Here is a 72,089-nt window from a genome sequence, read left to right as displayed (position 1 = left end):
TCAGCAGGTTTTGAACCTGAAATTCTGTGACATCATGGTGAAACCGCTTGCACCGTGTCCTGCGCGATAATTCAATCGTCCACCTAGACTTACAAAAATATAGTTTTCTGAGGTCCATGCATTACCTCGTCGACTTTATTTAGGGTCAAAATACAGTACATGTTGTAAATTGCGAAGTAGATGGTGTCGTAAACGATTATAATGTTAACTACAATGCCGCAATATACTGATGTTATCATGTCAAATATGCTTTTTTGCACATGAATTCGTCATTAGATTTACTGGAAAGAAATACCTCAATGTGACGGCAATATTTATTTTTAGAAATGTTGAAAGATGACGAATATGTTCCAATTTTCGTTACAATAATGCTTTCTCAAACCAAGAATGTGATTTCTTGATTTCAACAGGGTCAAGTTTTTCTATGTTGCGGTTTGAATCACTGTGTCTTTTGTTATTAATTTTATTTGTTTTACTGACTTTGTCAATTCGCGTTCGACTTTAGGGTTTTTAGGCAGTTAAGCTGCCTTATGCGAGCACCCTAGATTTGTGTTCTACCCAATAAATGCTGAAATATGTGCCATTGTTATTATCTAGCTGGAAGTTATGTTATTCATAACTAATTGGACATTTTTTTCATACTTTTAATTCTTGATTACAAAAAATATGATCAGAAAAACCTTAAATAATCGTCGATTTATCCAAAAGTTTTGAAATTGCACATAGGAAGTAGGGCACAGTAGGAATCTTTATGTAGTTTATTATCCCCTGAGATTTTGGCTAAGCTGTCAAAGAACAAATGTATGAAATGTTTAATCGCCGAAAATTTCTAAAGACAAGTAGTTTAGATTTCCCAAATGGCAAAAGTCGTAGGAATATTGTTTGACGTCAATACGTAGTCAACGACGTCGAAAGTCTTAAAATAAGTTCCACTGTTCATGCTGTTGGCGGCAATTTTAAATTATAAGACGACATTTTTGTATCTTTTCAATTTGGAGGCCTGGGTTCAATTAGCGGTTGTCCGAGGTCTGCGAACTTCCACTTTTGCAGTCGGACTTTCGACTTGGTTACTAGCTAGATCTAGCTACGCTCGACATGCACGACTTGAGAGGAAATAAAAAAATAACTTTGCAAACCTATTTACCAAAGTCTCCTAATAAATGATCTCAAAACTTGTTTTTAGCATTATTATTCATGACAACGATGTTCATTTTGTTCAACCGCTAGCTTTATACAGAAAATCGCTGACATGAGAAGAAAATTCTAATATCGGATCCGATTCCGGAAGCGGAAGTGCTACTTTGAAGGAGGGAATTCCTTATACAGATACAGATATGGGTAATTCGGGGTTTTGGCGATCTTTGATCTTTTAAAAATATCAGACAGATGACAAAATACATCTTTGCATGGTAAATAAATATAAACACTAGAATTGAAAACCAAAAGATATATGTAAAAGAATAAAAAAACAGAAAATATTTTGTAATGAAAATGTGAGAAACGTACAATTTAATACAATGATGATGAAGTAGAGCAGAATATAATGGTGCAACAGTGCCAGCGTTTTGTAGATCCATAAGTATCCATAGGAAACTCAAAATTACTTTTTGACAAATCTTAATGTCAAAATCCAATACAATGTGAGTCTTTGTTACATCTGGGAACAGTATATCTAACAATATATATGGTCCTGGTGACAGTATAAATTATCAGTAATAAATGTTGGTAAAGCAAGTTAGATGCTTTTAAAGTGTAAAAAAATTACTAAATGGGTATTTTTTTTCTCAATTTTGATGAGTCAGTTAAAATAGCTGAAAGCTACTTCTTTGAATCATATAGTGCAACTAGATTATATGAGCAAATTATATGTATGTGGAGTCCTTTGAGGCACTCTACCCCCTCCTGTTTGATAACTTTAAAACGGATGAGATCCCCACCTCTCAACCATATACATTCATGTATGGGACTATATAACTAATCAAATGAAATATAGGTGAGGTCCCTAGGGTCACCCACCTCCTCCTGCTTCAGAACTTGGAAACAGTGGAGATTATCACCCCTCAACCATATTTACTCATGTATGGGACGATATAACCAATCAAATGAAATACAGGGAGAGTCCCTGGGGTCACCCCACCACTCCTGTTTTGGAACTTTGAAACAATCGGAATCCCCACCCTTAAACCATATATATTCATGTATGGGACAATATAATAAATCAAATGAAATATAGGAAGAGTCCCTGTCGGTCATCCCACCCCTCCTGTTTGAGAACTTGGAAACGGTCAAGATCCCCACCCCTAAACCATATATATTCATGTATGGGACAATATAACAAATCATATGAAATATAGGTGGAGTTCGTGGGGCCACTCTTCACCTTCTTGTTTGAGAATTTGAAAATGGTTGAGATCCCTTCCATAAACCATATATATACATGTTTTGGACAATATAACAAATCAAATGAACTATAGTGGAAGTCCCTAGGGTCACTGCACCCTCATGTTTGAGAACTTGGAAACAGTCCAAATCCTCACCACGTAACCATATATACTCATGTATGGGACTAAATAACAAATCAAATAGAATATAGGGGAAGTCCCTACGGTCACCCCACCCCTCCTGTTGTTTGAGAACTTGGAAACAGTCGAGATCTTAACCTTAAATTAAACCATATATGTTCATGTATGGGACAAAAGAACAAATCAAATGAAATATAGGGAGAGTCCTAAGGGTCACCCTACCCAATCCTGTTTGATAACTTGGAAACAGATGAGATCCCCACCCCTCAACCATATATATTCATGTATTGGACAATATAACAAATCAAATGAAATATAGGGGAAGTCACTGGGGTCCCCCACCCCTAAACCACATATATATATTCATGTATGGGACAATATAAAAAATCAAATAAAAAATAGGGGTGGTCCCTAGGGTCACTCACACCCTCTTGTGTGTGTTTTGAGAACTTGTAAAAGATTGAGATACCAACTCCTAAACCATAATCATTCCTGTTTGTCATTTCAAAAAGATTGAATGACATACAAGGTCAATCTCATAGGCGTCACATATGCATATCACTTTGCTAGACCTAACACCTGTCATTTTATTCCAAACTTAGACATCATGGACTTGGGTTGAAGGTGGAAGTCATTTACATCTACTATCGACAGGTCAGTCAGACCTCACTATTGATCCCCGTAGTAGTAAACATTTGTCTGATTTTTGTCTCATAACTTTTGTACTGTAGAACACAAACTCAGTTTTCTTTCCAGGGAAGCAAGTCCATTCATACTTTTACAAGCTCGTACTAAAGTCAACTTGAAATACTAACAGTCAACTAATACGAACAATTACGATCAACTAGAAGAACTGTAATCATTGCGAATTTGTACCACTGCTGACTCGAGACTCATGACCATGAAAAAAAAATATACTTGATATATACGTTGCTATTGAAAACCTTGATAAAATTTGAATTATTTGCCATAATGATTAATTCATTAAATGAACATAAATGTACAATTATATATAAATGTTTAATGTATGTTATTTTAAATCTTTAAACGTTGCCACAGTTTTCATAATTATGTTTGCCTTGGTTTTTGGTTAACTGCCTACAGTGCTTACAGCGCTTTGATTATTTTCCTTTGGTGTTTTCTGCTTCACTTTGACATGACCTAATGAAGTGATTTTTGATCTTCAAACCAATTTTAAATTTCAAAATTACGTAAACACTTAAACACAAATATTACCATGAGGTACAACGATGTGGTGTTTACGTAAATTGAGATACAAACGAAACCCACACAAGACAAATAATTAATTGACAAGATAATATACCGATAGAACAGTATTCAACATTATTATGTTTATTTTAATTTGATTCGTTTAGAAAGACTCTATATTTTCAAAGGAACATAAGAAACAGCAGATAGAAAAATGATATCACACGGTTATTTTTAGAATACTTATATTGCATGGCTATTTTTAGAAAAGTGAAATCACAGTGTAATCTTTAATTTACCTCAGACAATCAAAATAACCTATCACGTTATTTAGTGATCTACATCAGGCTCATTGACAATAATGATATAACAATTCGTCTTTAAGTCAATTAACTTCTTTCAGGTCAGTATATTTTCGTGGAGTTGTATAAAGGCACGTGTCTATATTACCCTTATTGACCCATAAAAAAGAAAACATGTAAATACAATTTAACAGAAGAATTAAAAATCAAATGTTTTCGACCCTCTATTTCATCTTTTTCATAGAAAGCACAAAGACTTCATTCATATCTTTGCATTGAATTTTACTAACATTGTAAAACAATGTTTCAACTGAGTATTTTAAAACTATTTATAGATGGCTGGCATTTAACAATGATAAACAAAAACATGTGGTATGATTGCAAAACAAGACGTCGTTCTGACAGGGAAGGGAACAAGTAATATATAATTTGATAAATAAAGGTTATTGTACGGCCTTCAAACCTGCACTGCATTGTCAATTATAAAAACCCCGAAATAAAGAAAATAACAAAAAATCAAAGAAAGAAATTTAAATCCGCAATTACAAAAATGAAAGATAAATATACATGATATACAGAATATCTCGACAATCACAGAATTACTAGTGTCTGACGTGGGCCAGGCATACAACATGTGACGACGAGACAAGACTAGTTTGCTTGTGCGAAAACGTCTTTTTACCCGTGACATTGGTTTAACAGAACAACATTTAACTATCAGTCGGAAATGGATAATTGTCGACGATAAGGGTGTAGGGTTTTTCACAATCACAAACAAAAAATTGACACCAACGCATTCTGTGTGTATATGTCCCAAGTCAGGAGTCATTAAGCCAGTGCTTAGTGATTTATAAATTAAGGAATGTATCTCCCTCATGCAAAGCTCTGGTTCCTTTCACGGATTTGGCTATACTTTTTGGACCTTTTGGATTATAGCTCTTCATCTTTTATATAAGCTTTGGATTTCAAATATTTTGGCCACGAGCATCACTGAAGAGACATGTATTGTCGAAATGCGCATCTGGTGCAAGAAAATTGGTACCGTTAATTTTATTTTAACTAATTTGTAGTAATTCCTAACTTAATCATTTACCAGTAATACATTGATTACATTCAAACTCGGAAACAGCGAACGAGTTATGTTATGTAAACACCGTTAGGTAGTTCATTAGGAATGCTACTTTCCAGAAATGGAAATTAACAACAGCGAACAAAAAAACGTTCCGTTTGTCGAGTAAATTTGAAATATCTAAATATGATTGAGTTAAGTAAGTTTATTTTTGTATATTTTGGCAGTATATTCAACAAGTTATTGGTTATTCATCAATATAATGTCATCAGGATAACGGTGATTGTTGTTAAATTTGTCAATTAATTACAGTTAAAACGGCACTGTTTTGGCCATCAATTGTGATTTATGACTGTACAAAAAAGTCTGTTTTTCTTGTGCCCTTATGCTAATGAATACTTACGCCATGTCAAAAAAAGTTAATCCTGAAACGTACATGAATGTATCAAGGAAAACACAAAAAGCTTCAATCCTATAACTACACGTCCAGTAAGTATATAAAGCATATACTGTTTTCTTCTTAAAGAACCATGTTATTCACCTAAACAGATTTTTTTTGTTCTCCCAAAATAGTTAATTCAGCTATTTTGATGCGTTCCTTTACAAAATTAAATGATAAGTTCTTTGCATTTTTGTTTAAATCCTTAAAGACCAATGGTTTACTTGGAGTAATATATGGTATTTACTCTGCTTTTTACGAAAAAGACTCTACAATTACCATATGAGTTCACGAAAATGACAATGTTGTTGGTGTTTTTCATATAATCATGTACTCTTTATATGTTTTGAATGTTAAAATAGGATCGCGTTGCATAATGTTCAGTTTTATTTTTTTCTATTGATTGTCTATACGTTTTATTACAAGGTATTTTCGACTTTATTCAAATTATATTAATGTTATCTGTACCTTTCTTTTCTTCTAGCTTTTGTTTTAAAAGTGAAGTGAAAAGATTTATACCATTGGTGAAACATTATCGTCATATAACTTTATTCTATTTCATTTTTTTGTACTTTCACTGATAAAAGTAGTGTACATTGCATTGACTTTGCGCAAACATCTTTTGAATATTTTCATTTGTTGTTTTTATCTCTTGTAAAGAATTCTTTTTTGACATTTGCTGAAAATGTTTAATTGTTTCTTTACATACACATGTTTATAACATGTCCTTAAAATTGATATATATTGAAGGAACTCCTCTGGTTGATGTTGCTAAAGCTTATCATTTCGTTGATTATGGGAAAGAAATAACTATTAAATGTAGAATTTTGGCTATTCCAAAAGTGGATGAAATAGTGTGGGAAAAGACTTTCAATGGTATACAATCGGTAATCAATAACAGAAGTCCTGGAATCAGAGGATCTACATTCAATAATCCATCCTTAACTATTTTAAATGCAACGTTAACAGATTCTGGAGACTATACTTGTCTTGCTAAAAACAAGGTTGGCATTGGAAGGAGTCATAAAACAACTTTGACTGTTCATGGAGGTTTGATTATTTAAAAAAAATATTCGAAGTGTGAACATATTAGGTACATAAAAACTTTCCAGCATCTATAAAAGAGTATTTTTTAAACAACGGTTTATACTTCTGTTGCCTTTTATTTCTTACAAAAAGTTCTTGGTGAACTACTTAAGTTTGTATTTTTGTACCCTGTTTATTTTATTATATGAAATCTACACATCAGACCAGAAAAAACAAGAATGTAGGTCTTGAACACTTAACTCAGAACACACATTATCTAACCCCGCTGCAAGTTTAAGACGATCCTTAACACTTTTGTCTTTGTATAAAAATTTAAAAATGGACAGTCACTTCACTGAAAACAGAACCGACAGTTGAATTATAGAACGCACATAAAAGAAAGTATACACATAATGTATAATGACATTACCAGTTACCAGTGTTTATATGGGAGGTAATATGCGTATTACTTGATTTCTCACTGCTTTCAAATGATATGAAATCAATATTGACAAGATAACTATAGTTTGATGAAATTCATTCAATATAGGGAATATGATTTCATAGCTTAATTGTTGATCAAATGCCGTGTTAAATGAATGGTGTATAGAAATGTGAATTATTCTGTATAACACGAATTTAACCAATAACATACAGATATGTCTGGTGTTATCGGTTTATAATTGAAAACAAAAGCGTATGCTGTTAGTATTTATGAATATACAAAAGAATATGTGGTATTATTGCCAACTATATAATACTTCTCAAGAGACGTCCATATACAATAATTCATTCATTTATTTCTGATATAAAATCAAACAAATGTTTTAATGAGGCTGTCTTTAATATTTAAAGCATTACCTGTTGTACTGATTGGAGCTCCAATTTATAGTGTAATCTTTGGAAGCAAGATATCCCTTTATTGTGACGTCACTGCTGAGCCTGAACATACTTTAGTGTATTGGGAAAAAAATAGCAATGGTTTCATCTCTATAATTAACTCTCAAGCTACAGGGACAACAGGCATAACTCGCATCTCGCCTTCTCTAACTTTAGAGTTTCCAACATTTTCCGATCAAGGAACATACACATGTATTGCAGCGAATGCTATTGGGATAGGAGAAAGTCAAACAACAACATTGGCAGTAACAGGAGGTAAATGTATAAATTATGGTGTCAAGAGATGAGTGTATATCCAGGGTTTCCGCTGGCGGTCGAAAAAATAATTGTGGCGATAAAAATTCGTCATTTGCGAAAGAATTTGTCGAAAGAAATATATAAACCGATTTATTTTCCTCCATCTTGTTTATTTACTTTTTTTCGAGTTTCTCGGACTTTACCCGATCAGACAATACTCGGAATTCACCTTGACCTCATTAAGATTTAGACAGAAAATCAATAATCAGCTGATTGCATTTTATAGCTATCGACAACAAAGGACTAATTAATAAAGGTGTTGATTGAATTGTTTCACAAAATGATATGGTCAAATGGCTTCCGCTATAAATGTCACATACAAAATTTATTTACATCTTTGCGACGCACGTGTTTGAAGCAAACATTTGACATCTCTCCCTTTAAAGATAGTTTTGAAAAGAAAGCTGTTGTTGTGACGAAAATTGTTCAAAAGCAAGAAAAATCTCCGATTTAAAACTTTAATTCTTTTATCCTTTGACTTTAATAAAGTCGTTTGAGTGACACATGCACGTGTTTCAAGCATAGTTGTACGTCTCAACTTTTTCATTTACGATGGTCAAGAAAAGAAAACTGTCGTTATGAAAAAATCTATCCAAAAGGCTGGGAACAACCCCTCGAATGAGAGTAACCCTTCAATGTAATGACTACACATGAAATGAGGGATCAATTTCATGTGATAAAAGCTTTTGTTTTGTTGTAAAAATTACTTCTTAGTACAAAAGGGCACAACAGGAAAAATATATTTATGTTACTTGGCGAAAAATATATTGTTTTGGCGAAAGAGGTGGCGAAAAAAATAATTGACCCAGGGGAAACCCTGGTATATCTGAATATAATAATTGATGTTGAACAAGTTAGACAATATGGATTTCTTTCCGATGCATATGTGATGCAAAATGTTTAAAATACTTTATATTATTTTCGGATACCTATGTTTCCAACGTTTCAGAAAGGTTAAATGATAATTGCGTTAAAATTGCTAATCCATGTTAATGTCGTTTACTGTTTACTGATAGGTTAGCTGAATAATGAACTATTTTTATGTTGTTATATTTTCGTATTCATCGCTTCTTTATAACATGAATACATCATGACCAAATACCAATAATTATTTTTGTGAAGTGATTTTTATTGATTTTTAGATCTACCTATTGTACTACTTCGGGAACCGCATTATATTTCCAACTATGGGGAGACTTTACGTCTTGAATGTGAAGTTACGTCAGCTCCTAAATATACCGAAATATACTGGCAAAAAATTTCAGGAGGATCTGCAACCAACATAACTGCTGAATTTCCAGGTGTCACCGGGATTGATTTGAACAACCCCTCGTTAACAGTTCAGTTTGTCACTACGTCCGATGCTGGGCTGTATAGATGTTTAGCAGTAAATGCAATTGGAATCGGGAAAAGCAAAGAATGTATAGTTTCTATAATTGCAGGTACGAAAGGACAAGCCAAGTGATGACTACAATATTTGCCTCTTCACAGTTAAAATTTAACAGACTACATTAAAAAATTAACCGATCTAGGATAGCATTGATTCGACAAACATTAGATAAAGTGTCATATAAATTGTCCTTAAATACAATTCTTTTTTTTGAGGCCTTATTTGTCCTTTAAAAAGTAGAAATCAATAGATTAAACGTACCATGTGTTCTTATTTATGGCACACGCAATCTCCATTTTAAAAACAAATGAACCAAGCATGTATTGGTTTCTTTCATCGCCAAGTCATAGATATATTTTTAAAAGAGAGCAAATCATCCACACTCTGGCCAGTTTGATAAAAAATATTTGAGTTGAATTTATTGCTATATGTTGTAACGATACTTGATAACATCACATATAGAAGTTACACCAACAAATGACAAACTCTACATTTTTAAACACAGAAGCAATACAAAAATCATATGGACTAAAGTGAGGAACATGATGAATGTTTTTATGCGAACAAGTACAAGTATAATGGAGCAAAAACTGTTAATTACAGCTTCAAGAAAGACATATTTCATAAATTTCCATAGTTCAGGTCATGTAAGTAACGCTGTAGATTGTTTAAGGGCTTACTGTTGCATATGTATTGAAAAAAATATGTTTCTTTATAAAAAAAATATTGCAACCAATATCACACAATTCGTATTTTTTTGTTACAGATATCCCCTTTACTGTCATTAAAAAAAAATCTTATTCTGCATTTATTGGGTTACCTATTGAAATAAAATGCACTGTGCAATCCATACCAAGACACACTTATGTGTACTGGACACAAAAAAGAAATAGTATAAGTACGGTCATAATTCCCGGAACAGTTGGATTTGAATTTTCAACAGCCGACAATGTCAGTTTATTTATCCCAAGCGTTAACTTGTTTATGAGTGGCGATTATAGATGTATTGCAATCAACGAGGTCGGAACAGGAATAAGTTTACCAGCTACTCTAAGAGGTAAGCCTTATAGGGTAGAGCAGTTTATAGTTAATAGAAGAATTTGTTTGTTATGTAATATCATTGGTATTTTGTACACAATGTATAACGTCGTTGTATTACTATTCAGAAAATTGATGGTCATGCTTCGAAATATTCATATGAATAAATCACCTTATACTCATTGCAAAAGACATTCTTTAATTTTTGTGCTATTTTCACGTTTTTTGATCGGAGTCAGACAGTGACATTTCTGTTCGCAGTATATGATTGATCGAGATCTAATTATGATGCAAATGTGCATGGTTTCTTCCAAATTTTCTATTGTGACGTCATGAAAAAGATCGACCATGCCTGATGACGCCAGTTATATAAACACATTGGTCTGCAAATCTTTGATACAGAAAGGATAAACATCGTTAGAGAATCGGATTCAAACATTATAACTCGTGTATTACGATTTTTTTCCTTTTATACAGTTATATTTCAATTAATTAAAAAGCTCGGCAAGCTTCGCGCTTTAAATTAACATTTAACTGTCTTGAGTGGAGAAATATTTAGTTTAAACATATTTTATTTGCTGAATTAAAGCAAAATGGATTAGACACAAGTAAATCATACTTATGAAGTCTTCTCCATAATACAATATAAAGTTACAATAATAGTATAATACAAGTACACACCCGTGATATCGCGGGTCCGTGACTGAATTAAAGTATATAACTATGCCTAAGCCTTATTTTAGTAATTGGTATTGTCATCTGATAAAGTCATGTCGATTATAAGATACACAGTTTTCTCTGCTTTCAAATCTTTCTGTTTGAACCCGTCGATCTGGAACTTATCAATTATTGGAAATATTAATTATTTGGAAAACAAAAGGTCCAGGCTATCTAGGAATGGGGTATTTTTTTTAATCAGCAGCATTGTCCTATATTAGTTATCTTAGAAAGTCTTGCTGATTGCTGAATAAAGCTACAATAGGGAACAATTTGACAATGATTGAATTTAGTAGTGTCAGCCCTTTGATTATGACCCGTGTATATAGCAAAATCCTAAATACACCGTTTGGTGGTGCGCCTGTCAAATGAGGAACGTACAGATAAGGTAATAGCTAACAGGTGAATATACTATTGGTATCGGTATCGGATTAGACCCGGAACTTGTTAATTATTGGCAATATTAATTATGTGGAAAACTAAAGGGTCTGGAGTGGTGTAATTTTTAATCTACACCATTGTCCTATATTAGTTATATATAGAGTTGAATTCTTTGATTTGTCGTTTTTACCCGATGACGGCTGACAAATTGGACCTCGTAATTTTAGTATTATAGATAATGGACATGCATATAAAACAAACAATTTATGCAATATAATACTAGCTTTGATAGGTGAGCAAAGAAGATAGAAGGTAAAAAGAGAAAAAGAAAATTTGAAAAGTCGTATAATTCTGTGACGATGACTTGTGAATTGATGACAATGATGACGTTCCGTGTCAGTAATAATAACGCTCTATCAAGGTATAAGAAATCTGTTTGACCTTTTTATGAAATTTTGAACATGTTTGAAAATTTGAATATTTTGTTCGTTCGAAAGTTCCAAGTGTCCGCAAATTAATAGTTTTGTATCTAAAACAAAGTTTTCAGTTAGCCAGTTAAGGTTATGAAATAAGGTTTTTCTACATATATATTTTGGGCAAACGAAGAAGTAATGGTAGACATCCTCAATATCGGACCCACAATGGCAAGAAGGATCATCTATAATATTAGCTCTAAATAGGTCATTGTTTAAGAATGAAGCGGAACATCGCAATTGCGTTAAGATTATATTTAATTTCCTTGGGCCGTACAAATAAAACGTTTCAATTTTACATAATAGACTATCGTTTTTTAATTCTTTCTTAAATTTAGAAATAGAGTCGACACTGCGAATTTTTGGATCAAGTTTATTCCATTCACGTATAGTAGAGGAATAAACGATTCAGTAGTAAGGGAAAGTCTACAAAATGGAACAATAATATCATGACCATTTCGCAACTGATAGTTGGTTGTACTTTGTACACAAGGAGGTACAAGATTACATAAATATTCTGGTGCATGCTTTTGGTTCATGTTATAAAACATCTGTAATTTTCTTCTCCTTCTTCTTTCAAAAAGAGATTCCCAGCCAACCTCAGAATATAAAGTTTCAGTTTTTGTAAATATTGGTAGACCTGTTACTATTAATTCTTGCGGCCTCTGATTGCAAATTTTCTAATTTATGTGAGTAGCCTATTCCACAATTATCCCACACTACCGTGGCATATTCAAAAATGGGTCGAATAAAAACTAAATATAGTTTTTCTAAATTATTTCGAGATAATCGGTATTTAAGTTTACGTAGAACATTTAAGTGTTTCTTTACACTTGTAATTATACTTTCAATATGATTGTTCCATTTTGCGTCACTACTGAAATTAACTCCAAGGTGCTTATGAGATGTACTTAAAGGTATATTTTTACCATTTTAGGAAAAGCTAAGGTCTGGAGTCTCAATATTTGAAAATATCATAATTTCGGTTTTATCTGGAGAAATATCGTAACACACTTGTAGCAATTGTGGAATCTGAATCTATATGTCACAAATTCTGGTTGTAACATGCATATTGTGTTAATCATAAACCTTGTAGATGAATGCATTGCTCACAAAAAGGGAGACCATCCCGTGCAATGCGTCACAATCCGCCATGGGAATCAAATCTTAATTGGAAGCACCTGTGACAGCCAGGGACCTCACGAATAATATGGATGACCGAATATTGACATTTATCTTTCACATATTGCAGAAATATACATTGTGTGTCACAATATCTGCTTACCCTTCCGTTATCTAATAAATAAAAGAAAAAGTCAACATGCTGGTTAAAAACAGTATTAAATGTGAGAGCTAAAATTATAACATTAATTTTCTTTTACAAACTGAATTAAGTTGCGGTTGAGGATAATGATAATAAACCTACAGACTTTTCAACAACGGACTCAGAAAGCAGTTGGCAAACAGGTAAGTATACTTTCTTTACTTTATTTGCCAACAGGATATGAAAATTGATACCTTCATATTCTGCTGTTTTTATTTATGATTTAAGGTAGCATTTTGTCATCATATGTTTTGATCGGTTTTATGCGAGTGACTTTTTTCAAAAAGACGCCTAGTTAACAACTTTAATGCACCCACCAAACATACGGCTATATAATGTATCATTCGAAAGCTTATTATCTGTACTTTCTGGTTTGCCCGGTCGTCATTAATTCGTACGGAGCAAGTTTCGTCCAATTAAGGTCAAGGGTTAAAATTGATCATTCCGCAACTTTGCCAGAATTAAATAAAATACCATTTTCTGGTACTTGTATGGATATTTTCCCCAAAAAATTATCTAAACCTTATAAAACAAATTACAATGTACCAAAACAAATGCAAACTTAAATGTTGATTTCGCTTTATTTACAGAAACTGCATTACTGAAAAACAACTTCCAAAAATCATGAAATTGCACTAAAATCGAGATATTTTCGGAAGTTTAAATATTTGTATGTCAAAAATAGAATAGATTTATAGTTTATAGACCGAGGGAACTTTTTCGTCATTTTAAACTGCAACTAATATGATATAGGTGAAAATGCAGCCTTCTAATGAAGCTTTTGCAGTTGCCCTTAACACACCATCTGTAAATGGAGATAATTTGCTTTTATTGACTAGATAATGTTGTCAGTATTAGTAGGTGATTTTAACCATATATAAAAAAGGGTATTGGAAGAACTTTGGGGAAAATAAAAGGTATAGTTGGTAACAAATTAGTTTTCCGATGTGGAAAGACATGTATTGAAGTTTATTCTCTTTCAATGTTCGAATGAAATTGTTCGTACTATGTGCTTTTCAATATCAAATCCTTTTAATGTTAGATCATTATTATATTCTTTATTAGTTGTTTTATCAAATTTGATTGTTATTTAATAATTCAGATTAATTAAGATTGAATACTCTTCCTGAGCAACTGTAATCACCAAACTGGTTTATGTAGTGTTCGCCCTTTTTGGTATAGTGTTTTACGAAGTTGTGTGTGTCTGTCCTAGTTTTTCACCTTGGTCATGCTGTCATATGTTTTCGTCGACTATGATTTGGGACTGTCTTTTTGTCATTTAATTCCGTCTTTCAATCAACGAAAATAAAACCCTAAGGTTCAAACCTGAGCGAAACAAAGACAACAATACATAAATTTAGATAGTGATGCAAAATATAAAAAAGGCAAAACAACAAAAAATTACGGAATTTGGGGTGAAAATCCAAAACGGAAAGTCTCTTTTCAAAAAGCAAAAGCTGAAATACATCAAATAATTGGAAAACAAAAGAAATAGTAATATGCAATATCTTCATCATTGCTTGGTAAAATTAAGGAGGTTCAAAATGCACATATCAAGGCAATACGTAAACGGCTTTGTTTCATAATAGACATATTCAAATAGATTTAAAAATAGTAGTCCCTTAAAATTTAACAGAACTTACCTGCGTTCAAGCTATCTCATAAAGTTAACCCCAATCTTATTAAAATGTTGATCTGTGATTTCGTTTTTATCATACGATAAATGAGCAGGGGAGTCGTGAAAGATCTGAATTTTAGTCAGATTGTTTTAACTATGTTTTAACTCTTATCCATAACATTTTGTACGTTTTGTTCATGAACTTATATGAGACGACGTCTGACAACATGGGCCCAGATGCAGTAAAACGACTTATATATGACTTATAACTGTTGTGTGATATTCGTACCTTTATAAACCTGAATGAAAAAAAGGTGAAAATAAAGTGAGAAAATCACCCAAAAGTCGCTGTCAAGTCAACAACAGAGGGTTCAGTGCACAATAAATATCTATAAATATAATTTAAGATTAGATGACAAAAAACATTTGGATTGCAAGTCATCTTGCCGATGGTCGATAGTTCCTTTGGCACTTTGTGGGCCTAAACCAAGAAGAACTGATCGGCGCTAAATACGTTAGTAGCAAAAAGTGCTGACCGAACATTGCGTCAAACACCAATAATTCATCAATCATCTTTATATTACAATGAAATTACATGTATATGTAAACTATTCAAGGAGTGTATGTATTGTTATTGTGAATTGATAGAATTTCCATCTTAAATATAAATGTGAGTAAATATAATTGATAAAGTCTAAATTTATTAACAAGAATTACGTAGTTTGATAAGATAAAATACCTGGACCAGGCACAAAGAACACTTCAGGGATAGCTTATTATAACTTTCAATTTCTCAGTCAATGCAAGATGCAGTACATTTTTTATAAGCAACCAAGGAAACATATAGATATTGAAATATTGAAATATCAAAGTTTCGCTTCAAAACTTTCCCCTAAAAGCAAGAATGACCTGTACATTCTGTCCTTTAACATTTTTGCACTTTTCAGATTTGAGTTTTTTAACCTAAAATTGACTACATTCAAATTGTTATAACAAAAAACAGTGAACAAGCTATGTTTTTGCAGATGGCGTTTTTTTTTGGGGCAACTGGATGGTTTGTATAACTAGCAGTTTAATTAACATAAAGCGAATTTGCGGTAAACGAATTATGTTAAAAACATCATTAGCACTAAATAAAGTATGTTATTTAGTTTTATTGTGAATAGCAGTTGAATCACAGACAAAAATTTTAGTTTTCATCCATTTTGTCATTTTCAAAGGAATTTCTGGAAAACGACGCTATCTATAAACAAATCCGACATTAATATTCCAAAGCGCTTTTGATAATTTACTATTAACATCTGTTCTTACAGAATTCCACATGTCCATACAAAATATTTATATTCAGAAGGCGGAATATGCAAAAATGCTGATATCTTGTAAAATTAGAAGTGGTCTGTCCTTGACCTTTCGTTGTGATTTGACGGAAACTGCACCATACGAATTGTTGACGACCGGGCAAAAAAGATAGTACAGATGTTGTGCTTTCAAATCGTATGTGATTTAGCCGTATGCTAGTTGAGTGCAATAAAAATAAAATTTTATGGTTAACGTAACTCGTCTATTTATACTTTATAGCTAGGCTAATAATAGTGTAAGCCAGACGCGCTTTTCGTCTACGAACAACACCAGTGACGCTCAAATCATAAAAGCTATACAGTCAAACCAAGTACATAGTAAAAGAGCTTTAAAGATAAAAAGTACTGAATGGTTTTACAAAAAAAGGGTAGGTAAAATTGAGAATAGAAATGGGGAACGTGTCAAAGAGAAAACAACTCGACCATAGAGCAGAAAAATGCCGAGCGCAACCAATGGGTTTTCAATGCAGTGAGACATTCCTGCAACCGGAGCCGTCCTTCAACTGACCCATAAACAAGTATGTATACTACATGTACTAGTTCAGTGATAATTGACGCCATAATAAACTCCGAATTATACACAATAAACTAAATTTAAAAATCATACAAGACTAAAAAAAGACTATAGGCTCCTGACAGGCACAAATATGCGGCGGGGTTAAACATCTTTTTGGAGATCTTAACCCTCCCCTATACCTCTAGCCAATGCGGAAAAAACAAATGCATAACAATACTCACAGTAAATCTCAGTTTAAGAGAAGTCCGAGTTTTATGTCAGAACAAGTAACTAAAGAAAAAAAAAACAAAATGACAATAATATATAAATAACAAAAGACTACTAGCAGTTACTTACATGCCAGCTCCAGATCTTAATCAAACTGATGGAAAGATTATGTCTTCATAATATGAATATCAGGCACAATCCCTCCTGTTAGGGGTTTAGTATTATATCATCATAAAATATATGAGAAGAACATAACCCGTGTCATGCCAACAACTGGTTTTAGAATAAATGTGTTTTATTCCTATACAAAGACATAATAAGTGAATCAATATTAAAGCCAAAATAGCCAATCTTCAATGACCTGATATAGTATCGTAACTATATCCCAATTTAATAAGTCTATCTAAAGGTTTTGATAGCTTATGAGGTGAATACTGACATTTGTGTGCTTTGTTAAGAATATTACCATAAAAGATTAGATGTAAAATACCTAAACGTATAAGATGTCTGCATGTGAAGTTATATCTACGAATGCTATCCTTGTACCGATGATAAAATTTAGTAAATGTTTTGACTAGTTTGTGATATCGAAACCCTGGTGTTATTATTTTTCAGTTATACATAAATGTCTCTCGCTAAAGTCAAATACGCTGTTACATACACGAGCGAATCGAATCGCACAAGTTGAGATATATAAACACATAAGATGATTACAAGGGAACGTCACCATAAAAAATGGATAATTAACGATAGGAAATGAGAAATCATCTCTTTTATCATAAATTTTAGTATTAAGCTTTCTGTTAATGATATAGATATCAAGATCGAGGAAAGGGCAGTTGTCATTGTTAGCTATATATATATATATAGTATTAGCGTTATTTAAAGTAGGTTCAAATGGATACATTTCTTTAGTATACCTACTGAAGTCGTCATTATTGAGAGCCAATCAATCATCCAAATATCTAGAAATATTGTTAACTTTGAGTTTCAGATTTTGTTTTGATGGGTATTTGCTGATTTTAGTGATAAATTGTAGCTGATAACAATACAAAAACAGGTCTGCAATAAGTGGTGCACAGTTAGTCTCCATTGAAATTCAAATAACTTGAAGAAATATGGAATCTCGAAAGTGAACAAAAATGTTATCTAGTAAAAATTCAAGGGCAGATATAGTTTCAAAGCATGTCGAATTTACATAGTTCTTTTGTTTGATGATACTACAAATGACCAAAAAGAGTTTGAACATAATGTATTCGCATTCTGACTTTTCAAATGCTGGTGGAGATTCATTTCCCCGAGGGTATCACTAGCCCAGTAGTCAGCACTTCTGTGTTGACTTGAGTTATCATTGATATGTTCATACTTATAAATTAACTGTTAACAAAACTTGAAATTTTTGAAATACTAAGGATTTTCTATCTCAGGAATAGATTACCTTAGCTGTATTGGGCAAAACATTCAGGAATTGTTGGTCCTCAATGCTCTTTAACCTTGTACTTTATTTGGACTTTTTAACATTTTTTGATTCGAGCGTCACTGATGTGTCTTTTGTAGACGAAACGCGCGTCTGGGGTAAATATAAAATTGCAATCCTGGTATCTATGATGAGTTTATTTACAACCACTAAGTCGATGCCACTGCTGGTGGAAATTTATTACCCAGAGGGTATCATCAGCTCAGTAGTCAGCACTTCTGTGATGACTTGAGTTATCATTGATATGTTCATACTTATAAATTGGCTGTTAACCAAACTTGAAATGTTTGAAATACTAAGGATTTTCTATCTCAGATATAGTTTACCTTAGGTGTATTTTGCAAAACTCCAAGGAATGTTTGGTCCTCAATGCTCTTCAACCTTTTACTTTATTTGGCCTTTTTAACATGTTTTGACTCAAGCGTAACTGATGAGTCTTTTGTAGATGAAACGCGCGTCTTACGTAAATATAAAATTTCAATCCTGGTATCTATGATGAGTTTATTGAATTAGGTGTGTGAATGTTTTACTTAATAAGAATATGAGTCAAAGTAGTATATAGGGTAGACTAAACAGAACTTTGAACAGATTCAAAATCACCAATATATGCATGCAATTTATCAAGTACTTCCAACAGATTTTTGACACTTCAAAAGTAATTAATCTTTTACTCGGAGTAGAAAACCCTCAGTCTTCATATTAAAATCTATGTAAACTGTTGATTTATAAACTGATCATATTTGTACTCTCTCATGTCAACAAAGAAGTGTCGACTACTTGACTAGATATAATCAGTGGTGGTGAACAAAATCATCAACGATACTAGGCTTATAATTTTGTACGCCTTAAGCACTTAATGTTTTATATAGACTGCTCATCAGTGACACTCGAATGAAAAAAAGTGTAAAGGCCAAACCCCAAAAAAAGGAGGAGAACATTGAAAACCGAAATATAGCTAAGGTGATCTATTCAAAGGGGAAGAACATTCGACGTTTTTCCAAAAAAAAAATAAAAATGAAAGATTGATAAAGTGTTAATTAGTAAAGATAACCATTTCAATGATATGCCCAGTCAACCCAGGAGTGCTGATTACTTGACTGGTTATAGCTTCGGGCAGGACATTTCCACCATCAGTTGTATCAATCCATTTATCGTAAAAGACCCATCCTTGATGAGTCTTTTAGGTTTTGAAAACGAAAACAAAACTACTACCGCAAAAAAAAACCATTTAAAATTAGTGTATTTGAACACCGACTTATTGTAATTACTTATTTCAGAAGTATTTTTCATTTTGGAAGGCCATATAATTTACCCTCAATTTCAGATAGACCCTTGAATTTAAAGAGTCAATATAGGATGAACGGATCATATAAACCAGAGGGAAAATATTATACAAGCCCAAACGAAAATATAAACAAGTCTAAATTGAAAAATACGTTCAAACCTAATATATATTTAAAAGAGATGTACAATAAACTGCAAAACATTTCCTTTACATCATGCCATTTTAACAAGATGGCTGCTCGCGTCTAATGAAGCCTTACTTATTAGTTTGTAAAAGCTACATAGCAATTAATTATATATACATAACGCTTAAATAAATGTTCAAGCTAAAATTGTAACATTACCTTTCTTTTACAAACTGAATGAAGTTGCGGTTGAGGATAATTATGATAAACTTACAGACTTTTCAACAACGTACTCGGAAAGCAGATGGCAAACAGGTTGGTATACTTTTTTTACTTTTATTTGCCAACAGGATATGAAAATTGCTACCTTCATGTACTGCTGTTTTTTTTTACAATTTAAGTTGCGCTACAAACGATTCACCAGTGACGCTCGAAATCATAAAAATTATACAGTCAAACCAACATGACCAAGTGCGAAGTTAATTATATATAAAGAGCAATGAAGTTCCAAAATACTGAATGGTTTAAAAAAAAAGGTAAGTTAATCTATTCCTTGGAGTAGATAATCCTTAGTCGTCAAATGCAAATCTTTGTAAATAGTTGATTTATAATCTGATCATATTTATGCTCTCTCATGCCAACAAAGACGGTTCGACTACTTGACTAGATACAATCAGTGGTGGTAAACAAAATCATCAACGATACTAGGCTTATAATTTTGTACGTCTTAAGCACTTAATGTTTTATATAGAGCGCTCATCAGTGACACCTGAATAAAACAAAAAAGTGTAAAGGCCACAGAAACAAAAAGGTAGAAGAGCATTGAGAACCGAATTATAGCTAAGGTAATCTATGCAAAGGGGTAGAACATTCGACGTTGTTCGAAAACATGACATATGTTTATGAAAATACAAAGTAGACAACAATTAATCATATTGAGTCAACTTAGTATGTTGTTGCTACGGTTATAAATACTAGTATATAAAAGTTAATTGTATCCTGAATCCCGATGTAACACATGTTCTTTTATTGACTATTGCAAATCTAAACTTTTCATTGTTACGTTCATCAAAGGTAGCATAAGAAGCAATATTTTCAATACTAACAGATTCATATAGAATCACTGTCCTACTTGTTTATTGAAACACGTATTATACACCGATTCATCAAGAGATTTATGACACAATATCAATTGACAATTTTAATGCCTTATCTTATAGTGTCGTGTTTTTATTCGTATTACCTTCATCTACATTCATTCTTATCTAAGTTTGAATTTCAATTCCTTTCCCACTCATTTCTTCTTTTAACAAAGTTAAACGAATATGAATGAACATATCTATTCAGTATGATGAACTAAAATAGAAATATTATTATCTACTGTTGGACTTTCGTACCTGAGAGTATTTATAGTCCTTTGGTCAGCATTTTAGTGCTAACATGAAAAATCATTGATTTGATTAACTTTGGAAATTATTAGAGGCACTAATGTGTTTTATTCCTAAGCATATATCAGCTGTGTTTGGCTGAAATTTATTTTAATGAACATTAACTAATTTGATATGACCTTCCAACTCTTTTAACAATTATGATTCAAATAAAGACTCAACATGCCCCTTGCGTTCTAACAAAAATGGACTCTTTGATGAGTACCCAGCCACTAGGCCTATATTATTCTTCTTTGACGTTTGTCCGCGAGGAACCTAACATTAAGCATTTATATATATGGTAGTAAGTAGTCTTAATCTGTTATACTTCTGATTGGTAAATTGTTTTGTTATAAATTAGGTTGTGAGTTTTCTTGTTTTAAATTTTTTACATGTTTTTAGGTCGGAGCCTTCTGTAGCAAACATAAGCCGTGCTTCTATTTTTTTAAGGCCGTAGGGTGGAGTATAAAATCTTATATCCACTTCATTTTCATACCAGCTCTTGTGGATACTATTAATAGTTTTTTTAGTGGCAATCATACCATATCAGCTCACTCAAGCTTAGTATATCATCGTTATTGCAAAAAAATCAGTTTCGCTAACACAGCCACATTCGTAGTATAAACTTAGCTGTTATTGTGCAGACATAACGATAACATAGATGGTCCGAATTTAATTATTAAATATTATCGAATAGTGGTATTTTACTATTGCCTTTATTGACGATCATAAATTTCATTACGAATTATTTAACATTCACTAATCATACAACGTGTTAACTAAATCAAAATCGGGTCACAAACTAAAAAGTTTTGAATTTGATACGAAATTACTTTATAAACACAGAGGACAATGTGAATATGAACTTATCAATAGAAACAAATGGACTTTTACAACGAAAATGAACTTTTATAGAACATTCACTTTGAGCTTTACTCATTACCCAAGGTCATAACCCTTAAACATATAATTATCGTTAAACATATGATATAAAATTGAGAATGGAAATGGGGAATGTGTCAAAGAGACAACAACCCGACCAAATAAAAAACAACAGCAGAGGGTCACCAACAGGTCTTCAATGTAGCGAGAAATTCCCGCACCTGGAGGCGTCCTTCAGCTGGCCCCTGAACAAATATATACTAGTCCAGTGATAATGAACGCCATACTAATTTCCAAATTGTACACAAGAAACTAAAATTAAAATAATACAAGACTAACAAAGGCCAGAGGCTCCTGACTTGGGACAGGCGCAAAAATGCGGCGGGGTTAAACATGTTTTTGAGATCTCAACCCTCCCCCTATACCTCTAACCAATGTAGAAAAGTAAACGTATAACAATACGCACATTAAAATTCAGTTCAAGAGAAGTCCGAGTCTGATGTCAGAAGATGTAACCAAAGAAAATAAACAAAATGACAATAATACATAAATAACAACAGACTACTAGCAGTTAACTGACATGCCAGCTCCAGACTTCAAGTAAACTGACTGTGAGATTATGATTTCATCATATGAACATCAGGCACAATCCTTCCCGTTAGGGGTTTAGTATCATACCATCATAACATATATGAGAAGAACATAACCCGTGTCATGCCAACAACTGTTTTTAGAATAAATGTGTTTAGTTCCGATGCAAAGACCTTATCAGTGACTCAATATTAACGCCAAAATATGCAATCTTTAATGACTTGACAACAGTATCGTAATTATATCCCTTCTTAATAAGTCTATTCAAAGGTTTTGTAAGTTTCTGAGGTGAATACTGACACCTTTGTGCTTTATAAAGAATATTTCCATAAAAAAATTGGATGTATGCACTAAAATAATAGGATCTTTTTTACTCTTTATCAAACAGAGGTAACAGACGATTCGGTGCAAATTACAACACCAACAAATAAAATCACCACAAGAGTAATAACAAAGTCGACTGACATAGGTATGTTTCAAATGTTTATTTTTATTAATGTTTTGAAGGAAGTTTGTCTTGAAATAGATTGCTTAAAACAATTCTACACTACGGTCAACCTCTTATGTTACATACTCAACTGCCAATCAAACTAGACGAAATAAATGTACTAAAACAAATACATTCTTTCTTGAGCAAAGGGAAAACATTGTATGCAGGACAACAAGGACCGCGTATACTTTTTTTGTTTTAAAAAAACCCTCGCGCCTATACAAGTAATGTTTAAAAAACACAGATGAGAAAACAAAATCTTATCAAAGAAATATATATAAGAAAATGTGGTATGAGGGCCAATGAGACAACTCTCCATCCAAGTAACAATTTGTAAAAGTAAACCACTATAGGTCACAGTTGGACTTTCAACATGGAGCCTTGGCTTACATTGAACAGCAAGCTGTAATGGGCATATCAAGCACTAGTGTGAAACCATTTAAACAATACAACCAACAGTATAATCTATATAAAAAAAGATAAACGAGAAACCCTTATGAACCACATCAACAAACGACAACAACTGAACAACAGTTCAAGACTTACCAACTGATGTGGGCATTTTTTTGTATAATCCATTCTGACATAAACAAATGACTGATTTAGTATATGCGTCCATGTTTATTTATATAATAAAGTGCACATATTGTCTATTTTGGTTGAAGAGGTGAAATGATTTATTTATATGAGCCAGCCTGAAGTAACGATACAAAAATACATATTCTAGAAAATTTGTCTTCTATTTTTTTTTATTAGTGATGTGCATATCGTTTCTTTTGTTGTCTATAAGAATAAATAAATAGTTTCGTTGCTAAAATGGTCATCATAACATAATTTTCCCTTTGAATTTCAGAAAAAACTGACTATCTATAAAAAAAGATGTGGTATGAATGCGAATCAGACAATTCTCCACGAGAGACCACATGACAAAGAAATAAATAACAATAGATCCCCTTATGGCCTTTAACAAAAAAACCCATACCGCATAGTCAGCTAATCTATTTATATTTTTACCCCATTTAATTTTTCCACCAGTTCTAAAAAAATGGTTAAAGTTAAGTAATTCGCTTTTATCCTGCAATTAGCTAGTTATTGTATACAAATAACAGGAAAACAACATTTTTTTTGCTTTGTTTGTACATGTACAAATAAATTTCCTGCTACCCGCTTTTATATTGATCAATCGGTAATATGGATATTTCTTTCTGGGTAATAGTTCATTTTGGGGTTTTCTTCGAGTCCGCGTTTCAATAATTGTAAAAATCAGAGACAATGGTTAAGATTAAAACAACTTATGCTCAAATACCAGGTGTAAATTGTATACAATATATGTACATTGTCAGAAATATAAAATGTATTAGTTCTCGCTGCTAAACAGGAGAAAAACTCGAAAAGCCTCGCTTTTCGTTCTGTTTCTAAAGCTCGTACAAATAAATTTCACGTTTACCAACAAAGTACATTAATTTCATAATCAATACATTATCCCACAGTTGTTGATAAGAATTTATCTTTTTGTTCAATATTTCAACGATATTCGAATAAATTAGAAACATCAACTTATTTTCCGAACGGAGAGTCATTAACTCAATGAAAATTATAGCGGGATATACGGTATAAACGGTAAGTTTCGATGCGTTTAGTTATGAACGCGAATGGTTCTATAGGCCACAGACCACAATTAATTCCTCTATCAGTTCTTTATAACCTTTTGCATCATTTAAAAATTGCACCATGCACTTTTGTCCATTTTTTTGTGTGTGTAATGTATAGTCCTAGTCCTAGTCCAAATATATATCCAAAATTCAAAATGATTGAACCAATCACTTTTACAAATTTAGCCAATACACAACCACACCCCTATTGACAAGTCAAGAGATGTTCCGAAAACTGTAAATATTACTTTTTGCACTTTGCCTAATCACTCATTGCAAATCAAAATCAGTTAAAATACAACATCCAAAAATTTATTTCACCTCTCTTCTTTCATTTCCACCAAAAAAATCTAAGAAATGAGTGAGGAAGGGAAAGAAAAAAAATTAAGGAAAAATACACTCTAATTAAAAGGAACTATATTCGTTTGGACAACGAAAAGCGGGGTCATTAATTGTGGTCTTGGGCCTATACATATAGCTAAATACACAATTAAATGTTCATGAAATTGATATGCTGCGCGCACATCATTATTCTAAAAAATATAAAATTTCATACAAATATATTCTATTGGATCTAAATGTTATCATTCTAAAATTTATGTTTTGACAGTTTCCGTTAAATATTGCCATTTTTAGATATATCGGTCCCCCTTTTCTCGGCTACTGTTAAAGCGAGACGTTTTTTTTTTTCTATTAAAAGCTAGCGAGGCATGAAGTTCATATAATTCAATCCAAAGTATCCTCAAACAATTTTGATTTGATGCAATCTTGTTCGCCTTGAAATCGACGTAACATGTTTAGTCAAAATTCTGTAAAAAAAATCACCTATATAACGAAAAGAAAACAGTGAAAGACTTTAACACGAAAGGGTAAACTTAAATTCTTCTGTAATTTTCCCGCTACTGATTATAAATTAAGAAGTTCACTTGTCATGTTTTGTATTGTTGGAATTTCGGAACCCTCTTGTTCATCCGTTTAAAGCACCATGAAACAATTGCCAGCTAACTCCCATTTTTCACATTGCAGTATGTCATTGATACGATTTGAGTTCTCAAAATGAATCAAGATAAAATAAGGATAATAACACATTTGTAAAAAATATAAAACCCTTGTTATGTTTATTACTTTTTGAGAACATCTTTATGTTAAAGATATGAATCAAAGTACTGAAGTACTGAACATCGGATGACCGCAAGTTCTTGTGGACGGTCACAAGCTCTTGTCTCAGAAATCGCATCTCTTTACCTGAAAGTGACGTTTAAGTACAGATATGTATTTTTCTGAGACAAGTCCGTGCGAAGATGATAAATTCAACCTCATCGTAGTAGTCATAAAAATCAGTAAACTCTAGGTTTTTTTTTGTTATACATTATTTTAATATTTGTAAATTACAGTTCCATGTATATATAATTTTTATTCATTTGTATATCATTCTATTGCACTATATTAATTATAGTGCTGTGCAAGTGCATGGTGGACACTCTTCTGTTATAATTCGATTTTTCTCAACTCACCTTCACCAATCCTCTTCATGCCGGTCGGCATTTAAGGCCCTGATACATTGTTACCATCTCACACGGTCTTTAGCTACTGTTCCTGCTGAAGTCCAGCTGTTCCATCCAAGTGGTGTTCGTTCTGTCTCTACAGTCCGTCTCCAGGTGGTTTTGGGACGTCCAACTTTCCTATTTCCCTCTGGTTTCCATGTCAGTGCAACTGAACATATACTGTTGGCATCCATCCTAAGTACATGGCCAATCCATCTCCAACGCCGTTCTATTACATCATCGCTTAGCTTCTTTGTTCCAGCTCTTATGTGTAGGTTTTCATTTGAAATTGTATTGGGCCATCTTATTTTCAATATCTGTCTCAGACATCTATTTTGAAAGGTTTTTAATTTCTTCTTGTCTTGTTCAGTTGTTTTCCAGGTTTCACATCCATACAGTAGGACTGATATGACTAAGCTGTTAAATAATCTGACCTTTGTTTTAAATGACAGTACCGATGATCTCCATATTTGTCTTAACCTGCTGAATTGGCCTTTAGCTTTCTTGAACCTGTTGTCCATATCATTGTCACAGCCACCTTTTGTTGTAACTACTCCTCCTATGTAAGTAAAGGTATCGACATCCTCTAGGTCTTTCTCATTTAACTTCACTGGGTTGTTATTCGTGGTGTTCATCCGAATTGCTTTTGTTTTGGATGCGTTTATCTTTAATCCTATTTTGCTGGCATTTTCTTGAAGTTTACTTGTTTTTAACTGTATATGTTGGAATTTGGAAGATAGTAGTGCTAGGTCATCCGCAAAATCAAAGTCCTCTAGTTTGGTGGTAAATTTCCATCTAATTCCTGTTGCATGGTCTTTTATTGTTTGCTTCATGACATAGTCAATGGCTAACAGTAATAAGGAGCCAGACATCACGCATCCTTGTTTTACTCCTGTTTTTACTTTGAACCATTCTGATTGTATACCTTCATCTATGACTGCACACTCAAATGAATCGTAAAAGAGTTTTATTACTGTGATGAGTTTGTCTGGGATGCGATAAGCTTTTAAGATGGACCATAAGCTTTCCCTGTGTATGGAATCAAACGCCTTTTCAAAGTCTACAAAGTTGATGTATAAAGGAGCATTCCATTCAGAACATTGTTTTATGATGTTTCTTAAAGCAAATAGTTGTTCAGTAGTGCTTTTCCCCCTTCTGAAGCCAGCTTGCTCTTGTCTTAACTCTTCATCTATTCATTCTTGTATTCTTTGGATGATTATCTTAGTGAATACCTTACTTGGCACGGAGAGTAGTGTTATGCCTCTGTAGTTGTTGCAACATGTCCGGTCTCCTTTCTTTACAATTTTAACAATTAGACCTTTACTCCACTCCTTTGGTATTTCGTTTCCAACCCATATTATATTGTAGAGCTTTAGCAAATACTTAGTGGTTGTTATTGTATCTGCTTTTAGTATTTCCGCTGTTATGCCATCTATGCCTCCTGACTTCCCATTCTTTAATCTTTTCAAGGCTTTTGTAATTTCCTCTTTTCTGATTGGACCAGTATCTATCTCTCTTTCTTCAATTTCATAGTTTAAATTGATGTAAAATGCTATTTCTGGTTCAGGTCTATTCAAGACTTCTTGAAAGTGTTCTTTCCATCTTTTAAGTTTTTCCTCATGGTTTGATAATAAATTTCCAGACTTGTCTTTGATGACTTGAGGTGGTTTCTGTTTTTCATTGCAAATTGTTCTAGTAACCTCATGTACTGTTTTCATCATACCATTGCTTGCTGCTTTTTCTGCTTCTTCAATTAAGTTGTCTGTCCATTGCCTTTTGTCATTTCTCATACTTGTCTTTACCTCCTTGTCTTTGTCGCTATACTTGGCATTTAAACTGTTCTTTACTCTTTCGGATCTACTGTTGTTAGTTCTTTCCTTTAGTTGTCTTCTCTCGTCTACAAGTTTCCATGACTCATTGGAGATCCAGGGCTTATGCCCACGCTCTTTGAAACCTAAGGTTTTAGTTGCTGTTTCTTTATAGCATTTTGTTACTCCTTCCCAGAATGTTTCTATGTCCCCTAGTTCATCTAATAGTTGGAACCTGTTCTTAAGCTCGATTGAAAATGCTTTTCTTACTTCTGGACGTTGCAGTTTGGTGGTATCAAATCTCTTCCTTGTAGTATCCATTACTATTTTATGTTTTTTAAGTTTGATTCTTAATTTGCATTTGAGAAGTTCGTGATCGCTGCCAATGTCTGCTCCTCTCATTGCTCTTGTGTCCAATATTGATGTTCTGTGTTGTCTAGTAACCAGGATATGGTCTATTTGATTTTCTGTTTTCTTGTTTGGTGATATCCATGTAATCTTATGTTTGTCTTTATGTGGAAAGATTGTGCCAGTAATAACTAAGTTGTTCCTTTGACAAATATCAAGGAGGTTTTCTCCATTTTCGTTTCTTCTCCCTATTCCATGCCTTCCCGTGATGTTCTCATGACCTTCATTGTTCATTTCAACCTTTGTATTTAAGTATCCCATTACTAAGAGAATGTCATGTTTAGGTGTTCCTGCTATGACTCTATCTAGCTGTTCTATGAAGCTTTCTTTTGTTTCATCTGTAGCATCGTTGGTCGGTGCATATACAGTGATGATACTTATTTTGATGGTTGTTGTATAAAATCTGGCATACATTAATCTCTCAGTGATTGGCTTCCATTCAATCAGTGCCTTTTTTGTTTGGTTTGACAGCATCATTCCAACTCCTGCCTAATGTAATCTATCTTTTCTGCCTGAGTATATTAAGACTTTACCATTTTGAAGTGTAAGCTTTCCACTGTCTAGCCATCTGACTTCATTTAAGGCCAATATTTCTATAAAATTGAGAAAGGAAATGGTGAATATGTCAAAGCGACAACCACCCGACCATAGAGCAAACAACAGCCGAAGGCAACCAATGGATCTTCAATGTAGCGAGAATTCCCGCACCCGTAGGTGTCCTTCAGCTGGCCCCTAAAATATGCATAATAGTACAGTGATAATGGACGTCATACTAAACTCCGAATTATACACAAGAAACTAAAATTTAAAATCATACAAGACTAACAAAGGCCAGAGGCTCCTGACTTGGGACAGGCGCAAAATTGCGGCGGGGTTAAACATGTTTATGAGATCTCAACCCTCCCCCTATACCTCTAGCCAATGTAGAAAAGTAAAACAATAACAATACGCACATTAAAATTCAGTTCAAGAGAAGTCCGAGTCTGATGTCAAAAGATGTAACAAAAGAAAATAAATAAAATGACAATAATACATAAATAACATCAGACTACTAGCAGTTAACTGACATGCCAGCTCCAGACCTCAATTAAACTGATTGAAAGATTATGTCTTCATCATATGAATATCAGGTACAATCCCTCCCGTTAGGGGTTTAGTATCATACTATCATAAAATATATGAGAAGAACATAACCCGTGTCATGCCAACAACTGTTTTTTTAGAAATAAATGTGTTTAGTTCCGATGCAAAGACCCTATCAGTGAATCAATGTTAAAGCCAAAATATGCAATCTTTAATGACCTGACAACAGTATCGTAACTATATCCCCTTTTAATAAGTCTATTTAAAGGTTTTGTTAGTTTCTGAGGAGAATACTGACATTTTTGTGCTTTATAAAGAATATTTCCATAAAATTTTGGATGTGAAATACCTGAACGTATAAGATGTCTGCATGTTGAGTTATATTTACGAATTATTTCCTTATACCGGTGATAAAATTTAGTAAATGTTTTGACCAGTTTGTGATATCGAAAACCCTGGTGTAATAATTTTTCAGTAATACATAAATTTCTCTCGCTAAAATCTAATACATTGTTACATACACGAGCGAATCGTACAAGTTGAGATATATAAACACCATAAGATGGTGACAAGGGAACGTCACCATCTAAAAATGGATAATTAACAATAGGAAATGAAAAATCATCTCTTTTATCATAAATTTTTGTATTAAGCTTCCCGTTTATGATATAGATATCAAGATCGAGGAAAGGGCAGTGGTCACTGTTATCATTAGCTTTATTGAAAGTAAGTTCTACAGGATAAATTTCTTTAGTATACATACTGAAGTCGTCATTATTTAGAGCCAATATATCATCCAAATATCTAAAAGTATTGTTAAATTTTTGTATCAAATGTTGTTTTGATGGGTCTTTGCTAATTTTAGTCATAAATTGTAACTCATAACAATACAAAAACAGGTCCGCAATAAGTGGTGCACAGTTAGTCCCCATTGGAATTCCAATAACTTGACGATATACGGAATCTCCAAAGCGAACAAAAATGTTATCAAGTAAAAATTCAAGTGCATAAATAGTATCAAAGCATGTCCAATTGACATAGTTCTTTTGTTTATTGCTACTAAAAAATGATCTAAAAGAGTTTGAACATATGTACTCGCATTCCGACTTTTTAAATGCCCAGTTAATTAGGGATGTGATTTTTTTCTTAATAAGAATATGAGGCAAAGTGGTATATAGGGTAGAAAAATCAAAACTTTGAACAGATTCAAAATCACCAATATATGCATGCAATTTATCAAGTACTTCCAACGAGTTTTTGACACTCCAAAAGTAATTAATTCCACTATTTTCAAAGGCCTTATTTGAACAATTTATTATCAGGTTTTTTATTGTACCAAGTGTACTAGTAAGTAAAACAGACAATTTAGTAGTTGAACAATGGCTGGAAGATGAAATAAATCTATATTTGTAAGGTTTTTTGTGCAGCTTCGGAAGCCAGTACATAGTTGGGACTTTCATTGTGTTTGGTTCTGCTTGTAAAGAAGTAGCTAAAAGTTTATGTTTGTTACAGATGTCGTTTTCTGAAAATGAAGTCAGTTGGAATGTTGGTGAATTCGTGATTTCCTTTTGTAGAACCTCTATATAAAATTTACGTCAAACAATAATGATATTATTAGCAGCTTTATCAGCCGGGACAAAAACAAATTCCTTGGCTAGTTCTGTTAGTTTATTTTTGATACGCGAAATAGGGTTTTTATAGTTTTTGTTGAGGGTAAAATGTTCTTTAAAATGTTGTATTCGAATATCAACTATCTTCATTACTGAATTAAAAAAAGAGTCCAAAGATTTTTTGTCAGCTTTTTCCCGTTTTACCCATTTCAAACAGTAGGCGCGGAGTGAGTCGTTGATGATATTACGACACTCATTCCAGTTAACAGTTGACGGGGGACGATATTTAGGTCCTTTACTGAGGAATGATTTTAACTCTCGGTCGCGAACGATGTTAAGGTCTCCCGTTATAACATGGGAAATTGGTCCATAGGTGTATTCTGAATTACTGCAATTACACGACATAGGTGTATTTTCAGTGATATTTACATCTTTACACAATTGGCTATAATTAAACACATATTTTCGGGTAGATTTCTTGTAAATATAACAAATGAGAGGGAGTTCAGTATTATCAAAATATCCAGGAATTTGGTCTTTAACAGAATGGTCGTTAAAAATACCGGCAATATTTACAAAATCAAAACCTTTATTGACATACTTTATTTTAATAAAATGTTTTTTATGATCTTCAGGGCGATCAATTTTTGGAAACAGTTTAGAATAACAATATGCCATTATAATTTGGACAATTTCATACTTAGGACTGTAATATGAAATTGTGTTGCAATCCTCTAAAATTTTATTTAATTTATTTATAGGTAAAGAACAAAGCTTGGTTAACAGATAATGTCTGCCGTTGTTTTTTGAAATGGAAATTAGGTCCGAAATATTTGTATGGTTGGTCCGAAATTTTCTTTGATTGCGATTTTTTCTGCGTCCATGAGAACGATTTTTACGAACAGTTTTAGAAACTATATCCAAAATGTTAACAGAATCGGTTCTTGATATATTGCCAATTCCCATGATATTATCATTAAGACCGAGAGGGTAGACTGTCTGTAATTTTTTAATCCAATTTAATTCATTTATTTTTCGTGATCGTACAAACTTGGAATGAGATTCACCAGGCTGCTTATTTACTACTTCTAAAGGTTGAACTGTTAAATATTTAATAGGATGACTGTGCTTCTTAAGATGTTGATAAATGATACTTTTGAATTTATTGGGTCTTTTAAAACGATACAGGTGTTCTTGCGTGCGTTTAGATAAATATCGCCCAGTTTCACCTACGTACTGAATACCGCATCCCGGTTTGTTTCATGTGAGTAAATAAATAATACTGTTTGTTTTTCAAGTAATATCAGTTTCAAAATTTAGAGAAAATGTGCGACCATTAAATGTGGACCTTACTGTATTGTTGGTGGAAAGACGGGGACACGTAAGTCATTTTTTGGCATGACACTTATCGATAGAAGGGTAACCACGATTTTTATTGTTAAAAACGTTAGCTATGGTCGTATTTTTAGATAAGCGATTCTGAAGATTGAGACGTGTAGATACCCTTTGAACGAGTTTAGTATTTAATATTTTTCCATTTCTAAGCTTCATATTTGTTTTTTGGTATGTAGATTTATTACAAAGGAGCAAAGACTGGCGTCCAGAATATGAACCATCACACAGTAGATTAAATTGTGTAAAAATGATAAAACTGTTCGGCTCAAGACGTCAAATGCTTATTGTCATAAGTTACCCGACAAATTTAACAAAAGATAGGGTATATCAAGGTAGCGACTGACGTCTGACTAAATAGATGAATGGGGCTGAATATTAAAATACTACTTTTTGATAGATATTCCTAAAGTAATGAACATAGAGAAGTTCTCGCTCGGACACACACTCCATAATCTAGTATAATATAAGAGCATAAACCTTAAGCACGGGGAGGCACTCTACTGTCTCCACACGGCACTAAAGACAAACTCTGTAAAAAATAAAATTGAGAAAGGAAATGGTGAATATGTCAAAGCGACAACCACCCGACCATAGAGCAAACAACAGCCGAAGGCAACCAATGGATCTTCAATGTAGCGAGAATTCCCGCACCCGTAGGTGTCCTTCAGCTGGCCCCTAAAATATGCATAATAGTACAGTGATAATGGACGTCATACTAAACTCCGAATTATACACAAGAAACTAAAATTTAAAATCATACAAGACTAACAAAGGCCAGAGGCTCCTGACTTGGGACAGGCGCAAAATTGCGGCGGGGTTAAACATGTTTATGAGATCTCAACCCTCCCCCTATACCTCTAGCCAATGTAGAAAAGTAAAACAATAACAATACGCACATTAAAATTCAGTTCAAGAGAAGTCCGAGTCTGATGTCAAAAGATGTAACAAAAGAAAATAAATAAAATGACAATAATACATAAATAACAACAGACTACTAGCAGTTAACTGACATGCCAGCTCCAGACCTCAATTAAACTGATTGAAAGATTATGTCTTCATCATATGAATATCAGGTACAATCCCTCCCGTTAGGGGTTTAGTATCATACTATCATAAAATATATGAGAAGAACATAACCCGTGTCATGCCAACAACTGTTTTTTTAGAAATAAATGTGTTTAGTTCCGATGCAAAGACCCTATCAGTGAATCAATGTTAAAGCCAAAATATGCAATCTTTAATGACCTGACAACAGTATCGTAACTATATCCCCTTTTAATAAGTCTATTTAAAGGTTTTGTTAGTTTCTGAGGAGAATACTATGTTGTATCTGTCCATTTCCCTCTCAACTTCTGCAGTTTTACCTGTGGCATACATAGTTCTTACATTCCAACTGCCTAGAAGTATATTATCTTTTGGTGTACACAAGGGTGTCAGCGTGTGGACTTCCCGTGGGCTTTCATTCACCAGCGTCATGTCCCTTAAACCATGTTGTGCAGCAGAGGTGTTATCCTCATGCTGTTTTCTTAATGTATCTTGGGTTTCCGTAATCAGCTTCTTTTTACTCTGCCTGGTGATTAGCCATACGCGATTTTTCTAATAGATTGAATTTGAGTGGGCATTCATATTTTCCAGCAATACACATTTCTTTACCTGAAAGTGACGTTAAAGTACAGATATATATTTTTTCTGAGACAAGTCTGTGCGTGGATGATAAATTCAACCTCATCGTAGTAGTGATACATTATTTTAATATTTGTAAATTACAGTTACATGTATATATAATTTTCATCCATTTGTATATCATTCTATTGCACTATACTAATAATAGTGCTGTGCAAGTGCATGGTGGACACTCTTCTGTAATAATTCGATTTTTCTAATAGACTGAATTCTAGTGGGCATATATATTTTCCAGCAAAACATTCAATGTCCCACGCAAAGAGAGGGAGCAAAGACATATAACTCTGCATGGGAGATTGCAAACGTTCTTGAGATATTCTTCCGCATGCGGTACACACTTTTTATGTACGTGTGTATAAATATTAAAGATTTTTTACTTTATTTATGTTTCTAACGAGTTTAACGACATTTTCATATTATTAATTTATGATAAAAAAAATATATTTTTAGGAGTATCCGTTTAAAAAGAAATTAAGAACAAGTGATAGAATGTAATTTTGCACTTGATAATTTCCGCGTATTTTTATAATCATGTTTATAAATCGGTTACAATCTCAAAACGAAGGTTACGTAATGGAAATTAAGGCGACAGCAAAACACATGAATGTCCTCACGGTCATTCGATGTAAAATGAATAGAGAAGTTGTTCATTAAGATATCATTAGATAAACAAACAGACGGACCTAATTTTTTTTCTCTTTTTGATTTCTCATTCAATGACCAGTGGCGGAACTCGAATTTTTGAAAATGATGGAGCTGCGTTTGTGGGATCTATAAACAGTTTGATTAAGAGGGGGCTCGGGACTCAGTTTTGCCAAAACTCCCTGCTAATTCAAAAAAAAAAAAAAAAATACAAGATAAGAGGTGGCGAGACAATATCTTCGTCCTCGGTCAATATTATCTGAATAGACGCATATATAATGTGTTGACCTTGTCAAAAGTCTTTAATTCATAAATGTAATTCGGTGCCTTCCAGAATCATGTTATGATTATGTATGCAAGATATGGCGACCTATGAAATGATCCGCTTGGTGCTGATGAAAGAGAACGTTACATAAATAAGGCCGTTAGTGCTCTGGTTTGAATTGTTTTACATAATCTTTTCAGGGCCTTTTATTGTTGAATATGCGGTATGGGCTTTACTCATTGATGAAGGCCGTACGCTGACCTAAAGTTGTTCATTTCTCTGTCATTTTGGTATCTTGTGGAGAGTTGTCTCATTGACAATCATACCACGTCTTCTTTTTTTAAATCAACTTATTTTCCGTAAAGAAATGAGGTTGCATTTTGTTTTTTACATGTAGCTTTTTTTTGCTTCAAATAACAGCGCAGAGCTTTTAGTTTCAGTCGATATACACGCCATCTTGAAATAACTACATGTCACATATAAATTCTGTTTGGTTGCTTCATGGTGTGGCTGATTTTCAGCAATAACTATTGGCTAACATGATATAAAAAATTACAGACGGTTCTCTTCTGAGGATATTAAGCCATCAAATGCCGGAAAACTAACTATGTGTATTACATTTCAGATCAAATAATATTAATTCATGGTCTTTTTATTATGCATATATTACACACTGAAATTGAAAATTAAAATATCAATCATTAATACTTCTTTATTTACATTGCTAATCTGCAATATGCACGATCTGTTTGCTAAAAATGTTCCTGTACAATGTTTTCAAAAATACATTAAATGTATTTTATGACTTTTGTCAATCTAGGCACACCTCCAGAGAGACAAACCTCGAGAATCGTGTAAATATTTTAATTTTCAACAAGTAAAGTGAACAAAATATAAAAAGAATGGATGTATAACGTATATTTTTTAAGTAGAACAACATAATTTTCCTAAAAACTAAATATTTATATAACAAAAATATCACATTTCCAATACTAAATCAACAACCCGATGCAGACATATTACCTTCAGTTCACATTCAACATCCTTGAAAAAGAATACAGCGATGTAGTTCAGAGCTTTTTAAAAAGCTAAAACTTATAAGTTTCTTAATTTTCAAGGTGTATATCACTGATGCGTTTTGTTTTAATCTGTGTCAAAAAAGCGTTTACCAGAACGTAATAGGTGTTTGCACATAACGTAATTGGTGTTTGGACATAACGTAATAGGTGTTTGCACATAACGTAATAGATGTTTAGACATAATGTAATAGGCATTTGCACATAGCGTAATCTATGGAACGCCATAGCTGTCTTATGTGTCTCTTTTATTATAATAAGGTGGGTTTTTATTATGCGAAGGTATCTGTATCTGTAGTGGTACGTGTAGAATCCTGTTAAGGCTTTTATACACGGTGGAGAAGAGCGCCGTTGTTATGGGCGGTATTCTTGTAGAGCGGTCTTAAATGCCTCTACAGAACCTGCATGCACAACTTTATCTGGTAGTTGGTTCCAGTAAATAGTTGTTTCCACAAAAAATGAATGTTTGTACTGTGGTTTGTTGCTATTTGGTACTTTAAGTCCTCTGGTGTTATTGATAACTCGACGTTCGATGATATTGTCAGTTTCACAGTTTGAATAAGTTTTGGCTTTTATTGTTCGTTTAGGTCTTGCTGGTATGACAAAATTGTCGGCTGGTAGAGCCGCCAACAGATCCTCAACCACCTTGTAAATCAGGATAAGACGGAGGCTGTGTCTTCTTTCCTCTAGCGTCTCCATTTCTAGCTGGCGTCTCATATTAGTTATGGACCCTGTTTCTCGACTCCTTTAGTTTTTCTTGATGAATCGTAAGCCTCTGTTTTGGATACGTTCTAGTTTGTCAATATCCCCTTTCATATATGGGTTCCAGATTGTTGCGCCATATTCCATTGTTGATCTTACTAGTGATATATATGCTACTTTCCTGCATGCTTCTGGCACGTTCCTCAAGTTCCTCCGAAGAAAGCCCAAGGTGGCGTTGGCTTTCTTGCTGATGTTATTTATGTGGAAGCTCCATTTCAGATCGTTTAAGATTTGGAGTCCTAAGTAGGGGTTCACTTCTACTTCTTGTAGGATGTGTTTATTAAGCGTGTAGAATTTGTCTGCATTTTTGTTTATGGATAGAACATAGCACTTTTTGGCGTTGAAACGCATTCCCCATTTGTCGGCCCAGATTTCTAGTTGTTTCAAATCTGTTTGTAGCTTTTGTTGGTCTTGGCTATTTGTAATTGTTCTGTATAGTAGGCAGTCGTCAGCAAATAGTCTGACTGATGACGTTACACTGTCTGTAGGTCATTGATGTGGCACAGGAATAAGATTGGTCCTAAGACTTTGCCCTGGGGGACCCCAGAGTCAACTGTTGTTTCGCCTGATGATTCGCCTTCCAAGATGGTTCTCATTGATCTTGCAGTTAGGAAGCCATTTGTGTGTATTACCTTTAATTCCATACTGATATAATTTATGTAATAATTTGTTGTGTGGTACTGTGTCGAATGCTTTTGAAAAATCTAATATGCCTACGTCGATTTGATGTCCCTTGTCATGTTCTTGTAGGAAGTCGTTGATGGTAGTTATGAGTTGGGTTTCACATGAGTATCCTGACCTGAAGCCGTGGTTTAAGTTGGTAAGGATTTTGTTTTTTTCCAGATGTTTTAAGATATGCCTGCATACGATATGGTGCTTTTCTATTATACGAAGGTGCTTTTCTATTATACGAAGGTGGTTTTTTATTATACGAAGGTGGTATTCTATTATACGTTGATGGTTTTCTATTATACGAAGGAGGTTTTCTATTATACGAAGGTTGTTTTCTATTATACGATTGTGTTTTTCTATTATACGAAGGTGGTTTTCTATTATACGAAGGTGGTTTTCTATTATACGATGGTGGTTTTCTATTATACGATGGTGGTTTTCTATTATATGAAGGTGGTTTTCTATTATATATACGAAGGTGCTTTTCTATTATGTGGATGAGCTTTTCTATTATGTGGATGTGGTTGCTGTGATTAACCGGAAGTGTGGCGTGTCACATGATTTGAAAACAGGGACGGGTCAATTGCTAATAAGATATGGAAAAATCTTAAATCAAGAAAATCATTTAAGTCTTTAAAAATTTTTTATGGACTATTTTATTTGAAATTAAACAATCAATTAATGATAATTGATAAGTGAATTTATCAATGTATCGGAATTCGTCCACCTGTTGACCCTGCATTGTTTTCGGCGATATATCCGGGTTGCACTAACGACAGGACGATTGCCCGGATTGGGACAGGATATATTGACTGGATGAGATATAAATAGTCAGAACTTTTTGTTATTTGATAGATTATTTCAATATATGAAGACCTTAGAGATACATAACTATATTTTTTGAAAATCTAACAAAAAAAGTTAAACAATATTTTTAAGCAAAAATAGTTGAAATGAACGACAAAAAGTATTAATGTATGGAATGCCAACGGGGTCAAAATTCTTAATTCGTAACTTGTCAATTCGTAACTTGTAACTGTGTAATTTCTAAATTGTTAATTCGTAAATTGTTAATTTGTATCTTGTTACTGTGAAATTCATAATGCTTAATTCGTAAATTGTCAATTTGTAACTTGCACCTTTGTAGTTTCAACATTCTTAATCGGTAAATTGTCAGTTTGTTACTTGTAACTGTGCAATTTCATAATGCTTCATTCGTAAATTATTCGATTTGTAACTTGTATCTTTCAATTTGTATCAACATTTAACATTCTTCATTTGTTAATTGTCAATTTGTAACTTGTAGATTTCAAAATTCTTTATTGGTAAATTGTCTTTTTGTATATTGATGTTTTGTAACTTGTAACATGTGCCTTGACGATTCGTGAATTGTCGATGTGTGAAATGTCGAAGTGTTAAATGTCATCGTTGTATTATGCTAACAATCATTATGACGACAGATGGCGTTCGGCTTCTTCTTCTGTGTATAAGCTTCCTGTAAGTAGGAGAACCGCCATATGGAATACATACCAAAGGAGTATAAATCAATTATATACAGCGCATACATATAAATATAACAAATAGATAAATACATTGTTTGTTTTATATGGCATGTATAAAAGGTACTCGGTTTTATATTGAGGTAACCTCGTATAAACATGTTTGTTTACTGTACTGGTCACCAAACCTGCAATGAGGTGTGTCACTTCCTTTATTGAGGTATAAAGATGTGTCGCTGGGACGGGCTTCCTTATCAACTTTGCAAATAATGAAAAACAAGAAACAAATTGACGAACAGTCTTTATTTATTTGGCTCCTGAGTAAATAACATAAATCAGGAATCTGATGTACAGTAGTTGTCGTTTATTTATGTAATTTAAACGTGTTTCTCATTTCTTGTTTTTTTTTTTAATATAGATTAGACTGTTGGTTTTCCCGTTTGAATGGTTATACACCAAGTAATTTAGGGGCCCTTTATAGCTTTTTGTTCGGTGTGAGCCAAAGCTCCGTTTTGAAGGCCGTATCTTGACCTATAATGTGCTACTTCTAAAAATTGTTATTTGGATGGAGAGTTGTCTCATTTGCGCTCATACCACATCTTCCTATATCTATAAAAAATGTTTAATGATATCATATAAGTTTTTTGTAAAACAAACTGAATGAAAAAATATTTTAAATGAGCCACTTAGTTAATGTATACTATATATCAAAACTGTGTTGAATATGCACTATTTTGTAATAAAATTTAAAGGAACCAGAAAAACTAATCGAGGCCCTAAAATTTGAGATATTGTCAACCGGAATGCGAGAAAACCTCATATATTTTAATGGTCAAGTCAATAATGGGATATCATATCGTCAATAGTATGGGACCAGTTCACAACTACAATCATCAATAAGCTTGACAGAATACAGCGACAACCTGTGAGATTTATAACAGGAGAGTACAAATCCAGAGAAGTTGGTTGCGTCTCAAACACGCTCACCAAACTAAAACTACAGGACATACAGACAAGACGCTCAAATCAGAAGCTAATATTTCTGTACGAGGTGGTCGCAGTGCTATAGAACCAGACAATTTAAAAAAAAGGCTCGTCCAAAAAGAACACTAAATTGCGGTCAAGGGTCCGATTTGACAATTATCAGTCAAGAAATGTTGTGAACACACATGCAGATAAAAAAACTACACGAAGTGTTTTGAGATCTCAACGAGTAACACTACAAACTCCTCAGAGTCTGAATTGACCAGTTTTTGTGCTCGACCAGTAAAATCGAGCACACATTTTACTCGACTAGTCTCGACATTGTCTCGACTGTACTTAACTGTACTTAAGTGTACTCGACTAGGTCTCGACTTGGTCTCGACTTTACTTAATTAGTCTGATTCAGTACTTGATGATCTTTGTGTAGTCTGAAATGGTCTTGACCAAGGCTCGACCTGTCTCGACCTGTCTTGACTAGTCTCGACCTGTCTCGACTAGTCTCAACTCAGTCTCAACCAGTCTCAACCTGTCTCGACTAGTCTTGACCTTCAAATTTAGTTTTGACTGGTGTAAATCAGCCCATCTAACTAAATTAAATATTGATCTTACAAAATTCAAGCTTATTAGGTAGTTTGATTTATTGCTGTGAAATGAAAGAATTTAATTTTACAATATGTAAAAAAAAAATTATTATATAAAAATTCAGATAGGGATCTTTAATTTTTTTTATTACTTTTTCAAATCAACTTGGATTTTCATCAAACTATGCAGATATCTTAGATATATATCAAGCTTACTGAATCCCATTTCAATTAGTTTTTTGTGGTATTGCTGTAAAATTTAAGAATTAAAGTAATTTTGGTAAAAAATAGCTAGGATTTGCAATTCGGACAAAATAGAGATAGTACACTTTAATTTTTTTAATAACTTTTTCAAATCAACTTGGATTTTCATCAAACTATGCAGCTATCTTACATATATATCAAGCTTACTGAATCCCATTTCATTTAGTTTTTTGTGGTATTGCTGTAAAATTTAAGAATTAAAGTAATTTTGGTAAAAAATAGCTAGGATTTGCAATTCGGACAAAATAGAGATAGTACACTTTAATTTTTTTAATAACTTTTTCAAATCAACTTGGATTTTCATCAAACTATGCAGCTATCTTACATATATATCAAGCTTACTGAATCCCATTTCATTTAGTTTTTTGTTGTATTGCTGTAAAATTTAAGAATTAAAGTAATCTTGGTATAAAAAGCTAGAATTTGCAATTCGGACAAAATAGAGATAGTACACTTTAATTTTTTTAATAACTTTTTCAAATCAACTTGGATTTTCATCAAACTATGCAGCTATCTTACATATATATCAAGCTTACTGAATCCCATTTCATTTAGTTTTTTGTTGTATCGCTGTAAAATTTAAGAATTAAAGTAATCTTGGTATAAAAAGCTAAAATTTGCAATTCGGACAAAATAGAGATAGTACACTTTAATTTTTTTTATAACTTTTTAAATTCAACTTGGATTTTATTGAAACTATATAGCTACCTTGGTGATGTATTCTTCTTACTGAATCCCAGGTTGTTATAAGTTTGTTGTATTGATGTCAAATTTAAGAATTAATTTAATCTAGGTAAAAAAAAGCTAGGATTTGCAGTTTTGACAAAATAGAGATGGTACACTTTAATTTTTTTCATAACTTTTCAAATCAACTTAGATTCTCATCAAACTCTACAAATATCTTTGCAATATATTGATCTTACTGAATCATAGGTTGTTATTTTGTTTGGTGTATTTCTGTCAAATTTACGAATTTAATTAACCTAGGTCAAAAAGCTACGATATTAGAAATATATCTTTTCTCATAATTTGGGAAAAAGTATATATAAAATATTAATATACTTTTTCCTTTAATGTTTTATTCCTTTTGATATACACTATATAAATATATTAAAAAGGGATGAAACATTAGAAATTATTAAAATAGTTCTTCTGATTTGTGGTGATTTATAAAGCATTACCTTCTGCTTGGGGCAAACTTATTAAAAAGATCACATCTACCAGAGAGTTTTAAATTCTAAATAACATTTATTCAAAGTTGCAACATCCTGTTAAATCTAAATCGCAGGGCTTTTAATTCACTAGATAAGTAATACACGAGTTTAAGAAAAGTAGGGCTTTCTTTTTACCTGTAAAACTCACGTGTACTGATGTAATTAAATCATGTATAGTGTCATGTCATTAAATTTGACAAAAAAATATTTTAAAACTTCATAACAACCTGGGATTTAGTAAGATCACCAAGGTAGCTATATAGTTTTAATAAAATCCAAGTTGATTTGAAAAAGTTATAAAAAAAATTAAAGGGTACTATCTCTATTTTGTCCGAATTGCAAATCCTAGCTTTTTTTACCAAGATTACTTTAATTCTTAAATTTTACAGCAATATAACAAAAAACTAAATGAAATGGGATTCAGTAAGCTTGATATATATGTAAGATAGCTGCATAGTTTGATGCAAATCCAAGTTGATTTGAAAAAGTCATCTCTATTTTGTCCGAATTGCAAATCCTAGCTTTTTTTACCAAGATTACTTTAATTCTTAAATTTTACAGCAATACAACAAAAAACTAAATGAAATGGGATTCAGTAAGCTTGATATATATGTAAGATAGCTGCATAGTTTGATGCAAATTCAAGTTGATTTGAAAAAGTAATTAAAAAAATTAAAGTGTACTATCTCTATTTTGTCTGAATTGCAAATTCTAGCTTTTTATACCAAGATTACTTTAATTCTTAAATTTTACAGCAATACAACAAAAAACTAAATGAAATGGGATTCAGTAAGCTTGATATATATGTAAGATAGCTGCATAGTTTGATGCAAATCCAAGTTGATTTGAAAAAGTTATTAAAAAAATTAAAGTGTACTATCTCTATTTTGTCCGAATTGCAAATTCTAGCTTTTTATACCAAGATTACTTTAATTCTTAAATTTTACAGCAATACAACAAAAAACTAAATGAAATGGGATTCAGTAAGCTTGATATATATGTAAGATAGCTTCATAGTTTGATGAAAATCCAAGTTGATTTGAAAAAGTTATTAAAAAAATTAAAGTGTACTATCTCTATTTTGTCCGAATTGCAAATCCTAGCTTTTTTTACCAAGATTACTTTAATTCTTAAATTTTACAGCAATACAACAAAAAACTAAATGAAATGGGATTCAGTAAGCTTGATATATATGTAAGATAGCTGCATAGTTTGATGCAAATTCAAGTTGATTTGAAAAAGTTATTAAAAAAATTAAAGTGTACTATCTCTATTTTGTCCGAATTGCAAATTCTAGCTTTTTATACCAAGATTACTTTAATTCTTAAATTTTACAGCAATACAACAAAAAACTAAATGAAATGGGATTCAGTAAGCTTGATATATATGTAAGATAGCTGCATAGTTTGATGAAAATCCAAGTTGATTTGAAAAAGTTATTAAAAAAATTAAAGTGTACTATCTCTATTTTGTCCGAATTGCAAATCCTAGCTTTTTTTACCAAGATTACTTTAATTCTTAAATTTTACAGCAATACAACAAAAAACTAAATGAAATGGGATTCAGTAAGCTTGATATATATGTAAGATAGCTGCATAGTTTGATGCAAATTCAAGTTGATTTGAAAAAGTTATTAAAAAAATTAAAGTGTACTATCTCTATTTTGTCCGAATTGCAAATTCTAGCTTTTTATACCAAGATTACTTTAATTCTTAAATTTTACAGCAATACAACAAAAAACTAAATGAAATGGGATTCAGTAAGCTTGATATATATGTAAGATAGCTGCATAGTTTGATGAAAATCCAAGTTGATTTGAAAAAGTTATTAAAAAAATTAAAGTGTACTATCTCTATTTTGTCCGAATTGCAAATTCTAGCTTTTTATACCAAGATTACTTTAATTCTTAAATTTTACAGCAATACAACAAAAAACTAAATGAAATGGGATTCAGTAAGCTTGATATATATGTAAGATAGCTGCATAGTTTGATGAAAATCCAAGTTGATTTGAAAAAGTTATTAAAAAAATTAAAGTGTACTATCTCTATTTTGTCCGAATTGCAAATCCTAGCTTTTTTTACCAAAATTACTTTAATTCTTAAATTTTACAGCAATACCACAAAAAACTAAATGAAATGGGATTCAGTAAGCTTGATATATATCTAAGATATCTGCATAGTTTGATGAAAATCCAAGTTGATTTGAAAAAGTTATTAAAAAAATTAAAGTGTACTATCTCTATTTTGTCCGACTTGCAAATCCTAGCTATTTTTACCAAAATTACTTTTATTCTTAAATTTTACAGCAATACCACAAAAAACTAAATGAAATGGGATTCAGTAAGCTTGATATATATCTAAGATATCTGCATAGTTTGATGAAAATCCAAGTTGATTTGAAAAAGTTATAAAAAAAATTAAAGATCCCTATCTGAATTTTTATATAATAATTTTTTTTTTACATATTGTAAAATTAAATTCTTTCATTTCACAGCAATAAATCAAACAACTTATAAGCTTGAATTTTGTAAGATCAATATTTAATTAGTTAGATGGGCTGATTTACACCAGTCAAAACTAAATTTGAAGGTCAAGACTAGTCGAGACAGGTCGAGACTGGTTGAGACTGAGTCGAGACTAGTCGAGACAGGTCGAGACTAGTCAAGACAGGTCGAGACAGGTCGAGCCTTGGTCAAGACCATTTCAGACTACACAAAGATCATCAAGTACTGAATCAGACTAATTAAGTAAAGTCGAGACCAAGTCGAGACCTAGTCGAGTACACTTAAGTACAGTTAAGTACAGGCGAGACAATGTCGAGACTAGTCGAGTAAAATGTGTGCTCGATTTTACTGGTCGAGCACAAAAACTGGTCAATTCAGACTCTGAGGAGTTTGTAGTGTAAAATACAACAATATTCTTACTAATTTTTCGTATAAACAGTATTCGAATAGAACCACATTGAAGAAGCGTAGTGCGTACACCGAGCGTTGACAGCCGTTATGAAAATACTCTCGTGCATCGTCAATACATCGACGGCGCTCTCTCTACCGTTGTATTTAAGCCGGTATTTGTATCCAAAACGTTCTCCTACAGATACAGATCTAAAAGGATCCTGGTACAAGATCGAAATATACTAGGAGGTGTCCCCTCTATATATTTTGTAATGACCCTGATCGTTAAACTATGAAACTGTTTATTTTTCACTACACGCGTCACTTCCATAAATTTGAGAATGGAGATGGGGAATGTGTCAAAGAGACAACAACCCGACCATAGAGCAAACCACAACCTAGGCCACCAACGGGTCTTCAATGCAACGAGAAACTCCCGCACCCGGAGGAGTCCTTCAACTGGCCCCTAAACAAATATGTATACTAGTTCAGTGTTACCGGATACCGGACGTCATACTGAACTCCGAATTATGCACAAGAAACAAAAATTAAAAATCATACAAGACTAACAAAGGCCAGTGTTTTTTTGAAATCTCAAACCCCCCTTCTTAATACTCCCACTTTTAAACAAATTGACGCCCTCTCCCTCCGACTTGTCAGAGAAAAGATCTTGCCATATCGCCATTTGCATGAAAGAGGCAATTATCTCTTATATGCTTACACTAATTATACCCCACGCAACGAAGTTGCGGAGGGTGTAATGTTTTGACCCGTCCGTCTGTCTGTCTGTCGTACCGTCCGTACGTCAGTCCATCGGTCCTGTTTCTTGCCATCGCAACTCCTCTCAAACCACACAACACAATTTCATAATAATAAGGACATACTATGTAGATTTGCATATCGACAAGAAATTACAATTCATTTTTTTTCTAGAAGTTACGCCCCTTTGAACTTCGATATACCTCTGTAACAGTTTGTCATCGCAACTCCTCTGAAACCACACAACAAAATTTCACGAAACCCTGTAGATAATAAGGACATACTATGTAGATGTACATATCGACAGGAAATAAAGATTCATTTTTTTTCTTCTTATACAACTTTTTTTCTTACAGTTATTTTATTTCTCCAGTGACAATGTGGAGACGTGGGGCATGTGAGCGCGCTCACTAAGGTTCTTTAATTTTATTTCTCCACGAAAATATTTGCACATTATTTGGGGTTTGGCCAAAGGAGTATGTATTTGATCATTTTTAGAGTAAAATGATAGCCTGGGATCCTGACTGACTGCTCGACAGAAGAGCCAGGCGGAATACAACCTGGTTTGTCAATAGGATATTAGGATGTTACGAATTCATTGCAAATGATTTTTTATTTTATATTTGACATGCAAATTAAAAAAAAATAGGTATATTGATTAACATCGTGAATCATTTCAGTTAATTAACGATTGACAACATGTTAGATTTAGTAAGGTTGCCGGGCTATAAGGAGGTGTGGCATCAGGTGGGGTTCATATCGGAAGTACGGGGCATTAAGCAGCTTTTGAGATCGAGAGACTCGTGAATATTTTGGTCTTTTTGGTTGTACATTTTTATTGTAGGAAATCTGGTAACGGCAATTTTTAAGCTTCTTGTCCAGAAAAATTCAGTAGGCATATATATTAATACATAAAGTTGACAATGGAAATGGGGAATGTGTCAAAGAGACAACAACCCGACCATATAACCGACAACAGCAGAATAGAATATATATGTCAGAATAAAATGGTCCGATAATAGCATCTTATGATTAATAGAAATCGTTTCTTACAAGTACCTGGGGTTTCAGTAATGATGTAGCCTTTTAAAGCCGACTATATAGTATACGGTTTTGTCATTGATGAAGGCCGTAGGTTGCCTATAGTTGCTTACATGTACTTTAATTGTACTTTGCGTTGGTAGATAGTTGTCTCATTGGCAATCAAACGGTTTATTACCACATCTCCTTATTGTATATACCTGAATAATCCAGTCGTAATATTCCACTGACCAACGACTATTTCATTAACCTCGTAATTAGGAGAGATCAATTATTTTGAGGGACTGACTTGTCGGTTTTTTTTATATAGTTTCCGAACGAAAGTCCACGTCAGTAATAAAAATAAAACTGGGTTCCTGTAAACATGCAACTTTTGTTTTGCTTTTTTTTAGACGCATTTGCTGTAATTAATGGATTAAAATTACTTAGGTATATATTCCACATGGAGGTACTCCGACTTACAGGAGGATTATACACCGAAGAAGAACCCGAGCGCCATCTGTCGTCATAATCGTTAGCATAATACAACGATGAAATTTAACACTTCGACATTTCACAGCGACAATTCACGAATACTCAAGTCACATGTTACAAGTTACAAAACATCAACATACAAAAAGACAATTTACCAATAAAGAATTTTGAAATCTACAAGTTTTTTGACAATTATCAAATGAAGAATGTTGAATTTTGATACAGAGATAAAAGTTACAAATCGACAATTTACGAATGAAGCATTATGAAATTACACAGTTACAAGTAACAAACTGACAAGTTAACGATTAATAATGTTGAAACGACAAAGGTGCAAGTTACAAATAGAAAATTTACGAATTAAGCATTATGAATTTCACAGTAACAAGTTACAAATGCACAATTTACGAATTAACAATTTAGAAATTACACAGTTACAAGTTACGAATTGACAAGTTACGAAGTAAGAATTTTGACCCCGTTTGCTTTCCATATTAATGTAGCTATTGTTTTACAATATTTTTTAATTCATAGAAAAAAAAATGTTTTGTAACAAAAAAATTTGACCGGACGGATTTCGCCACGAACAATAATGAGCTGATCGACATAAGTATAAAACATTTCTTATATCTAATATTTTTAAAATTAATAAATCTTTATGAAGAATAATTGTTAAAATGATATTTTATGAAAATATTAACTGAATTGTTAAAATTGATTGTATAAGTCAATTTAGTTATTAAGTGTATTTGATCTTTTGTGTGAAAACTCAAATGACATGTTATTTGGCTTGGTTGGTAATTACGACAAGTGTCAAAATTAGATTATTTAACCAAATGTTCATGGCCTAATATGTCAAAATGTTTATCACTTATTCAAACATGTTTAAGCGGTGCTTTGCTTTTGGGCCAATGGGCATTTCATTTGCTCCAAAACGTCCTTCATTTGCGCAAAAAAAAAAACAACATTTCATTAGCGCCAATGATACAGGAAAATACAGGTAAATAGTATAAAAAAAAAAATTTAATTCAAAAGAGACTTTTAGTAATGAATTAATTCTAAAACAAAGTTTTTGATTGCATAAAAAAATATATTCCACCGAAATTAGTCATCGTAACCATAATGAAACTCGCTGTTTTATATTAAACAATAAGTATGAACTTTTTAAAATTAGTTACACAGGGAGGAATACTTAAAGAAACTCATCTTATTCACGATGTAGCAATGAATATTTCAGATTTCTTTGTTATATGTTACCTGTAAAATGGCGCAAATGAAATTTAACCTTGTGGCGCAAATGAAAGATTTGATTGTGTTAAAATTGGTTCATAAAAAACTTTTATAGACTTAATTGATTTTCTTGATTTAAGATTTTTCCATATCTTATTAGCAATTGACCCGTCCTGTTTTCAAATCATGTGACACGCCACACTTCCGGTTAATCACGGCAACCACATCCACATAATAGAAAAGCTCATCCACATAATAGAAAAGCACCTTCGTATAATAGAAAACCACCATCGTATAATAGAAAACCATCATCGTATAATAGAAAACCACCTTCGTATAATAGAAAACCACCATCGTATAATAAAAAACCACCATCGTATAATAGAAAACCACCTTCGTATAATAGAAAACCTCCTTCGTATAATAGAAAATCACCTTCGTATAATAAAAACCCACCTTATTATAATAAAAAAGACACAGAAGACAGCTATGGCGTTCCATAGTAATCGGTGTTTGCATAAAATGTAAGCGGTATTTGCACAAAACGTAATAGTGTTTGCACATAATCAATGTATGTAAAGTGCGAATCCAGTCAGTTCATTTTCACTGTTGTATGCGAGTATGTTCATTGTAGAATAAAGGATCATGGGGAAAACTTTACGTTTTGTTTACGTTTCGAAAATACCAAAATAATTGATTTGAAACTAAATTTTAACATGTTTTCATTATGATATGTCTTTTTAATGTAAAATAACAGTATTAAAGTTCAAATATGTGTTATAAAAGCAACATAACATAGAATATCAGTTTTTAAAAGCGATCCATTTTCACTATAGATGCGATGAATTATCACCGTATGGCATTCTTTTCTGAAGTAGAATTTTCGAAAATGCGATGAATTTTTATTGTAGATTAATGTAATAATTAGACTTGCAACAAATGAAAAACTTATTTGATTTCTTTAATATTTATATCTATTTATAACTTGTATATGTCTATAGAAACTGGCTGGCCATTTATACGTTTTCCCACAGTATTGACATGTGTGAATTGTAAACTGAAATGTTTCCCCGCAATGTTTTTTTCCCGGTTCGTATATTGCTATGATGTCGTTATCGTCTGCGTCGTCCGAAGATCCATTTGGTTTCCGGACAACTTTAATTTAAGTGAATGGATCTATATCAAGTTTAAAGAAGGTTCAATACCACAAAAAGAAGGTTGGGATAATGTTGGGGATGATGGTTCCAACCGTTTACGAAAAAGAGGCATAAAAGAAGCTTGTTTTTAGTTTCAGGATAATTACTTGTGTACTTGTGTATAAGAATTTTGATTGTTCTGAAATTGTACCACAGTGTTCAATACCACAAGTAGAATGCTAGGTTTCATTTTGGGGTTATGGTACTAACAGTTTAGGAATGAAGGAACAAAAAGGGACAAAACAATCATGCTTGTAGTTTCCGGATAATTACTTGTATGTACGTTTTTGGATCTTTTTCGCACTATCACAAATGGAAGACTGGGATTTAGTTCGGGGATAATTGCCCCAAACATGCAGAAATTAGGGACAAAAGAAATGGCAAAACAAACATTTTTCTAGTTTCCAGACAATATTTTGTGTTCAAGTGTATGGATCTCTCTAAAATTGTACTACAAGGTTCATTACAAGAAAGGAAAGACTGGGATTTGGTTTGATGGTTATTTATCCTAGAAGGAAAACAAAATGTTATGGGCGGGAAGAAACCTTCAGTTGCACAGTATTGCGCATACGATTTAAGATCTTCGACCACATTTACCTTGTGTCAGAAACCTATGTAACGTCATAAATTTGATCACAATCCAAATTCAGATAGTATCAAGCTTTAATATTATGTCCAAATTTGCCCCAACTGTTCAGGGTTCGATCTCTGCGGTCAGCGAAGCATTGTTAATGTTTTACTATAAAACGAGCAGATGTGATTTAAAGTTCCTGTTGCTTTCTTCATAATGTCAGCTATGCCAGCATAGGCGTATCCGGGGGGGGGGGGGCTTTGAAAAATTTGGTTGATTATATAGGGAATCACTGAAGCATGACTTGAGCCCCCCCCTTTTTTTAGGTCAGCCATCGGGCCCGCCTTACCAAAAATTCTGGATCCGCCACTGCCCAGTTCTGCTTTTGAAGTGTTTGGAACAATGAGTACAAACCAGGTTTTCTCCATGCTATCAGTTGTTATGCTTATTGAGAAGTCTTAAAATTTTAATTCACACTGGTCACATTTGTTTAACCCATTAGTGTGGATCTTCTTATGCCTGGGAAAACTAGCTACCCATTTTGTCTTGAAAGGATAATACGTGCATTGGTATGAAGACCCCTCCTTAACTTTAGTTCTTTTTTCTGTGATTCATCTTCACTTGCCTTCCCTATTGTTAGCCCCAAATGCTTCAACATCCATATTCTGAAGGAAAGATAGTTTTTAGCTCGATTGTTGCTTGCATGTTTTTTACTGTATAAAACGAAACGACAATGTGACATATAATTATCCAAAGTCATTAAAGCTTGAAATGCATGTCAAGTTGTGTAGGGCAAACTTTATCTGTCAAAAATGTCTACTAATAAAGTTGAATTGGAACATGATGTACGTTTTTTAGAGCACCCTTGATACTACCGCAGAGGTCGAACCCTGAACAGTTTGGGGTTAGTATGTACACAACACTCAAGCTAGACTTCATTTTTGATGAAATAAAAAAAAAATGTTGAATTTCGTACCCTTTGGGCCTCAATGTGGACCATTTTGATAACTTGGCCCAAAATACCAAAATCCCAAATTTAAAAACACGGTAAGATTCAGCATTCCAAAGTACCCCAAATATTCAACTGTAACCGTTGTTGAAATCCAAAAGAATTTATTTCTTGACAGTTTGGACCCGACAAACTTGTTAAATGGGCCAAAAATAAAAAAAAAATAATAATAAACACAATCATGTATGGATTCAGTCTACCAAAGAACCTCAAATTTTATTTTGGACCCAAAATCAAAAATCTTACTTCAAAACCACATTGAAATTGGTCAAGAAGTGATTTATAAAAAAACATTAGAAAGTATTGTTGCTTTTATCCCTTTTTATCCATTCTATTTCGATAGACATGCGAGATGTACGTATTCAGTGATGAAGTTTCAATGCATTGGATAAATATAACTACACTTCAAATAAAGATTCTGATGAATTATAAAAAAATCTATGACATGCTTCTTCTGATTGGTAAGTAGACCATACTCGAAATCCAACGATAAAAATTTGTTTGCACATGCGTATAATGACTACTGCAGAAACAAAGAATTTTATCAAATTGGCATGCATTTGAAAATATTTTGCATTAATCTAAAAACACTTTCAACTCTGAAATGATCCACATATTGTTATATTATGACAACGATGTGTTTTAATTGAAATAAATATTAATTCTATTGAATTTATTGGAGTGTTCAATCAACTTTTCATCTCAAAGTCAGCACTATAAAAATTAATAAAAATTCATACAGTGAAAATGCACCGCATATACAATACTAATGAATCGCTCTACAGTGAAAATGAAAGTAAAATATCATTATTCAACAGTAAACATGACCCGCATAAAGATAGCATCATAGTGGAATTCAATACAATATGGACAAACTGAATAACAAAAGCTATTCTACGTTATACAACATTAATAATCATATCCAGAAATCAACGCCACTTTGCTTATTTGAATATTATACTAAAGAAATCGGATACGGGTCATGGAAATTACATTAAAATGATAGGGAATTTTGAAAAAAATGTCTGTTTTAATTTTAATATAAGTGATAGACAGGTTGCCGGGGCAGAAAATGAATATACACAACAATATACACCATTTAAACGAAACATAATGACTGTTGTTGCAAAAATACAGGTTCCTGAGCTATTTTAAAAATCGAAGCGAGAGGCTTTTAACATTGCAGTGTAAAATACAGGCTAAAATGGCTGAAACGTCAAATTTGCAAACTTCGTGTTGAAAATTGGCTTACAAGGTCATTACAAAAACAGGTTGCCGGGGTGAAATATAAAACTTGAATTTCCAAAGAATAAGCAAGTCCAAACCTTGTATGTGTAGTCGTTGAACTCTAGGTTCCCACGTAAAATTAAAATGTCACTATTTCAAGAAGAATAAACTCACGAAAGCACGAAAAATTCACTAAATTCGCGTTCTTTGTTTTGATTTTGACCGCCTGACAACTTTACGGAAATATCAAAGTGATTGTAAATAAGGACTCTGTAACGGGCAACTTATAATATCCGTGTTTTAAAAATTTTAATGATATCAAACCTATCAAGCCAGTCCAGTTCAAAGTACTATCACGTGGTACAATTCTCATTTACATATTATGAATATTGATTAGCAAAACCACTACTAAGTTCTGGCTATGTTGTGTTGTAATGAATATTTTTTTGCAACTACATCTTTCCTGCGAGTTTTTAATAACCTGACAGATTCGTTCGTAAAACGTCCTAAATATTCACATATTTCGGTATATATTTAACATATGGATGGCTCTCGGCGCGATAAAAACCCGTTCCCATCTCCTACTTTGTATAACTTGTATTATTTATTACTAAATATAATACATGTGAACAATTTTTGTCATTTTTTTCAAAAATCATAATTTTTTCGTCTGTTTATTTACCATTCTACATCAGAAATGCATGGCATATACAGTGAAAATGGTATTTTAGGATCCGCACTTTACATACACTAATAATGATGTAGTTTTTATACATAACTTAATAGGTATTTGCACATAACGCAATAGGTGTTTACACATAAGGTAAACGATGTGTGCACATAGGGTAAACGATGTTTGCACATAGGGGGAACGATGTTTGCACATAAAGTAAACGAGGTTTGCGCAAAACGTATAAGTTGTTTAAACATAATGTAAAAGACATTTGTACATGACGTAATGAATGCTCACAGAGAGTATCAATTGTTCGGCAAAACGCATATGAATTATACCATGATGTGTTGTGTTTTTCACTGGAAATACATATGTATCAACACAACATAACGCTAAAAGACTATAATATCATGAGGTGTACATAGAACAAAGGTGTATCAAAACAAAATCTTTTGAACATTCGGCATAATAATCACATTTGAGACAGGACGCAATTTTTAACTGACTTACGTAAAAGAAGAATAGACACAACATAGATAAAATATGAGATAATGTAAAGGTGGTTGATCATAAAGTTTCGACGTATTCACAGAATATATAGTAGTCAAAGCATGATGTAATGCCTATTGTACACAACAAACTTTAGCAATGACATATCATACTACTGTTTGACTAAACAAATAACTAATTTGACATAACACAGAGATGCCGTGTCATGAAATACAAACATTTGCACATAACATAAAGAAGAAACGACAGGACGCAAAGACAAAGCGACAGAACACATTAAATATTAACACTATAAGACAGTTCCGGCGTTCCATAAAAAAGGACAAGGTTGCTGTGTCAATTAGTGTAGAAAAAAAGAAGTAAGCTGACCATAACCATAATAAGTAACAGTACATGTACACCTGTATGCATTCGTTTATCATCATTATTTTATACAACCTAAGTCCTATTCATTGTTGGCCGAAATCTGTATTACAAGCAAAGTTTTATGCGTACTTTATTTACAAATACCTGTATTGTTTATATCAAGAAAGAAATACGTTGTATATTTAAAAAAAAAAAAACGATGTAAAGCGGCCCCAGTTAACAAAATTGTTGTCAAAATCAAAGTTAACTTACGGCAGGACTGATTTCGGAATTATCTTATTAAAGTAGCGGACCTGTATCCACGTTAACTATTTCGGCAGTCATAAAACCAATTCGCATTTCAAGTTTACTTGATTGTGGTCCTAGGATTGGTCAAAACAGTCACAGAATAACTTTGACCGTTCAATATGACTGGTTACAAAGTTAACTTGCTTCACAGGTTAGGACTGTATATATGTAGAATAGGTGGAAACATTTGCTGCCAGTTTAAACGTACTAACAGGGCCCATCCTAAATATGAATGATCTTTTAGAATAATTCGATTACGGTGAAAGTACCACAAAATGTGTTTTTATAATCGTACCATTATTTACTAGATTCCCGAATACACAAAGGATATGCATGGCAGGTTTGAAAATAATAAGATAATATTGTTTTGTCCAGAATAGGAAAAAAAACTGATCTTAAAGTATTGATCTGTGTTGTTCGTTTCTTTTAATTTACAGTGAGGACGAAATTTTATATCGCAACTCCTTAGATTTTTTTCATCTTCATTTTGGGGATAGCTGTGATAAAAAGTACCACTCATCAGCATCAAGGCACTGTTTTTCTCATTTTTTTCATTCGTAATATTCACGTGATTGTTTGTGTCTCTTTCAAATGGCACAATTAAAATCAATATAATATTGATTTTGGGTTCATATTTAATATTTTGTGTGTATTGAAATCTCAAATTTAATACCCACGAAATATACATGTAGTACTTGTAATAAATTATCCTAATAATATTTCATGTTATGTTTAAGCTACAACAGAAGACACAAACAAGGAAAAAAATGATAATGGTCTTCTTAAATGGGAAGGTATGTATAAAACATACAATCAGATAACTTATTGCCTTGAACAATATTAAAAATAACTATTTCTAATTTTTTTTACATGCTATGAACAAATAAGCCAACTGTTTAAATATGCATATAATTACTCGTTGTAAATAAAAACTTGGTACAATCAATAATATAATAATATTTTTGGAAAGAGGAAACTATATGACTGTATTCATAAGTCATTATGAGTTGTCTACAATTTGATTAAAGAACTCCTCTAATTAATTGGTAAAAACAACATAAGTACTATGTAAATATATGAAAAAATTACAGAAATAAAATCTTATCAATATAACATGTTTAAAAGGTGAAATCCCAAAAATCGAGTTCCGGGGAAAATTCAAAACGTAAAACTCATATCAAATGGCAAACACATCAAACGATTTGATTATGACTGTCATAACCCTTTCTTTCTTTGGATTTCAGTATTTTTGTAATTTTACTTTTTACTATGTTAACACAAAAGCCCTAACATATGTACCAAGGAACACAAAAACAAAAATGAAGACAAACATACAACAATTTACCATAGTACAATGACATAATGACGGGATACATAAGTACCGAGCCAAGCCAAATGAATATTATCAAAACCACACTAAACAGTAAAAGTAATATAATGTTTTTTTTTTTTTATAAAAGCCGGTTATTAAGATAATTAACACCGTCAGTACACAGAATATATGCTTAAATACCATTACTCTACCATTACTGCACTCCTAATTTTTGTATGTTTCAGCTAGACGAATAAGATCTTCATAAAATGCAAAGATCGATGATTGATTAATTATCCGAAGTGTTTTCTTCTAAAAAAGAAGTTATTATCGATCGAAATGATAACAGACAAGCACATTCTGTACATCTGTTCTTTATTACGTTAAAATTTGCTTCTTACTTATTATTTTCATGATAACTATTTATACTAAGCTGCATTTAACAAAACATAAAGGAATATTTGGTTCTTAGTGCTTTTCAACTTCATACTTTATTTGTCCTTTTAAACCTTTTTTGATTCGATCGTCACAGGTTAGTCTTTTGTAGACGAAACAAGCGTCAGGTGCATTTAAAAAAATCAGTTATAGTATCTAGGATGAGATTATTTGCTCTGCTTTTTACGGTAAAATGCATCATGCCGGCCAACAAAGAAATAGGTTTAAAAGTCAAACATTGTTATCTCTACGAGCAAGGATAGGGAAATGGTTGTGAGAGCGACTATACTTGGTCAAATCCCAAATTTGCATAGGTTAAATGATCGTTTTATATTGTGATAAGTATGGTTCCGTACGGTGACCTATAGTTGTTAATATCTGTGTCATTTTAGTCTCTTGTGGAAATTTGTTTCATTGGCAATCATGTTACATCTTCTTTTTTATATGACACAAAATACAGATTTGACCTCGTTAAGCCCCTTACATGTTTCCATTTGATCATTCAGTTATTTCAATCTTATAAAATAATCTGAATGTTATATTCCTATTAATGTAGCAAAGCCACGATACCACAATGGTTCCCTAAAAAAATAACCCCTCAAGAGGTAATCATGTATATTTTAACCTGATATACATTATGTGGCCAATTAAGCTCATATGTACTTTTGATTTGCTTCTGGTCTTCCAAAAATCCATTGCAATATGAGTCAGTTTGTTTTTCTGAATGGTAAGCTTTTTCATTTTATACGATTTTGATTTTAGTATTGCTCTCTAGTTGTACTTTTTATCTATGTCTGCTAGAAATCCAATATTCTTAAACAATCTGTAACACAATTTTTTTCTTATTTTCTGTGCAATAAACGTCTTAATTCACACATTTATTTGTTTCTGTTTCTCGAATAGTAGTGCACCCGATTATAATAGGTGGAACTTTTTTACTATCTGTGCTAATAACGCTGTGCTGTATCATTGTGAAACAAAAATGCAAAGGTAAGTACCTTGATTTAAAAACTAACCAATTTAAGGAAATGATTCACTTCCAACAAAAGACAATATTACATTTTATCCAGAAGCAAAACAGAAATGAAATGGACGAATCAAAATTGACTCCAAAACACCAATTAATCATAAAAAATGTAAAATAAACATGTGTAAACTAAAATAGACAAATTTATCAAACGAAATGCCAAACAAATACAATTTCGATGTGAAATGTTTTTTTATAATTTAAATTTGGGTGTAACTGATACTTATATATAAATAGTATAATCTTCCATTCAAAACGTTTTTCTAACATGATGCTGCTGCTGATGATGATGATGATTCCAATAAGATAAATATCCATCCAAGTCACAATTTATCAAAGTAACCCATTATTGGTCAAGGTACGGTCTTCAACACTGAGTCTTGGCTCGAATTTGGATGTAAAAGCTGTGTCTCTAATCATTTTTAGATTACAGGAAGAAATGTCACTAGCCTTAAAACAAAATGAGTTCTTAAATGTGACGTCATCGCCTATTGTCGTGACGTCATAATGGGAAATTCTGGGGAAAAAACCTCATGGTAATAGAATGTTAACTGATAAAGAACTGAGTTCAAATGAACAACACAATAATAAACCGATCTGGAAAAGTATAAATCGGGTAGGAATATTCCATTTGCCAATTACCTATTTGATTCTGTTTTTACACACTTTTAAAACAAATTACTTCCCTTTGTCAATCGTAGACTGTTTCCATACCGGACAAAATTGGCTTTAGCCAATGCAAAGCACGATGAATTGAAAGTGATGTATCGGCGGTTAACTAATGTTTCACGAAAAATAATTTCTGATGTCAAAAGTATTTAGTTAAACAACTAACTAGTGTTATTAAAAGATTTGAAAACCTTATAAATTATTCACATTACGCACAGGTAGATTTGCTCTTTCTGAAAGCTCTCCATTGTGAATAAAAATTAATGTCCCTCATAAGGGAGACAACTTTTTTTTAGGAATCTCTATTTACGGGGTCAATTACGGGAATTGGCAAATAGCCTATTAGCTAAATAAAATCTTACTTTTCAAACCACATGTCAAATGAATATTTAGAAAAAAAATGTTCTACTAGGTTTAAGAGTCAACACCGATAACGTAGACGATCCGACGACATAATCTTCAATACTAGACTATGATTTATGTCATATATCTAGCTCATTGAAACAAACAATACCCTATTGACTAACGAGTGCCTAACCTATGACAAAATGTCCGTTGGCACGAACGAATCTGGTTAAACGAGATGACATTTGTAATGATGCTGATTTTGTTCTCGTTTTTTGTACAAATCGCGTCTTCGTTCAGTAATCGATATCTCAAAAACTGGTATTTTGAAGACTTAATATAAACTATGCTCTATATTACGTGGCGAAATTCATCAGGGGAGTATAAACTGCAAAGATGGACAGAGGTCAAAGCTAAAAAATGAAGCTCTTTTTTTATTGTTAAACATTCCTTAAATGATCATATTAATACTAATAGGCCTATATTACTTGTTACGTCTTCATTTTACCGCTGGCGGATAGTTAATTATCGACCAGTCATCCTTCATCCATCAGGCAATAATCAGTCACCGATTAGAATTGATGTTTTAGATCTTTCGCTTAATGACTGACCACGGATCCTTACATTTCACTGACCGAACATATCTATCTCAAACCTAGTGTAAACTTCTTCATCTCCCAAAACATAGTCGACGTGTTTAAGCTAAATCGTGATGATTTCTGATGACACAAAAAAAAAAACAAGTAGTTGTCAGTGACATCAATACAGAAGAATTGTTAACACAATTCCCCCAAATAAGGTGTTTACTGCATGAAAACATGAATCAAATCAGCTAAAGTTAACAAAACTATTACAGTTAACAAAAATATTGATCCACGTTTGCTACCTCTGACTTGGATGTCCAATATAATTTTACAACTTATTGTCTATAGAAATACAAATATTTTCTGATGTTGTTCATATAAAAAAGATCACATGTAAATTCTGTTTTATTATCATCCTTGCTTGGCCAGTGTAAGTAATACATAGTTTTATTTTGTTACTCTCGTTTTTAGCTCACCTGGCCCGCAGGGCCAAGTGAGCTTTTCCCATCACTTGGCGTCCGTCGTCCGTCGTCCGTCGTCGTCCGTCGTCCGTCGTCGTCCGTCGTCCGTCGTCGTCCGTCGTCCGTCGTCGTCCGTCGTCCGTCGTCGTCCGTCGTCGTCCGTCGTCCGGCGTTAACTTTTACAAAAATCTTCTCCTCTGAAACTACTGGGCCAAATTTAACCACACTTGGCCACTATCATCATTGGGGTATGTAGTTTAAAAAATGTGTCCGGTGACCCGGTCAACCAACCAAGATGGCCGCCACAGCTAAAAATAGAACATGGGGGTAAAATGCAGTTTTTGGCTTATAACTCAAAAACCAAAGCATTTAGAGCAAATCTGACACGGGGGTTTAATTGTTCATCAGGTCAAGATCTATCTGTCCTGAAATTTTCAGATGAATCGGACAACCCGTTGTTGGGTTGCTACCCCTGAATTGGTAATTTTAAGGAAATTTTGCTGTTTTTGGTTATCATCTTGAATATTATTATAGATAGAGATAAACTGTAAACAGCAATAATGTTCAGCAAAGTAAGATTTACAAATAAGTCAACATGACCGAAATGGTCAGTTGACCCCTTAAGGAGTTATTGACCTTAATAGTCAATTTTTAACCATTTTTCGTAAATCTTAGTAATCTTTTACAAAAATCTTCTCCTCTGAAACTTCTGGGCAAAATTTAACCAAACTTGGCCACAATCATCATTGGGGTATTTAGTTTAAAAAATGTGTCCGGTGACTCATCTAACCAACCAAGATGGCCGCCACAGCTAAAAATAGAACATAGGGGTAAAATGCAGTTTTTGGCTTATAACTCAAAAACCAAAGCATTAAGAGCAAATCTGACACGAAGTTAAATTATTTATCAGGTCAATATCTATCTGCCCTGAAATTTTCAGATGAATCGGACAACCCGTTGTTGGGAGCTGCCCCTGAACTGTTAATTTTAAGGAAATTTTGCTGTTTTTGGTTATTATCTTGAATATTATTATAGATAGAGATAAACTGTAAAAAACAATACATGTTGGCAAAGTAAGATCTACAAATAGGTCAACATGACCAAAATTGTCAGTTGACCCCTTTAGGAGTTATTGTCCTTTATAGTCATGTTTTAACCATTTTTTCATTAATCTTAGTAATCTTTTACAAAAATCTTCTCCTCTGAAACTACTGGGCCAAGTAAATTATAGATAGAGATAATTGTAAGCAGCTAGAATGATCAGTAAATTAAGATGTACAAACACATCACCATCACCAAAACACAATTTTGTCATGAATCCATCTGCGTCCTTTGTTTAATATTCACATAGTCCAAGGTGAGCGACACAGGCTCTTTAGAGCCTCTAGTTGTGTTGTATATACTTTAACCACTATAATTCTTATTATGTTATAATATATATATATATCATGCTGAAATTTCTAATATTATTGAAAGTGATTGACCGATAACGAAAAATGATAATTGTGCTACCTTTTACAAGTCAGTTTACTACAAAATAACTATCCGTGGATATGTATATAACACGTTGAACTGTTCTCATGTTCTATTATAATTATTCATTAAGTGAGGAAAACGAATAGCTCTGTTGCCAAAGACTGGTGTGCTCTGCTTACATACTTCTTATGGTCAAAAACACTGTAAAATAGTTTGTGTGCCTCACTTTCAACGATTTAATTTGTATCTTATTGTAGAAATTGTTTTTTTGATGGGAAAACAATAAAATGGTTATGGAACAATGACTGGTGTGTTTTCGTAATTTTATCTTTAGGTTTTTAAACAAATAGTAAAAAAAAAGATAGAAAGAGAATGCCAAGTGCAAACAATTTTATAAAAATCTTGACGGAAAATTGATGATTCAATGTTTAAATATTAACCCGCAAAAGGGGAGGTGTATTCTATGTGACATAGTTTAACAAAATAGCTTGTTTTATTTCCACAGAGCCTCTTGATGAACAACAAAATTGAACTGTGTGATATTCGTTTTATTAAGTAAGGGAATTTACAACATTAAAAAAAGACAAGTGTCAGTAAATGGTCTATGTCATAGATTTTGGTAAAATTCACAACTTCTCTCGTTAAGATTGAACTGAAAACGAAAAAAACAAATGCGTCTGTCGATGTTATTATCTAAATTATGCAGAGAGAATTTTCTCAAAACAGATGAATATTTTTATAAAAAGCATTTGAAATTGGAGAAAATCGTTCTCCCTTTTGTCTTTAAATCATAAAATCTTTATTTTCGATTACTTGTATTTTTCTAAAAAATCATGTTGTTGATACATAAATTTCCGATTTATTCATGTAAATTAATGAAATAGTCACCGACTTCGTTGTAATGCTACACATATCCAAAGCAGTGCTATATGACAAACATATATCAAAAGGACGAAAAAGCATTATGTCATTGCGTTTCTTAACATTTTATAAACGTTTTTTTACTACCGCTTAAGTTACAAATTGGTCATTGCACCGACAACAAAGTAGGTGACCTTTTCACCAGTTTATATCATTTATCAGAAATTTATATTACACCAACATATAATTTTATAAGAAAAAACTACGTTCTAGAAATAAGGGATTTGATGATTTCAAGACACCTTTTTGTGGATTTAATGTCCTTTCTTTATAAATGTTCATCTGTTATGACTGAATTCAATCGGCAATATTTCAGAAAATAAAAGAGATATTAAGTGCCTCATTTTAGTCAATGTTCAGTTATAGATCAACGACCCAAAGCTGTATACAAGATTTGACAAAAAACTGTGACATAACTTATTTATTATATCTACAGTATTATTTACCTTCAATGCGTATTCGACCTTTCTTTATTTTAGAATTCGTCATGTATGTGCAGGCCCGTAGCCAAGATTTTCCAAAGGGGGGTTCGTTTGACTCACAAACTCGACTTTAACAGTCACAATTCGAACAGAACATCGACTTTAACAGTGCTTATTAGTTTTCAAGGGGACGAACCCCTCGAACCCCCCTGGCTACGGGTATGATGTGCCTTGTGTTCGATCGAGTTATTCGACAGAACTATAAAATGTTTGGAACAATTTATACAGGCTTTCATATTAAACGATGTTAAATCATAGTAACCTCATATCCTGAATTAAGAATGTATTATTTATTCGGATACATTTAGGTTTTATTGATGTTAAATAATAAAATGGTCACCGACTTCGTGTTTTTGCTATTCATGTTCAAAGCAGTGTTCTAGATGATAAAAGTACATCAAAAGGTAGATCAAAGCGTTACGTCATCGCATTTTTAACGTTTTTTTTTTAATGTTTTGACGTTTATTTAATACCAAATAGGTTACAAATTGGTCAATACACCAAAGTCGGTGACCCTTTCATCAGTTGATGTCATTAAAAGGGAAATTCATATTTCAGCAACAAATAAAATTTTATAAGAAAAAAACTTTGTTCCTCTATTAGAAAATTGATATTTTTTAGACAAGTTTTAAAATGTTCGTTGAATGTATGTATTTTCTTTTAAATAGATCGAATTCTATTGGCACTGCTTGGGGAAGTATCATGCCCGATGTATCACAATCCCTTTAGTTATCATTTCGTTTTTGAGATTATTTTATAACGTCATTTAATAAATTTACTGTTTTTGCAAAAGAATTAATTGTCAGAAATATTAAGTAATTGTAATCCAAGGCCTTAATTACCATAGTCGTATTTTGTTTTGTTTTGTTTTGGAATTTTGGAATTTTGTGTCTTCATTGCTCTTCAACTTTTTATTTATTTGACTTTATAACTTTTTTTTATCTGCGCGTCACTGATGAGTTCTTATGTAGACTACCACTTCCACTTGCATTTTTGTCCATCTGATGAGTTAAACCTTTGTCAACTATTTTTGTTTGTTTTACTTTGTCATTTCTGGGCTTTTGGAGGTCAAGCTGTGTTGTACAGATAAAATGAATTACATCAGTTAAAAGTTGTCTGATTGAGAGTGAAAAAATCTTTGTATTGTGCTACCTTAAATGAGAACACTAAAATGACTACAACATTCTGCAGAAACAAAATTATCCAATATATTATGTCTACATAATATATTTATAAGCCTTATATTGGGATTATCTTTTTCTTTGTTTTATTTCTTCATGAATATATGAATACTTACAGAAGATATAACCAGATATTGAAAGGTACAATTGCGCAGGTATACAAAACACTTGTCAGGATAGATCTAAATGCTTTATATTCGATTTTTGTGTGATATTTTACAAGACAGATCTGTATTTACAAGCTAACATATTATTCCTCAGATGTTTCTTACTTTGAAAATGATCCTTTGGCGGTGGTCAATTTGTTTTTTGTATGCCTAACTTAAACTGGCTCATCGTTGTTGATTTTTACAATACCGTGTGCTAATTGTGTATATGTATATTTATAGTTATATTTTCAATCATAAGTAATATAAATTTCCTATACATCGTGCATTTTGGTTTTCATAAGTTAGTTATGGTTTCAAGTGATTGTTACTATGATACGATCATGTTTATTTTTTATTTTATTATTGCTTTTTGTTATTTGTTTTTCTTTGGTTTTAATTTTTATTTTTAATTCCAGATATGCTTATGTTTTAATTTATTGTCACTGCTGTAATTAATTGTCATGGACAGTTACAGATAGAAACACTATTCCTACGCAAAAAATCATAGTAAATTACTAAAAATATTGTTTATAAGGATTGTTTATAAATTTTCTGTGTACTTCTACTAACCTACCATGTCATGAGTTTGATTTATTTATTACCTTAGTCTGATCTATAAAAGTGTAAGTCATATATATATAGTCATTTAGTTATTTTCAGACATATCTACTGATTTCTATTCAGTTCCTTTTAGAAATTTTGTAGTCTTTAAAGTACTGTAGACATATCAGTACGCTGTTGATGCATACAGATAAAACAAAAACTCTAGAACAGTCGGAACATAGACTGAACATATATCAATTGACTTCAAGCGAAAGAAAAACGAAAGAAAATATTTTTGTTTTTAAAGTAAGCCAATGTTGATATGAAACGGCCATTCTAATGCAACAACGTTTGTAACGTTCATTTTGATTGGATAACGTCACTTTCTTACATAGCATCAATTGACAATTGATGCTATGGAACGTACGCGCAAGCGCAGACGGTATATGGCAGTTTGTAAATACATGTTTTAACGTTGTTTTCTGTCAGTTTCATTAGAATGGAGATAACAATATTGTATTTTAAGCTCCGACGGCATCAATTTGGGATTTGATGGTCGCAAATACCCGTTTACTGTCTCCGCTAACGCGTCGCCAGTAAACTTAATTTGCGACCATCAAATCCCCAATTGATGCCGTCGGAGCGTAAAATACAATACAGTTATCTCCTAATTATGACGGAATAGTTAATATTTTAGTTTTGAAGAGCTCTTAAGTTTATTGTGGCCGTTGCGTATCAACATTGGCTTATTGTTGAAAACAACAATTCATGAAAGACAAACCGCTGTGCAATAGTCATAAATTGATGATCCACGATACAACTTAAACCAAGATTAAAGTAAAAAAAAAAAAAAAAAAAGAAAGTACTATGAGAAAAAAAAAAATGGGAAAGTCTATAATCAAAAGACAAAATCAAAAGCTCAAACAAATCAAACTAATGGATAATAATTATCATATTCCTAATTTGGTACAAGCATTTTCTTATTTAGAAAAGAGTGGATTAAACCTTATAGCTAAATGTATCTCAACATCTCAGGGCTAGGACAGTCCATTATATTGACAACAATTTGCAAACAGTACAAACATACTGAAAAACCCTATCACAGTAACAAAATGACAGGATGTATAAGACAGAGCCACGTACAATGCATCTAAGAAAGAAGGCTTTACTTAGTTTAAAAAATCATTAATCCATTTGTGATTAAATTGATAAATTATGTTTAAACTAACAAAGAAACACGAATGGCATTTACGCAAAGCACATTTAGTTAGCAAATATAATACAAAAATATAACCAAATCACAATAACGGAATGCCGGGATGTTTAAGTATAGAGCCACGTCAGATGGATATGGCACTGGTATCACATCTTATTATATCTTACTTAAAACAGACTAAACAGTAAAACTATTATTCATAATGACAAATTAAAGAATACTATATCACGTTATAAAGATGATAAACAACGTCAGTCAAGAATCATCGTCTATCACTTGTGAAATTGATACGGCATATTTATCAACAAAGTCTTGGTACCTTCCGGTGAACTTTTCTTTAGAAAAAAAAGCATGATGTTCTTTGACATAACCTAAGTTAATCAACTTTGTACTCAAACACTCTTGACGTTGAACAGCTGCAAGATCTTTTGCATATAAGTTGGGAAATACATATCCCATATGCATATGAAATTGATATATTGCTACTGAGGTGGAGGAACTACTAATTTTTAAATTAAAATCGTCTATAAGAGAAAAACATATTATAATTAACAGAAAAACATCAAAACTAGAAACAAACCCCCTGAACTGCAGCAAAAACTGACGCCAACATACAAAGGATACAGGACCCTTTAAGAAAATAATGGTTAGTTAAACCTGGCTTCATTGCTAGCCAAACCTCCCTCTTATATAACAACGTCAAAAATGTCGCTATGATTAATACATTATGTGACAGGATAACAATAAAAAGCATTTAGGACAAAAAAAAAAATACATATACAAACAATATAGGTGGAGTGTTGAGATCTCATAAACATGTTTAACCCCGCTGTATTTTTGCGCCTGTCCCAAGTCATGAGCCTCTGGCCTTTGTTAGTCTTGTATTATTTTTAATTTTAGTTTCTTGTGTACAAATTGGATTTAAGTATGGCGTTCATTATCACTGAACTAGTATATATTTGTTTAGGGGTGTTGGTGACCTTCTGCTGTTGTCTTTTCTATAGTCTGGTTGTTGTCTCTTTGACATATTCCCCATTTCCATTCACAGTTTTAATATAATAGTATAAAACAACATGCAAACCAGAAAACTAATAACACTGCTTTAAAATCTGATGACGTTTTATCATTTCTAAATATTCAGACGGGATTTATACTTCCATGGATTATAGACATTACATTAGAATATATTCACCTCTATTTGAAAACAAAACACAAAAATACCGAACACCGAGGAAAATTCAAGTCTCCAATCAAATTGCTTAATCAAAAGCTCAAACGCATCAAACGAATGTAAAACAACCGTCATATTCAGTCCGTGTAAATTTGTATATTTGCGTCCATACGTTTTCGTTGTGAAATAACAAAAACAAAAAATGAAAAACAAAACTGTTATAGTTTTTCGTTTTAGATTTTTCAAAATCCAAAATGGAAAACGATAGTGTCTTCTTTTTTAATTTCAACAAACAAAAAAGAAATATACATTTGCATCCAATTTCTGTATTTGGTTCTAGTTTTAATTTTCGTTTTACGTTTTACCTTTAGGACTGCCATTGATAAACCCCGGGTGTATTTCCAACTTAATGTAGACAAAATATACCACCTCACTTATGATTTGAACTAAGGTGATAATTGAATCAAATAAAATTGAGGATGGAAATGGGGAATGTGTCAAAGAGACAACAACCCGAATAAATAGCAGCCGGAGGCCACAAATGAGTTCAATGCAGCGAGAAAATCCTGCTCCGGATGCGTGCTTAGTTGGCCCCAAACAAAAGTGTATACTAGTTTACTGAGAATTGACGTCATACTTAACTTCGAAATACATCAAAGAAACATAAATTAAAAATCATACAAGACTAACAAAGACAAGAGGCCCCTGACTTGTGACAAGCGAAAAAAATGCGACGGGGTTAAACATGTTTTTGGAGATCTCAACCCTTCTCTTTTACCTCTGGTCAATATAGAAAAAACAGACACACAACAATACACACAGTAAAACTCAGTTTGGAAGAAATCCGAGTCCTATGTCAGAATAGGAAACAAAAGAAATTAAACAAAATGCAATTGATACATACATTAACGAAGGACTACTAGTAGTTACTGACATGCAAGCTCCAAAGCTCAATTTTACCGATTAAAAGATAATGTGTTCCTCATATGAATATCAAGCACATTCCCTCCGGTTAGGGGTTTAGTATTATACAATCAAAAATATATGAGAAGAACAGAACCCGTGTCATGCCAACAATTGGTTTTAGAATAAAACGTTGTTACATACACGAGCGAATGGTTCAAGTTGAGATATACAAAGACCATGTTCACCTTCATTCTGAATAGCCTCTTATTATACAACTTACATATTGTATCTATTTTTACTTGTTCTCGCAGTTAATATGCATGTCACTGGACGTTAAGCAACCATCACACAATCAATCAATCAATCAATTCAAAACATTATATTTGCATGTATTTCGGAATTTTCCGAGGTAAATTGTCATGCCTTCACAAGACTTTCTAGGCTAAAAATGATAGAGTTATTTTCAAGATGATTTAGTATGCTTTGATTACTATATCAAAAAATAGTTCTTTAAAATTTTTGATTGACATCAGATTGTGTTAAGATAACGTGTTTTCTATGACAAGTGCGAATTACTGAAAATGTCTTGAAATGTTGTCTGTTAACCTGGTTTATATGATTTGACACCGCCACAAATGTTATGTGCCAGGGACGTTATAATCTGTCTTCTTAATTTCCTTCCTCCGGTTGCTGTAAAGGTCCTGTCTTTAGCAAAACAAAATAATGCACATCATATAAAGAATACACAACTATAAGACCATCAAAATAAAAGTAAGAATGACAAACCGTAGTCTTTTTCTTTGCATTCAGTACTGCGGGAATAGTAAAAATATTAAATCCGCGTAGGATAACAGTATGTCTTCCTGTAAAACATCTCGAACTAGGACATGCGGGTAAGAGTGTCTGATCCAAAGTGGGGTAAATAACTTATTTTGAAATGACATGTTCTCGTCCTGAATATGCATTTGATTTGCTACTTGACATTAAAAAAGTCATCCATCATTACTATCTCAGGTACAAACCTTGTATAAAAGAGTGATTTTGCTGTCGTATAATGGTATTGCGTTTTTCGTTTGTAAAAAACATTTATTGAATCACGACAACACTCAGGGGTCTGTTGTTCAACTTGTCGTTATTTTAACGATTGATTAAATTTAACGAGTCATTAAACCTTAAACGAGTCGTTACATAACGAGTTTATTTTCTGTTGTTCAACAATATTTAACGTGTCGATTAAATAATTAATGAATTAAAATTTAATCAACTGATTAATCAATGCGTTAAAATTTGATCAACTGATTAATCAAGTCAATAAATAAAACCTACCAATCATGCATTGTTCTGGAGCATCATGTCTGTAAAACAAGAGCTGAATCTGCTGAACCGAATCCAAGCAAACTAAAAAGACTGAAAAAGACCAACTTCACTGTGGGAGAAGTATACCTCATCCAACAACTTGTGGAAAAACACTCCAGTATCATTAATGGAAAATTAACAAATACAGTAACCAACCAGTTAAAAAAAAGGTTTGGGATGACATAGCCATGAAGGTGAATTCGCTTGGAGTTGTCTTTCGTACTGCTACAGAAGTAAGAAAAAATTGGAGGAATACCACAAGAGTGGCCAAGGCTGTTTACACAACTCACAGAAGTGAAGTCTTCAAAACTGGGGGAGGACCAGCTCCAAAGCAACCGAGCTCTGCAGTAGAGAGAGTAATCCACCTGACAAAGGACACCACCAGCTTCAGAGGTATTCAGGGTGGACTTGAAACCGAATCATTCCATACAAGTAAGTAAATAATATTTAGCACTTTGAAATATATCCCCAAATGTATTTTCCCCCTTAATTAGAACTTCTCAAGGCTTTACCCTTCTTATCGCACATTGCAAAAAGTAAACTTGATCAGTTTGACTCAACATGTTTTTATTTTCCATATAAAAACAAAACATATTTGGCAAAATTTTGTTTTGAAGGTTCTTTTTATTGTTATTGTTAATTTTCAATGAAGTATACACAGATACATAGTTTCCATTATTCAATTTTGGTAAAAGTGTCGTCTGCTCCGCAGTCACAACAAGTAGGGGAATTCCCAACTGATATCACGTGACTGATAACAATTTATTTTAACCAATATTTTCTATTACTTAAATGATTGCCAATGTGTTTCTTGTTGGTTTGAAGGTTTTCCTCATGATTTACTATTGCAAGATTGTATTTGTTTAAACTGATAACGGTTTTAAAGTGTTATTTCCAACATTAGTTCACAAGTGGCTGCAGGTGTCCGCCAAGTCGTCTTTAAACTGGTATATGTTGATGGATTAAAAGGAACCACAATAGCTAATTTCGACCGAAAACCAGTCATGATTTATAATATTAAAACACATACGGACTGGTTATCATAAATCCGAAATAAAGTTGATCTATTTGTTGTTGGAGACTGAACCTAGACAGGAACACATATTAATTTATAGCTGAGACCCTTGATAATCTACACAGGGTTGAACTAGAGTCTTTTTTAGTCTTGTCCAATATTTTTTAACTTGTAATTTAATGTACATTGTATTTGAATTTAATTGAATGATTTCCATTGCCCCCCTTTAATAAATAAAATACCCAAACACAGTATAAACGAATCAATTTTCTCTCATTTATTACAGATCAACCAACTAACAATGCCACATTGCCAGAAGAAGATGCCAGCCAGGATCTCTATGAATCAGCAGCATCACTGATTAGTGACAGTCCACCCCCGCCCAGTCCACAAAGTCCGTCTCTGCTTACAGGATATGACCCTATCCTGACACAAACAGTTGTTCCACATGTTCCAGAACAAACAAACAAATCAGAAAAGTAGAAGTAAGTTGTAAATGTAAAAAAGAAGATGTAGTATGATTGCCAATGAGACAACTCCCAACAAGAGACCAAAATGACAAAGAAATTAACAACTAAAGGTAACAGTAAGCCATCTTCAACAAAAACGATTTTGAGTTCATAAGTAGAATGAATATTTTCCCGATATTTTAGATTTTTTAAAAATATTTTTTTACCGTACTATGGGGATGTATACAAGAACTCTTTAAAAATGTGTTGTGGAAACAGGTTCCGCTAGATTATTTGATCAACACTTTTTTCTCCATACAATGTATAAAATTAAATTTGTCAATGGATGTTTATATTTCAAACAATGAACCTCTAAGTGAGATTTTGCTATTAAACGGTTATTCATGACAATGCAGTCATATTAATATCACTAAATCTGACAATCTTTCAAATTTAAAACTATAAAGATTGACAAATTCTGCTAAAGGTAGAACAATATGTTATAGTGATTTATATAGTGATATATTTCCTTATAATAACTTTAAATGTATTCAAGTTTTAGTCATGTCAGCACCTTTAGAAATAAGTGTGGGAGGGGGGGGGGGGGGGGAGTCCAATACTTATTTGTTGGGTTTCTGTTCTGTTGGAAAAGGGGAATATTTTAGAGGCATATTTTTGGGGGGAGGGCCCCGCTTCTGTGGGAAAAATTTGGATGGTAATTTAGAGAATTACTAAAACATGACTGGAGTGGGCCCCCTTTTGTGAAAATTCCTGGATCCACCAAGTAAATAAGGGCTAAGATTCTGTATGTAGTGTTCATTTAATTTACGGCGAGACTTTTCTGATGTGAAAAATGAGTCTCAGACTGCGCTTCTTAGTATACAAGTAATTGGAATTTTTTTTACCTTTTCATATATTTCTGACAGGCCCCACCTATTCACATATTTCAAGCCGGAAAACGTGACATATTCTGACTGGCACGTCCAATAAATTTGTATATATACAGATATAGTAAGTTGACCCGGAGTTGTGAGTAGCTATTTGATTGAACTATGCCTTTGAATCGATCAATAAAAAGAGTTGTAAAATTATTCGATCTTTTACAGAATTCATTTTTTTCATTATTTGTAGGACAGTGAGAACACCTTTGAAAAAAGGTAACAGTGCAGGATATATACGACATGCAGTATCGTGCACTGCAAGGTAAATAAGAGATTCAAGAGAAGCATAAAATTCAAATGGACCTAGAAAAGAACAAACTGGAACTTCAAATTGAGCTCTTACAGAAGTTAGTGGGTGGCAATTCAGAACCGCTTACACTTTCCCAGGCACTTGCCTCTATGTATTAAATGTATTAAATTCATTTTTATATTGTTGATTTGTATTTCAGAAATTACTATGAGGCCAACAAATTCATTTTGTGTGCACACTCCTATGTAAAAGAAAATAGACCAGTAATTACAATTTAGCCACACCTAATGCAACTCCATCATTCAAAGAATAATAAGTGATACATGAATCAAAAAGTTTTTAATGATCTTGGCTGGCTATACAGTCCTTGCACTGTCGGCCATGGCTTGTGCCTTTTTTTTGGGCATTTAGATAATTTATTTTTTTCCATATGGTAATTGATATAATTAATTGCCAATCATACCACATATTCTTATTCTTATACTGAAGTACAGTTGCCTGGCTACTGGGTTTTTGATTTCATAGGCGACTAACTGCTCATCATTTACTATACCAATATTGAAGCCGAAAATGCACACTTCCTCTCTCAACAGATTGTCAAAGTGATCATATAAAGATCTGTTACTATTTTCAAATTTCCTCCTTTTTTTAATGAAAGACAATGTATGAAAATATGGAAAAATAAAAACATGCAATTTATTAGGCAAAAAAAGTGGTAGCAAAATGGTCCCGTGTGCCTTTTCCGTCCTGTGGACC

The 72,089-nt window shown here is 32.7% G+C and overlaps 1 long non-coding RNA gene across 1 annotated transcript; it reads left to right on the top strand.

The window, feature by feature from the left end:
- Positions 1 to 22,959: 22,959 nt before the first annotated feature.
- On the top strand, positions 22,960 to 57,166 carry LOC143052979 (uncharacterized). The gene is made up of 3 exons (XR_012971318.1): positions 22,960 to 23,042; positions 55,182 to 55,238; positions 57,095 to 57,166. It is a non-coding gene; the product is annotated as an uncharacterized LOC143052979 (long non-coding RNA).
- The last annotated feature ends 14,923 nt before the right edge of the window (positions 57,167 to 72,089 follow it).

The sequence above is a fragment of the Mytilus galloprovincialis genome, chromosome 11 (assembly GCF_965363235.1).
Source record: "Mytilus galloprovincialis chromosome 11, xbMytGall1.hap1.1, whole genome shotgun sequence".
In the NCBI taxonomy this organism is placed as follows: Eukaryota; Metazoa; Mollusca; class Bivalvia; order Mytilida; family Mytilidae; genus Mytilus; species Mytilus galloprovincialis.
This window is presented reverse-complemented; position numbering and strand designations above follow the sequence as displayed.